General features: G+C 35.8%; 1 long non-coding RNA gene across 2 annotated transcripts; it reads left to right on the forward strand.

The window, feature by feature from the left end:
• Positions 1 to 6,933: 6,933 nt before the first annotated feature.
• LOC122140133 lies at positions 6,934 to 38,990 on the forward strand. Of its 2 annotated transcripts, none has more exons than XR_006156841.1 (4): positions 6,934 to 7,058; positions 11,816 to 11,880; positions 35,327 to 35,381; positions 38,513 to 38,990. It is a non-coding gene; the product is annotated as an uncharacterized LOC122140133 (long non-coding RNA). The 2 variants fall into 2 exon arrangements; XR_006156840.1 differs by lacking the exons at positions 35,327 to 35,381; positions 38,513 to 38,990 and adding exons at positions 24,555 to 24,647; positions 25,173 to 25,902.
• Positions 38,991 to 72,089: the final 33,099 nt, after the last annotated feature.

Below are 72,089 nucleotides of genomic sequence, written 5' to 3' on the forward strand. Positions count from 1 at the left end.
TCTTGAGAAATCATTGGTTTTGGGATTGGTTTTCAGTTCAGTGATGTGGGACTGCGGTGGTGTAAATCTAGTACCCAGGGCTAACTGTGGCGCCAGCAGTTGAACTGGGACGAAGGGGTTTGCTTTTGTTTGCACGCCTTACGTAATGACCAATCTTCACAACAACTCTTGTTCTTTTTAATGACTTCCAAGTTTTCCAGTGATTGTGGGGTTTGTTCATGCCTCATTTTGTTTAACCATCAAATCTCTAAATTCCACCTTGTTTGGAGGAGTGACGGAGGACAGAGAGATTATGGTGGAGGGTTTTTGTAGGTTGAGCCGCAGTGTTCTGGCGTGGAGTAGGTGCTGAGCTGCTTGTGCCACTCCAATCATACAGAAGCACCTGGTGGTTATTTGGCTGTAACTCTTTGTCTGTCTGCCTCTTCTTTGTTGACGTGTTCATGTGACAAGAATGTAAAAACAAACAAAGTTGTCAAGGAGTGCAGCAAGTGATATTGAGGGCCGACATTCACAGAAACTTTGAAAGTGAATAATGGCAACCGCATACGTTACTAATACTCTGCAGATTGACAGATTACAGCAATAAAGAATGATGTTCGGTTTTAACTCATACACCCGCTTTGTTAATGATAATAATCTTATGTAACAGTTTCAGAGTCTGAGTTTGGAAAGCACCTTAAATACTGACACAAATCACAGCTGACAGTCAGAATGTTTCCAGGCAGACAAATAGAGCGTGATGATCATAGATCTACATCAAGAGCATGCTTTTGTATTTTCATGAATATCCGTTTTTATGTCTGAATGATTTAGCAAGTCCCGTTAAGTGAAAACTAGCAGATTTGAATAATGTCATTCTGATAACATGGCGATGTGTTTCTGAGAAGGGAGTCTTCCATGTTTAATAGCAAATGTAGGATGGCTGGCCATTGATAGTCTTCTAAATATCTGCTCTCTTTCCGAAACTTGCACATCTAATTGGCACCCTTTGCACCACTGTTCAATGTTTTTTTTTTTTAAATGGCTTTCAAAAACATTTTTTGCCATGTTGCAAGCAAGGAATATACTGTGAAATTTTAACTTCAAAATGTTAGCAGGTTATAGCTTCTTCAAACATGTTTTCCTTTACTTTAGACTTGCATAAAAAACCTTTTTGTTTCATTTGTATCTTTTTTTTTCTATTGTATTTGTCCTTTGCTTTTTTATTGTATTACTGACTTTTTTCATATGGCCCACTCATAATCATGTTAAATAACTGTGATTACAATATTGACCAAAATAATTGTGATTATTATTTTTGCCATAATCGAGCAGCCATAGTATAAATATATATTAACACAAATGGCGAATGTTAGAAAGAAAAGCATAGTAGGTTTTCTAGAGCTAATCAGTTTGAATAATTATGTAGTAATTATAAAATAATTATTTCAGACATAATTCATGGTCGCACATTTTGCAAAAATGGTGTTTAAATATTAATATTTTAGTACAAAAATATTGGATATAATAATATAGAATATCTGGTCTGGTGTTTGCATGCACAAAAGTTCAAATCAGATCAGAAAATTTCACATTCGCATAAAAAGCTATAGCTTTTTACATACATAAAAACTATAAAATAAAATAGCACAGCAAGCACTGCTAATTATAGATTCATCTATCAGAAGGCTTGAGGAACTATGCTATAAAATCCATTTCACAATTTTATTGATTATCAGTCATAAACTTTCATTTTAGTTTACGTACATGTCGCTAACATACAGAAAGATATTATGCCGTGGACATTGTAAACACATATAAGTCCTGTTTGCTGAATGGGGAAACTGCTTTGTTAATGATCCATTTCACTGAACTATCCACATACTGGCTAGTTCTCCCATTCACCTTTTGTTCTCTTTCCACCCCGTGAATTTATGGACACTGGCCTGTTTTTGGTAAATGACCCGATGTCGTGGAGTAATTTTGCTCAGCCCCGAGCGCCATAGTTTTGACTTTAATTTATCTGAGCAGGCCACACTGAGAGCAAGTCTATGCAGTTCCAGTGGTTGATCATGCAACCAGCAGCAAAAAGCCATGACCATATGTCTTCCCCCGGCGTGTGGGAGTGAAGACCAGAGCAGGTGCTCGGCTGCCTTTCCCGGCTGTTGCAGGCCTGAGTGCAAGTCGACGGGAGGGAAAACATGATTACTCAAATAAAGATCCGCTGATAGGGAGGAAAACAAGTCTACTCAAACATCTGCAGCCAGTGCTTAAACCCACAGATTGTCTCTGTCCAAATATGGAAAGGGGAAAAATCTAAGCCCTCTTTCTGGGCTGTTAATATTTCCAGACCAATGCTGTGGTCAATTTTGAGGAGAAAAACTGATATCAGGAGATGGATTTTGCTCATTACAGGGAAAGAATAAATCAATGTGCATGATAAATTTTACATTAGGAATTGAATTTAAGTTATATTTGTGTAACCGCTGATTTGCTGTAAAATCCTAAATAATTATTAAATATTAGCTGCCAACTTTATTGCAGTCATGCTGAAAGAAAAAAAAAAAAACAGTGCTGAAGGACCCAAAAATTAATATTACATCATCATCTATTCATCTTCATGTCATTCCAAACCTGTATGACTCAACTGACTTTCAATGCATTTTGTGTATTTGATCTTACTTTGTTCTACAGACAATTGAAGTTTGTAACAACATGAGGGTGGATAATGATGACAAAATGTTAATTTTTAGATGATAAAGCACTTCTGCAGTAAATTGCATGAGAGAGTACACTGTATCCAAAAGTATAAAAGCAACTAAACTTATGGTTTATTGACACCTAAAATGTACCACACACCTGACTTGAGTTGCCAGTTCTTGCTGCATGTGCTCTGTACTGATGTGACATTCTATTCTCCTGCAAGCATTAAATCGGGCTAATAGTCTCTCTTTTCCATTTATCTGATCTTTTAGAGATATGACTCAGAGGTCTGACACACCGAGATTTCATTTCCTTGCAACACTTAATGCTAAACTACAAATGAAACCCATTCACAATGGATTCCAAAAGAATTGCTGTTATATAATGAAAATTCATAAACACATTTCTGAAGATTTTTACCCATTTCTGCTTAACACTTTTGGACAGACAGAGCACCATAATACCTCTTATGTGAGGGTGAATGGATTTCACTGAAGTTTTTCACATTTTCTAAATTTCCTGCCTGTTGTCTCATCTTGTTAAATGTGTTTTTTCATGGTTTTCATGTTTTCATAGCTTTATTTTATTTTTTTTCATAGCTTTATTGTATTTTAGTATTTTTATTTGATGCTGTAGTAATTTATATGTTGTATAAAACGTGTATATATATATGTAGGCTGTTGACACATAACATGCTCATAGACTTCTCTTTTTCATCAACATCAAGATTTTTAGATTGAAATTAATGGGTTGTTGACACATTACATTTCCTTGGATTTTTTCTTTTTTATCAACGTCATTTTTTTTTTTTTTTTTCAAATTAATGCTTCTAAACTGAAGTGTATATCTGTTCTCTTTTATTTTTTCTCAATTTTTAAACACTTATTTGGTTCATTTTAAATGTCCAGGGGTGATTTTTATTTATTTATTTATTTATTTATTTATCTCAATGAACTGCAAATATTCCATGTGTTCTCTAATGATTTTGAGTCCATTTCAAGTTCATATTGGGTTCGATTGCATGCATACAATTATATAAAAAAATTAAAACACCAAAATAAAGACATAATTCATGTGCTTTGATATTTAACATAATAAAATCTATAATTGTCATTGATTAATTGATCATCAATTTAAAAAAGAAACATTATTAGAGACAATTCTCGAGTAGTTTCCATGTAATTTTTAAAAACTGAATCTTTCCATTTAAATCTGTATTGTTTGTGTTGTGCTGAAATTATATAAGCTAATTTCTCTCTTACAAAGATTATTTGGAAATATTATTCTGATGTATAATGTATTGAGTGTGCATTGCTGCTATAGTTGAATCATGTTCGCTTATGTTGGCAGCAAGCAAAGATGTGCTGTTTACTGCAGCCTGTCACTTCGTCTGTAGTCTAAAGAAGCATGAATCGACACTGAGAGGTGAGGACAGAGACAGACATTGGCTAAGGCTCAGTCAGACATAAGAGATCTGCATTTGTTTCCTCTGGTAAGAGTGAGAGAGGAACTTGAGCCCTCAGTGTTCTCTTGTAACACAGGTCTTTGTCTTTTTCCCTGCTGGAAGAGAGCTCATCTTCTTTTTTCAACTTTGCAAGCCGTAAGGTCCCCCTCCCTTCATCAGCCTCAGATGTGTGAAAGCTTTTCTCCTTTCTGAGCTTAAAAGGACACCATTAGCTTCTCTTGAAGGTGGTGTGATGAGAGTCCAGTAAAATGTCATTGTCTAATCAGAAGAAGATGCAATAAGCAGCTTGATGGTGGCTCATATTCCCAAATTACACCATTTTTGTGTTTGTGTTTATAGTTTTGTGGTCTGTTATCAGCTTGAAATTGGCATGTGGGCACTAAAGAGTGTGTACGTACTATTTGAGAGCCTTGTTCACATTAAGAGCATTCCTTTAAAGATTTTCGTGGGAGTTTTATTTTTTATTTTTTTGTACGAAAATGTGAAAATTACTTTATCTCTGTGTGTGTGTGTGTGTGTGTGTGTGTGTGTGTGTGTGTGTGTGTGTGTGTGTGTGTGTGTGTGTGTGTGTGTGTGTGTGTGTGTACAGGTATGTGTGTTTGTGTGTGTACAAGATACAAGAACAATTATATATGTAACAATGTGTGTGAGTGTATGTCATTGTTAAGCCAGCTAATTGTCCTTATATCACATTAATTAGAATTAGCAATATAATATAGCATATTCAGCATATATTTACCATCACAGGAATAAATACAATTTTAAAACATATCAAAATATAAAACAAGTATTTTAAATTGTAACATATATATATATATATGTAATAAATAATATGTAATATATAGTTACATTTTTCTTTACAATAAATTATTAATAAGAAAACAATCTGCTTAAATATACTTATGTTTTTCAATTAATTTCAGTAAATTTTTTTGTTTTTGCCAAAAATTAAAAAAATGCAAGTTATTTTAATATATATATATGTTGATCGATTACGTTCATCTGTGCTTCACATTAAGCTAAATCTATTTAAAAGCTGCCAAAAATAAATAAAAAATAGCAAGTAACATGAATACGAAGTATTTTATTCATATTCTTTTTTCGGGGCTCTTAAAAATCAGAACATAACTCACAGTAGCTGTTAAAATTGTTGCCATTCTTTTGATGCCAGCTGCCATCGAGATAAATGGGAATGCTAATGGATAGTTTTCTCCAGGTATTGCAGATGTCCTTGGTCGTGTTGTTCAAAAAGAGCAATGTTTTGATAATGCCACTGAGTCAACCTTACACCAGAATAATCATAGGAATGACTGGCTAAGTTGTCTTTGCATATTCAACCTGGAGTACACTTATCTCTTTTATCACTTTTATATTAAACTCACAGTTTAGTTACTCTGTGCTGAAAACCCACAAAAGGATTCTTTTTCCTTCCTTCCTTTCATTTTTTTTTAAACCATGGATGGAAGAAATTAACAATGGCCAAGCTGCTATGAGAGGTGCAGAGCCCCATTACATTAATCAGCATTTTTCACTATGTCAGAAAGGAGGCATATGAAAGAGAGCCATCTGGTGGGGGCTAAAGATGGACGGTGATTTAAGGCATCACATCTACTCATCATTAAACACCCTCACGGCAAATGTCAAGAGGCATTAGCGTGGGAGCTGGTCATGGTATATAATGATGAGGCCTTTGTGAAATGTATGGCAAGCAGGCTCTGACAGTACAGTGTGGGCTACCTTAATTTACTCCAGGAAGGGGATGGGAAGGTAGGTGGAGAGATAGTCGTTGTGTAATAATGACTCCTCATCCATCTTCAGGCAGATCTGAAAATGAGATCATTCGCACTCTAAGTGGGAGTCTATCACCGCTGCTCTGCTAGCGTGCGGGGCGGAGATCATGGGGATAATCGTTGTTTTAGGGCGTACTGAGGAGAACGAGGGGCTTCTGATGTATTGATATCGCTCCATCACAACAAAGTAGGAAACGTGTATCACCCCGTGTTTGAGGACTTTGGATGCTTTGACTGCATCCAGATCAGTGATGCTGTAAATTGCATTCTAATCTCTGATCTGTGTGGCTTGGGCATTCGCTTGATTTTCATTCCCGGAATGAACGGCCGAGTGCTACTTTGAATCATAATATAAATGTTATTCTATAAATCGGCGTGCTTTGGGATAATTGGGGAAACTTGATTAATTCCTTTGACATTGATGAGCCAGACTTTTAAATGCTGGTGAGCTCAGTTGCTAATATATGGGTCCACTGAGCCACAAAATAGGAGACAAATGAATGATAATTATCTTCCGGAGCGTTGAAAACAATAAATCCCACAATGCTTTGTTTTTCTATTTAGACACTGCATGGTAGCTTTGTTTCCTTTTTTTTTTTTTTTTTTTTTTGCAATTACAAAGTAGCAAAAGCTATTCATCAGAGAATTATGCATCTTACTATAAGACAATAAGGTCAGTCAGGGTTGTTTTTTTTTAGTTTAGTTTTTTTTTTTTTTTTTTTTTTTTTTTTTTTTGATTATCAGTTTTACGTCAACGGACACTATTTCTTTAAAATTAAAAAAAAAAAATTCTTTCCAAGAATTATGTACTATATATTCAAATGTTTGGGGTCAGATAGATAGATAGATAGATAGATAGATAGATAGATAGATAGATAGATAGATAGATAGATAGATATACATATATATACACTCTATTTCTAAAAACATGTAGTTCTTGCATTTATGAACATTAATGGTGTTCATCTCTATTCTCTCTATTTCTAAAAGAGCAGAAGCTGGTGGCACTTAATGATGCTTGTGATGACACAGTGCTGCTGACCTTTAGGACGGGAGAGCAGATGCTTCCTCCTTTTTGTGAAAAAGGTCACAGACGCTTTGATGTGAACGCCACTGCCAAGGTGATTAAAAATGAAATAGGACCTGCTTCACACATGCCTGTATAAAACAGTATCTATCTATTGTGCTATCATTCTATCTAGAGAGCAATTTGCATCTGATCCCAGGCAATACAATATGTGTCCACCTTTGAGCTGATGAAGACACCCATCAGCAGAGCATGAGTTTTGTTTCTGTCATGTGCCACTGTGAGTAATCTCCAAAGGCCTAAACATTAGAAAAAAGTCTCATTCAAGAACCCGCCTTAGCCTCAAACACAAAAGATTACCGCTGCATTAATGCTTCTTTAAGCCTCAGGCCGGAATTGATTTATGTAGGACACTGTGTGCCGTCAATTGGTTAACAGATCTCCATGACAGCGTCAGCTCATCAGAAAATTTTACCGACTGGCTGTGCACAGGCGTAATGGGAGAGGGAGAGATTGAGTGCTCTGTTGATCAGGGATAGCCCTTGTTTCACACACTTCCTGTTTTATTGATTACAATGATTTGTGTGGTTCAAACTGGACATTAAAATCTTTCATTGTGTCTTTATTTAGTAACTGAATTGTTACCGAAGACACTCTTACATAAGTACACTCATGCTACGTAAGCAGCATGTATCCAGTGTGTATTTATTTCAGGCCCTATATTATCAAGTTACAGTTTTCATAGTTCCCACATAAGCAGCATATATAACAAAAGCACAGTTGAAACTTTGGAACTGAGTTTATTTTTGTTTGTAAATCCCTCTAAAATGAATTATCATTACAAACTTTCACAACATACAGTAAGTTTTTATAAAGCAACAAAATAACGGTGCAACATTTTTTTTAATATGTTTATTGGCTGGATGTAAGTTACTCATGCAGTGACACACACACACACACAGAGCACATTACTATTCAGCAAATTTGATTGATTGCTTGTGATTCCATGTAAGATCCCTGAGACAATTTGGGATTTGGGTTCCATTCCATGTAGATTTAATTATCATTTTGGATGTAAATGTGGTCCGCCTCCTCATGTAAATTGGATTTCGCAACAATTAAGTTTTCAGTGGCCAACTCCAGATAACATTTTATAATTTATGGATGTTATTAAAAGAAATAATTAGTGTAGTAACCCAGAAATCACTTTAGTTTTTGTTAAAAAGTCACAGTTATGCTGCTGCTTGACTTATGTGCTGCTCATGTTCTCAGTGTGAAACAGACTTTGTAGTGAATGACTTGGAAATAGCCTAAAGGATATCATTTTAATATCCTCCTGTTTTAATATCTTCCTGTACAGTAGTTATGCAAGGCTTTGTTTATAATGCATGTAATATTTAAAGGGATATTCCAGATTCAATACATGTTAAACTCAATCGAAAGCATTTGTGGTGTAATATTGACAGAAAGTAATGTTGACACACTGACGAAAAAAAAAAAAAATGTGAAACAGTACAAGTAACCAGGCCAGGCAGTGGACATTAAAATACATGACATTATGCCAGTAAATCAGGTTGATACCAGATGCCTTACAAAATGAAACCTAGTTCACCTCACAAACTTAACATTTCAAATAATGCACTTTTTTTAAAGAATTAATTTAATTGCTTTAACAGAAATGTGAGGTTCACATTTCTGCCTTGAAACCCTTCTGACTTTAGCCATTTGCTATTAAAATGCTTTACTGTATCTACACTAGTTTATTTTCTTTTTTTTTTTTACATTTATTTTTAAGTTGTTGGCTAGTCACTTAGGGTTAGTCAACTTAATAATAATAATAATAATAATAATACACTTTTAAAAATAACAATAACTTTTAACTGAAATAAAACCTTAAAACAAGTTTTTTTCCTTTTTTTTTTTTTTTTTTTACTTCAGCTAGTTGCTGAGAAATCATTTGTCATTTTCAGTTTAACTTGATGTACTAAAAAAAATCCCACAATTAAAGAAGTAAAGGCAGTGTCTTCACTGCAATAGCGGGAGCCCTTACCACTTTGATTCTATCGATCTCTGGGGGTCAAAACAACCCAATTAAGCCTTTGATTAAAATTAGTATGGACACTAAAGAGAAATAGTTTTTTATGAAAGAAAAACCTTCAGTGTATCTCTGCATTTTTCTCTCATGGAAACCCTAATGAGCAGAGCCTGCCTTGCATACCCATGAGCACTAATTGGCTGAAGAACTGAAAGAAACACCTGTTGGTCATGGAGGTCATGGCCATCAGAGGCCAAACTCACAGCACACTCACTCAAACAGACACAAACGCCACAGGAGGTCTCACTTTTGCCCTTTCCAGGGTGGGTTCTGTAGTGAAGGTAATCACAAAATAAAGCTGTTACCTGACTTCATATATATATAATCCGAACGTACTTTATAATTCCCTCTTTCTAAAGAACTTGACAAACAATGTGCGAGTGTGCCGGCAGATCAATTTGAATTTCAAGCACAGAACTATATTCAGATTCAATCTCAGACATCTTTGAGATCACGTTTCAGAAAACTTTAAAGTCTTGCCAATGAAGCATCCTTATTGGATGTCTTTACTGAGGAGCCAGCACTACTGCGGTCTGTGTTACGCTTTGATGATTTTGCCGCATGGGGTATGTAGAAAAGGTTGAAAATGAAAGCCCTGCACATTAGTGTATTCGCCCCTCAGTCTTCGGTTTTAATCCCAATTGCTTCCAAACAATATAGTATCTGCTGAAGTTAAAAGAGAAAAGGAATTTTCCCAGCATGGAAAGCCACTGCAAAAAAAGGGCAGTTTTGCAGCTTAGTATGTTTTTCCACCCCTTTAGTTTTAAATAATTTTTAATTTATGAATTTATTTTTGTTAATTATAAGTTAAGCATGCTTTAATGGTGCTGCATACATCTACAATTTTAAAAAATAGAGTGATTATTTATTGAAAAAAAGCATAAACAAATTTGACTATCCCATTTGTCTTTGAATTTTCTTTAACCAGGGGATTTTTTTTTAGAAGTTATTAATATATGCAGTTAGGGCATAAAACTAACATTTTGCCTTGCCTACCAATAGGTCAATGATTTGATAAATTTACCAGCCTTAAATATCTTTTGCTGGCCATGAAACTGTATGTGCATTATTTCATTAAAAGTCAGGCAGAATTATTTAATCAATTATAAAATTAATTAATCAGTTAATTAATCAATTATAAAACATTGAACAAATCATAATTTGTTTAATAATAATTAGTTTTAATGTAGTAATAATAATTAATAAGAGGAGGAGAAGGGGAGGTGAAGGGAAGAACTGTCGCTGGTACAGAGCAATGACTGCTGCTTCATATATATGGTCGTAGCAATGATTGACAGGACTGGATGATTAGGCTCCTCCCAAAACTGCATTGGGAACTTCAATTTTAAGATAGGAATAAGATATAGGTGGCAAATAAATAAATAAATAAAGATTTGCAATGTCTATTTTCTTACGTGCACTAATCGGAGTGCGCGTAATTGCAAACAGTAAAAGATCTTGAGGCAGGCACAACGCATGCTCCATTACGGATTAAAAGAGAGGAATAAAATATATGGTAATCAGTGTAGAATTAGTCTTAGAATTAAAAGTTAAAAAAAAAAAGTGAAAAAAAATTAGTATTAGAAATAGTTTGTTTACTCACTTGCATCAGTTGGACTGTAAACAGTGAGAGATGTTGAGACAGGTGAAATGTGTTCGGTTAATAGTGAATATTGTGTATATATATTATATATATATATATGATTATTTATTGTCCTAGGTGTCAAGAAGGATGCATTGTCTGTTTGATTGGCAGTTGCCTATAACGGATAATATAATATAATATAGAATAGAATAGAATAGAATAGAATAGAATAGAATAATAAATATAAAGCGTGAAAAGCATTCAATTAATAGTGAATATTGACTGATTAGCTCCATTGTTCAAAGCATTCGGCACAATCGTCTGTGAGTGACAACATTTCCCAATACAAACCCGCTCCATAGTTAAGTCCCGCCCCTACGCATGCGCAGTCCTTTCGGTTTCGGGGTTCAATCCAATCGAGTGTTTACATGCACTCTCAATCCTATTAGAAAAGGAATAAACCACCCCCGGAATTTCATTCCGATCAAGCTCAATCAGATCGACTAAGGTGTTCACATGAAGGCTTTTCTGTCCGATCGAGCCATCTGAATACAAACGGATTATCTGATTGCATGTTAACATAGCCACTGAAAACACTGTTATTATGAGCCGCACATGTGAAAAGGTCACAACACTTCAAGTGCATTAGATTACATGTATATATAATAACAAGGCAGTATTTGTGATTTGATAATCATGCTAAACCATATCACATTCTTAGGCATTGTTAGAATAGTTTTTAAAAAGTTAAAAAGTTACCTTCCAACTGGCGAGATTCATATACTTAATTTTCACTGGTTTGTGGTGCTTAGTGAGGGTTAATTTTAGGCCCTGTATGTGGCTAATTGTGATTTAATGTTATAAAATGTTTAATTGTTTGAGAATTGGCAGAGGTAGTTCATTTCAGATGCTGGGTCATCTGAAGATGTTATGTGGTTACCTGCCAGGTGTTTGCAGCGTCTGCACAATTTTAATTGGGTGTCTGAGGGCATGGTTTCTAATTGTGTTGCAGTTCTAATGTTATTGGACTGACATGTTTCCATGATCTGGTCAAGATCCAACAGACTTCTGCAAAAAATCCAGAAAAACAGGCTTTCATAATTTCCCCCTGCTAATGGCTAATTCAGGAAAGAAGAATTTGCATCTTTCTGCTTTGTATTTCCCTGAGCAGAGAGTGAGTGGGGTGTGATGGCGAAGAACAGATGGATCCAACCCTAGAGAACCTTTTCTGCTGCGGTGAGTTTAGAATGCTTTGAATTATCCTTAAAAAAAAAAAAAAAAACCAAACAAATCATCACTTCTTATAAAACAAAAAAAAAACTAAAAAATGAAAAAATCTTAAAAAAAAAAAAAAATTATAAAACTTTTAGATATAAATCATATCTAACTTCTTGACCTTTAAAATGGAAATGAAAAAATCTGAAAAAAAAAAAAAAATTATAGCATACATTTTTCCTGTTATTCACAAAAATAATATTTACCTTATCAGATCCATATTTGAAATTTTTCATACACTGACACCACCAGATATTGAACATTTTTAACTTTAGAGCTTTAAAGTTTTACTTTCAGAATTCAGATTATAGCTATTTGAATATCAGTTGTTGTTGTTTTTCTTTTTCATGCATCCTGTCAGTCTCTATCTTTCCCAGAATGCCTTGTTATTCCCAAAAGGTCTGAATATGGAAACTTGTGATTTGTTTCTGGTATGTTTGCCCGCTGAGGGTAAACAAAGGATATCTGAATAAGCGGCAATGCAAGGCTTGCCCCAACCAACCAGTTTAATTGGAACTAAGTAACAAAGCTACCTTTGCCGAAGGTGAATGCTGAATCTTAATTAAATCTCCTGGCTGCAGCTGGGCTTTAATTTATCATAATATAAGGAGATCACATCCACTGGACAAGGCCATTGCCTATGAAATCATAATGTAATGCATAACAGCGTGTGCATTTTACATATGAAATTATTTATATATTTGTTTTCATCACTGAATGTAATTTAAAGAATTCAATACAGCAGGTTTATTGTTAGCACAATGTGTGCAAGGAAGAGAAAGGTGAGAGATTTGCTCCATAGAGGTCAAAACCAAATATGTTTTTGCAAGCTCTAATTTAAGTGCTTAGCTGCATATCTTAAACTCATTACACGGCTCTCTTGAACACCTAATTCTGATTGATCAATTGCTTCATATAGTTTTGTATAATGGCTACAAAATGTATGTTTCCAAAAGAGTGTGTGTATCTGCATTATAAAAATATTACGTGAACATATATATATATATATATATATATATATATATACACACAAATAAATATAAATATAAATACATACATACAGTATGTTGTATTTATATACATAAATACCTTTAATATGTATTTATGTATAAATATGGAAATTTCTCTCTACATAATTTATGTATGTTTTTTAACTTGTACATGTGCAAATACTTTTTCTTACTTAATATAATATTATTAGGGATGTCAGTTTAACCCTTAAATTCAATAACATCATTGAGATTAACCATAAAAAGTTTCAAATTGATACATGGATGCATTTAATCATGCAAAACATACTTGTATTGTAATAAGGAATTGGTCTACTATCAAATATAAAATAACAAGCTTGCTGTATGTTATTCCTTTGAATATCCTTTAGAATTTGCAAGCTTTGAAAATAAGAGCCAGTAGATACTGTAATTGTTTTCTATGAAGCATATCTTGAGGGACAGATAAAATAACTATTTGAGTCATTAATTATAAGTATTGTTTAGTGATTTGAATCCTTTCATTAGCTTAACAACACACTCAAGACAGCACAAGATACCTGTCAACCCTATTCCAAAAGCATTATGGTTTCTAAACTAAATTATGTGGGCCCTCAGCACACACATCTGTATTCTGTCTACGGCGCTGCCCTTGTGATTGTATTTCACTTGCTGGAGGTAGAACTGCATCTCCAAGTCCCTTGACAAGAGCACAGACAAGCATCAATGATTCGTACAGAACCCCCGTGGAATACAAGGAGACTATTTCTCTAAATCTCTTTTTGGTTCATTTGGAGAGTTTGCTGCACTCATCTGTAGAGGTCTTCATGCAACTCTGTAGTGCGATGATCCCCATTAAGAGAAACAGCCCAGGAGGCACTCAAGGATAAGAGGGTGCTTCAGAATTTGATGCCACTTCTCTTAGGTAAGTGACCACACTGTTGAGACTCGGCATTTAAATGAGACTGAAGTCTTGATAGCACAGCTCAATTTGCCTCAGCCAGACACAACATGTCTGACTGCAGAGAGTCAAGTTGTTTGATAAGGTTCACTTTGTGTTTAGTGCAAATGTATGTCAAGGCTTTAGTGTATCACACTGTCTAAAGACAAGGTCCATCCACTCTTTTAGGACAGCGATCGTTAGCTGGCATCCTCGGTGCATTGTGTACTATCACATCAATTGAGCTGCAAGGTTCAATGCTAACTATGTTTTTTTTACAGCTTAATTAGTTTTGATGGCAGACACATCTACATACACTGCATGGCCAAAAAATATGTGGACACTCCCTTTTATGTAATATTTTTGGGTTTGGTTATTTCAGCCATACACAAACATGTTTGGGATAAACTGGAGCGCTTCACTGATGGTGTAAATAGTAGCAAATCTCCACAGCCAAGTTCCCACATTTAGTGGAAAACCTTCCAGGAAGAATAAAAACTGTTGTAGCAGCAAAAGGAGGGCAGGTTCTCTGTTAACAACCATGATTTTGAATTTATCATGTGTCCACATAATTTTGGCCATGCAGGGCCAGATTTACTAAACAGGGTATATTAGTGTTACTATGCAATTCCATAAAAGCGCAGATGGGAGGGGAAAATTCTGCAGGTGATTTACTAACAATGTGTACATTTAAGAACACAGATGCAGTCAGATCATTTCCATAATGACAATTTACCAAGAGCAGCGCAAATTACTGCCTGCTTTAAGACATGCTTTTTTAGGGCATTCAAAATTGGCACAAATACCTGTAATTTGATGAGCACAAACATTAGTAAATCGCATTGCATGATTCATTTTAATACTCCCCTCCCATAAATTTAGCGTCTGAAAGGGAAACACCTATAAATGCATATTTAATAAGGTCAGACACAAAAATAACTCTGTCCACACTTTTTCAGCACAAATTCTTCACTGCACATCTTTAGTAAATCCTGACAGTACTATTGTAATGCCAAAAGACGGTTGGCACTGGCTCAAGCTGTTAGTAAATCTGGCCTGTAGTGTGTGTGGAAAATAGTTATTTAAAATTGAAAAAAAAAAAATAATAATAATAATTACAATATTGCAGTTTTTACTGTATTTTTGTTAATGCAGAATAAGAGACTTCTTTCAAAAACATTAAATCAGAATCAGAATCAGAATCAGAATGAGCTTTATTGCCAGGTATGTTTACACATACAAGGAATTTGTTTTCGTGACAGAAGCTCTGCAGTGCAACAGAATGACAGCGACAGAACAAAAAACACAATAAAAGAATAAAAAATACAAATAAGTAGGTAAGGAATGAAAATATACAAATTGACAATTGTATGGCAGATATATTACAATGAGCAGTTATGTATGTACAGGTATATTATGTGCAAAAAAAATAATTTAAGTGTACACTAAGTATGTGTGTTAGATAATAAGTGTATGTGTCTGTAAATATAAATAGTGTAATTTGTTCCACAGTTATTATCAAGTGTTCATTAGATGGATTGCCTGAGGGAAGAAACTGTTCCTGTGTCTGGTCGTTCTGGTGCTCATTGCTCTGTAGCGTCGACCAGATGGCAAGTGTTCAAACAGGGAGTGTGCTGGATGTGAGGGGTCCAGAGTGATTTTGCCAGCCCTTTTGCTCACTCTGGATAAGTACAGTTCTTGAATAGACGGGAGGGTTGTACCGATGATTCTCTCAGCAGTCCGGATTACCCTCTGTAGTCTTCTGAGGTCAGATTTAGAAGCTGGTCCTGAGAGATAGTGGTGCCCAGGAACCTGAATGACTCCACTGCAGTCACAGTGCTGTTCATGATGGTTAGTGGGGGGAGAGCAGGGGGGTTTCTCCTGAAAAAAAAACCTTTACGGTTTTAAGGGTTTCTCCTTAAAACCGTAATTATATATATATATATATATATATATATATATATATATATATATATATATATATATATATGTGTGTGTGTGTGTGTTTTGTCTTATTTTATGAATTTTTCAGTCGCTTTTTGCAAGTTCCAAAGGTACAATCATACTTTAAGTCTACTTCTGGTTTCTCAGGCTCCAGTGCATTATGTATAAAATGCTCTGAGTGTAAGGCCCCTATAGTGTCTGTATTCTCAATAGGCATGATGAACCTGTGGAGCAGCTGACTTTAATGGACTGTGAATACGAGGACAGTCTCACAATGGAAGAGAGATATGGGTTAATCTAAGCTCTGAGCTGGCAGTCACCTGCCATTTACTCTGGCGAGACACTTCCATCCATTTCTCGCCATTTGCAACAAATCAATTTCAGTCGTCAGAGCAGAACCTTCTCCAGCATTGGTGTGTACCCCATTACTCCACTGCGCTTAAGGCCACAGAAAGACATAGTACAATCTTCTACTTGAAATGGAGCTATTGTTCAGATGGAATATAGGGTATGGGATGTCTTAAACCATGACAGATATGTTCGGCTGTTAGTGCGGAGTTGCATTATGTACATTCCAATATTTTTAAGGATGGCGTGGTTTAAACTCATATCATGCCGGGTTAGTATTTATAGTGGAAGTTTGTTTGGTAAATCATCTGCAGGATCTCCTCCTCCTGCTGACCATCTGAATGGGCTTTGAGAAACATTGCCATTCCAGTATCAAGGCTACATGTCTAAAAATGAATGAGCAACTCATCCTGCCTCCACAAGGTGTGTTATGATATATCAGCGTTTCGGAGTTATCAACTTAGGGCTGGCCCCTATGTCTTGTTTATCGATTCTCCGGCTGCTGAATTAAGTGCTCCATAAATCTAAGAGCCTCTCCCCTGCAGATTCATCTGAGAGGGATCTAGAGAAAAAGCCAGGGTGTGGTGTTATAACTCACCCTAAAAACCCTTCTTTGTGGATATATTATATATTTATTTTCTAATTATAAAAGTAGAAAACCCAGGAGACAAAATAAATGTCTTTAATGATAGGTGATGGCCAACAGCTTCAAAAAGAATTGTTCAGCTTTAGATAAAATGCAGGTGTTGGTGATTGTCTCTTAGCTTCAGGACCAATTAGCTTTGACCGACATCACGGTTCTCAAGTTTGAACTTGTATTGGTCTGGATTGATATTAAATAAGTAATCTGATACAAAGACAGGTAGTTACTGATAATTCATTTATAATATATATTACTATTATTTATAATAAGATTGATCATATAAACGCATTGCTCATATTTAGGTAAGTCTTATAAGTAAATAATACAAATAATAATAATTTTGTGTGTGTTTAATTGTCATTGTTTAATACCTGGTTATAGACAGTAAGAGGATGAGTGTCTCTCTCAAGGTTTTGACAGTATTAACCCTGCGTGCAATGTCCTACCTGGTTACTAGCCCATTGCGTCCATTCTTTAGCAGCATGGCACCTCCAACGCTGTTTAAAATGTTATGCCTGATTAAGGGCTAGAATATGTCTTTTTATTTCACGGTTAGATGTGATTTCTCACGAAGTCCTTACTCTGGCAGCTGCCAGATAAAAAGAGCGAGTAATTTGCCAAATAACACATTTGAAATGGGAATTGTATGAAAACCCACATCAATACAGCAGTATATGAGGGTGCGCTCAATGTGAATAAAGAAATGCAAACAGCAAACTTAACCAAATGAAGGCTGCATGCAAAGATAACAGTGGACAGCAGCTCTGTTTATTTTCAGCTGTCCAGTCAGGATGAGGGCAGTTAATCTGTTCCGCCAAAAATCAATAAACTCAGAGTTCAGCTGAAATGAGCCTTCCCCTGAATGTGGCTCTGAAAAACAGCCACTATGATGCCAGAGTACAGCAAATGTAATTTGGGAGTTACATTATATATGACATTTCAGTTAGACTCAGGCAAGCAGGCTTAACTTTTTCTTGGTCGATTTTTCCAGATATCAGTTGGCCATGCACTATAGTGTGTGAGTACAATATTTACATTTAATCATTTAGCAGACGCTTTTATCCAAAGCGACTTACAAATGGGGACAATGGAAGCAATCACAATCAACAAAAGAGCATTGATATGCAAGTGCTAAAACAAGTTTCAGTTAGCCTAACACAGTACACGTAGCAAGTTTTATTTATTTTTATTTTGTATAATAACAACAATAAAACAAAAAGGATACAAAAAGAAAAGAGAAGCTAGTATATATACACACACACACACACACACAAACACAGTGCCGTGAAAAGGTTTTTGCCCCTTCCTGTTTTTTTTTTTTTGTTGTTGAAGATTTTTAAAAAAGTTTTATAAAAAAAAATAAAATAAATAAGACACTTAAAAGATTCTGATCAAACTTATTTTAATATTACACAAAGATATTGAAGATAACAAAGATAATGATTTCATTTATTAAGGGAAAAAAAGCTGTCTAAACCTACCTTGCAATACATGAAAATGTAATTGCCCTCTAAATCACATACTGATTAAAAATAAATAAATAAATGTATAGCCTGAATGCACTGTAAGTCGATTTGGATAAAAGCGTCTGGTAAATGCATAAATGTAAATCTAAATACTGGTTGTGCCACCCTTGGCAGCAACAACTGCAATCAAGCATTGGCAATAAGTCTTTTACATCGCTGTGGAGAATCTTTGCAGAATTGTTTTAATTCAGCCACATTGGAGGGTTTTCGAGCATGAATGGACTGCTTGGACATGAAGGTCATGCCACAGAATCTCAATCGGATTGAAGCCCGGACTTTGACTTTGCCACTCCAAAACCGTAATTTTGTTTTTCTTGAGCCATTCAGAGGTGGACTTGCTGGTGTGTTTGAGATCATTGTCCTGCTGCATAACCCAAGTGCGCTTGAGGTCACAAACTGACGGCCGGACATTCTCCTTCAGGATGTTCTGATAGAGTGCAGAATTCATGCTTCCATCAATTATGGCAAGTCATCCAGGTTCTAAAGCTGCAAAGCAGCCCCAGACCATCGAACTACCACCACCATGTTTGACTGTTGGTATGATGTTCTTTTTATGAAATGCTGTGTTGGTTTTACACCAGATGTTACGGGACACACACCTTTCAAAAAGTTAATCTTTTGTTGCATAAGTCCACAGAAATTTGCACAAAAGTCTTGGGAATAAGCAAGATATTTAATAGCAAATGTGATACAAGCCTTTGTGTTCTTTTTGGTCACGAATGGCTTTTGCCTTATAACTCTCCCATGGATGCCATTTTTGCCCAGTCTCTTTCTTATTGTTGATTCAGGAACACTGACCTTAATTGAGGCAAGTGAGGCCTGCAGTTCTTTAGATGTTGTTCTTGGTTCTTTTATGACCTCCTGGATGAGCCGTCGTTGCGTTCTTGGAGTAATTTTGGTAGGCCGGCCACTCTTGGGAAGGTTCACCACTGTTCCAAGTTTTCTCAATTTGTGGATAATGGCTCTGACCGTGGTTCGCTGGAGTCCCAAAGCCTTAGAAATGGCTTTATAACCCTTTCCAGACTGATATGTCACCTATTTTGTTTCTCATCTGTTCTTGTATTTCTTTAGATCGCGGCATGATGTGTTGCTCTTTAAGCATGCTTCACTTTGTCAAATAGGTTCTATTTAAGTGATTTCTTGATTCAACAGGTCTGGCAGTAATCAGGCCTGGGTGTGGCTAGTGAAATTTAACTCAGCTTTCTAAAATAAAGTGATTAATCACAGTTCTTTCATGATTTAACAGGAGGGGGCAATTACTTTTACACGTAGGGCCAGTTAGGTTTGGACAGGTTTTTTATCTTAATAAATGAAATCATCATTTAAAAACTGCATTTTGTATTTACTTGCATTATCTTTGTGTAATATTAAAATTAGTTTGATGATCTGAACCTTTTAAGTGTGACAAATATGCAAAATAAATAAAAAACAGGAAGTGGGCAAAAAACTTTTCACAGCACTGTATTTTATTTAAAAAAAAAATGAAATATGTAATAAAATGTCTGATTTCATTTCCCCAGTCTCATATATATATATATATATATATATATATATATGTATATATATATATATATATATATATATATATATATATATATATATATACATACAGTACAGGTCAAAAGTTTGGAAACATTACTATTTTCAATGTTTTTGAAAGAAGTCTCTTCTGCTCATCAAGCCTGCATTTATTTGATCAAAAATACAGAAAAAACAGTAATATTGTGAAATACTATTATTACAACTTAAAATAATAGTTTTCTATTTGAATATACTTTAAAAAAAAAAAAAAAATTCCTTTGATGCATAGCTGAATTTTCAGCATCATTACTCCAGCCTTCAGTGTCACATGTAACATCCAGTCTATCACATGATCATTTAGAAATCATTCTAATATTCTGATTTATTATGAGTGTTGGAAACAGTTCTGCTGTCTAATATATTTGATGAATAAAAGGTTAAAAAGAACTGCATTTATTCAAAATAAAAAAAAGATTCTAATAATATATATTCTAATAATATATTTTCTTTTCTATAACTTTTTATCAATTTAACACATCCTTGCTGAATAAAAGTATTGATTTTATTTAAAAAAAAGAAAGAAAAAAAATTAATGACCCCAAATTACTGACCAGTAGTGTATATTATTACAAAATATTTATATTTTAAAAACATAGCTTCTTTTTTTTTTTTTTTTTTTTTTTTTTTTTACTTTTTTATTCATCAAAGTATCCTAAAAAAAGTATCACATGTTCTGTAAAAATATTAAGCAGCAGAACTGTTTCCAACTTTGATAATGAATCATCATATTAGAATGATTTCTAAAGGATCATGTGATAATGATCCTAAAAATTCAGCTTTGCATCACATAAATAAATGGTAATTTAAAGTATAATAAATTTAAAAACAATTATTTTAAAATTGTAATAATATATCACAATATTACACATTTTTTTCTGTATTTTTGATCAAATAAATGCAGGCTTGATGAGCAGAAGAAACTTCTTTCAAAAACATAAAAAATATTAATGTTTCCAAACTTTTGACCTGTACTGTATATATATATATTTGCCCTGGACCCTGACCAGCTTCCCATATGCAATTATGAGATACTCATCATAGTACTGAGGACTAGCTAAATGGAACATGTAAGTTTAATTACCTTGTGGACTTAAAGCACTCTGTAAAAACCTAAATTTGTAATAATTATTGATTCCTTTTTAGTTTAAAATTTAAGCATTGCTGTCAGAACAACTGCAAACTAAGTCAAGTGTTTAATGAGAAAGTGTCTTGTCATTAACATATATTTTTCAAATGAAGCAAATCAAACCCAGCACATTTAGTTCAATTTCAGGGCCTGGTATATGTGTTCAGCAAATATTCAGTAGGTGGGATCTTTCTGTACTGACTCACCTACTCACTGCAGAGTAACATTATGTTCCATAAATTATTGCTCTTCAGGGCTTTTAGTGTTCAACAATGTTCCTTTTCCCCAGTTTCTGCAGTTTAATTAATCTTCTCACAAAGACGGATTTGAAGTTGAGTCTGTTCCATCCCTGGTTCTTTAAATCATAAAATTCATAATATCTATTCATGCAAAGATTATTCAAATTCAGAAATTGTCAGACATTCACTCTGCATTGTATTGCCAGCCAAGGAACATATGTTTGCAGCAGGCTGGCACAAAGCAAAAGAAGAGGTTTCAGAAATTGTCTCCTTTACAGATTAAATTATGCAAATGAATGGGCTTTTCATGTTCAATTTGGTAATGTAATATAAAACTTCAAAGGATCTGATTACACTTTTCACAGCAAAACACCTGTGACTGCTGCTAATTCCAAAATGGATGTTCATTCACATCAAAGGCATCTCATTATCCATGCATATCAATGCTTTCAAAAGCTCAATTTATTGTACTTAGTCAACTAAACTGAGTTGTGCATTCATGGCTTTGGCAAAAAGAAAACGTATCAGCTATGATAAAATTCTCAGGGGAGGTTTTCAATTCAAAAAGGTCTTTAAACAGTGTGTCTAGAGATGACCGAATCCTTTTAAATTCATGAGCAAATTTTTGATGTGATCCCAAGCATGTAATGCTTTTTAGTGGTAAACAAATGCCGACTGGCACGTGTTGTTCCATTCTGTTTGATTCCCAGCCCTTTAATTTGTTCTATTATATACTGTATATTCCTGCAAATAAAAGTAATCTTGTATATAATCATGGCTGTGACCTCGACTGTTTCAGACTCATTTAAATTCGTCACGTCATCCTAATGCAGGATCTGTGTTGTGGCATTTTAATAAAAGACATGCTTGTACAGCATGACATTAAAACCGCACTGACATTTTGGATATTAATGCTGTGCATGCTGTTTCGCATCACAACATACAACTCAAATATTTAGCTTTGATTCCATAACGAAAAATTTAACAGCTGTTCCGCAGGGAGTCACTGTATTTACAAACTAGTGGTTTGGACAGTATTCATTGTACAAATAACACTGAATGCATTTTTTTTGTTGTTTTTTTTTACTGTCTGATTGATCAGCCTCATATGTTCCTCAATTTATTCCTCAGTGCTCTGCTGGTGTGCAGTGTATGAAATGAGCATGTTATACAAAAAATTACCTATTTTTATTGCATTCAATTTGGCCTGTTGTTCATATTTGTGCATTTGTTGGCCTCTGGAGCGGGGCAGTATTTTCACCATATTGAAACAATGCAGCTTTTCTAATCTAAAAATGAGTCAATCTCATGGTGAAACTGGTCCAGTTTTCTATTATGATCCATGCGAACCAGTGAACCTTCATGACTGAAATTGAGCAAGACCCGTTCTGAGGCCTTCACGCCAAATTCATTAGCTGCCAGGAGGCTGAGTGGATTGACTGAACATAAGCAGAACCTTGCGGGACTATTAGGCCATGGATTGGAATGATCAGTATGTGATGAGCAATTGGGATTGGGCTGCAGGGAGCCTCCGGATTCATTACACAGTTCATCTTCTGTTGTGGACTCATGTCAGCTCTTCCCCCAGAAGTCCACTCTGCTGTCCGCCCCGTTCCAGCTCCAGCCTCTCTAATCATTTTGCGGGCCGGAACGGCCCTTTCCACTACCTCGCATCGGCCACCGTATCTGACAGCTCTGACTACGTGTGGTTCAGACCAGGCACTCCGAGAGTAGCTGACCATCCCGGCCGATATCAGTCTGAATCATTGGTAAAATGGCCTGGTTACTTGTTATGGAATGAGCAATTTGGAGAGAGATTGGTTCTCAGGTGTGATCTTATGAACGATTTGCAGCTATGATCTTTTGGCTTTTGTGGATTGGGTTCAACTCAGGGCAGCACATAATCAATCACCTGTGAATCTGTGCCCTTTGAGAAGAAACAAGAGTTGCTTAAGTCTGTTGTCAAGGATTACGCACTCAATGAACACAAATAGTTACAGTCTAGTCCTGTTTTCCTGGGTGTCAGTGTCAGTTTTCTGTGCCCGACTGGAGAAACTGACTATTCTTAAAGCTGAGGTGTTGGATGGATGGATAGATAGATAGATAGATAGATAGATAGATAGATAGATAGATAGATAGATAGATAGATAGATAGATAGATAGATAGATAGATAGATAGATAGATAGATAGATGTAGGGTGAGGTGTAGTGTGTAATCGATTTCCATAGAAATAAGACTCTGCTTCTTCATTTGCCTGTTCTTTGTTTTTCATGTTATGAGTTCTGGGTCTCTACACTCCTATGATTTATTCTCTTCTGTCCCCAGAGGAAATGTGAAAAGGGCATTGAATGTCACCAGAGAGTTCCGGATCCCTTGTGATTGACAGATACCCTTGCTCAGACGGCCATTGTATGAAATATGAATGCAATTGTGTACACACGTGTAGATTTTTTTTTACTCTTCATTTATTCTTCATATTTCATTACTTCATATTCAGTGCTTGGAAGTGACTAACGAAAAGTAGGGCACTTCTACCTTAACTGCATTTTCTAGTAGTGTGACAGTAGCTCAGCTGTTTTCAATATAGTATATAATATATTTTCCAGTAACTTTTCTGGTGTGTTGTGGCATACTATGATGATCTTTTATGTTTAAAGCGATGTTGCTCAGAATAACTAAGGCAATTATCAAACTCACTCTCCAAAAGCCTCTTCTCTTCCTTTCATGTGTCACACTTGGAAGTGTAAACAAAATTATTTAAAAAAAAAATTTTAAATGAACTTTACAATAAAGTTCAGTTTGCCATAAAACAAAATGCTGTTAAAAAAAACTGTTCATTGTCAGGTCACAATACTTAATGAGCAGATGTTAATAAATTAAACCATATTTTGAAGTGTTACAAATGATCACAGATTCTTTTGAATGAATATAATTTTTTGTTGCAAAATATTTAGTACTGTTCATTATCATTCATCATATTCTTGATTTGCTTGTAGCCATATTTTGTATCAGATGAACAATGCTCTGACGAAATAATTAAATTTAATTTGATTAGTTATGTATTCAAAAATATATTGCTCACTGAAACTGTTTCTGTCAGTAGTTTATTTTATGGCTAATTTCTATTTTGTACTTAAACTAAGTTTTCAAGTAGCTGTACATAGTATTTAGTACATTTGGCCATTTTCTCTTTGCTCACTCTCCTCCCAACTTATTTATTTCTCTGCTCTTTTTCTCTTTGTCGCTCTGTTGTTCTCTCTTTTCATGGATACAGTTGCTGAATTTAGATGTTTTTCAGGTGAGCTGGTAAACTCTGAAGCACTTGCTCTGATTTGCAACCCCCATGTGAAAAATGTCCCCTGGCTTGGCATCTCCATGTTGAAGGCCACAGGTAATTGAAAGAATAATTTATTAATATATTTTGATACAAATCAAAACTAACGACCTACCCTCTCAGGAAATTACAGCAGTGGGATGTGGGTATACATTAAAGGTCTGGGGCGCACTGCTGAGTGGCATTACTCAAATAGCAGCAGGTCTGGTGCAGGCTAGCAAGGGCTGTTAATAAAGGCTTGCTGACATGCTTTCCATCACTCCTAATAGAGATATTGTCATAGGCTGCCATTTCCCAGCCCAGCAGCACTCTGAGTGAATGGATGAGGCTTGGCCAGTGCTACTATCTATCCTCATCCCGGGTCATGAGGTGAACGCTGCGCTGAATATCCACTACAATGCTTTAGCTCCAACCCCTCATGTATCACAGCACAGATCAGACACTAGAAACCAAACTGAGATGATCTGATGCACTATTGCACTTTCCAAGGGAGCTACATTAGCATCTCCGACAGATATGAAGCTGGTATTTTTATTCAGATTTCTGGTCATTAACGGTTTCATTTTCTACTTTCTACCACAGAAATCTGTCCCAATATGGCTCCACAGCGAGACCTTGGTGCTGTGTCCTGTGAATCCTGCCCGGAATTGCTGTTTTATTGAGGCAATATTCTCTCTAAATAATAATCAGACTTTTATTGCGTCGTTCATGCTCGGAGCTGGGGGAGTTTCTTGCTCCATTGCTTTATTGTGCCCCAGTTGCTCTTTTCAGCTCTGTTCTCTAGTCTGAGGAAAATCCGTAAGAGAAAAGCATATGTGTGAGCCTGTATTCATCATTATTTACCATTTGATCAGCTAAAGCAACTTGACATTTTCCCCGCACCTCTCTCTTTTGTGTTTTGATCATAATAATTTAGGGATTTAAACAATTTTCTATGAAAAGTTGCTGTTCCCTGAAGACACAATCCTAAATGGCATATAGAGGTGAAATTGGTCATTTCAAAAGTTTTCGGATGTAGACATGCAAAACAATTTGAATTTCTGATAATGAATCAGTGCTGGGTGCATAAATTCTGCTTACTGTCATATTCTAATTATTCTAAAATTGAAATTGCAAAATGTAACCCATAGGATTATGTAAAGATAATATATGGTTGGTGTAAGATTTTTCTTTGTTTACCCATTTGTTCCAAACGCAGTTTCCAATCCAGCTGCAAAATATAAGCTGGGGGAGTTTCTTGCACCATTGCTTCACTGTTCCCCAGTTGCCCTTTTCTACTCCGTTCTATATTCTGAAGAAAATATGAAATAACATAGCATTTATTTGAGTCTGTATTTATCATTATTTACAATTTTATCATTTGAAGCAACATACCACTATACCCACACTTCCATCCTATGTGTCTCATGATAAGAATTTAAAGCTCCACATTCATGAAATTTACAAAAAGCTGTTGTTTTCTGAAATTACCATCCCAGAAGGGCCTACAGGAGTGAAACTGGCCACTTCAAAAGTTGTTAGATGTCAACAATTAGCATTTTTCTGATAATGAATCAGTGCCAGCTGCATAAATTCTACTTCCTTTCATATTCTAATTATTCTTGAAAAAAACTGAAATGACAAAAAGTATTTTTAGTAACCTATTTAATTACATAAAGGTTGTGTTAGTGTAAGATTTTTATTTCTTTGTCTGTTTGTTCCAACTGCATTTTGCAATCCAATTGCGAAATCCTTTATAAGCTGGGGGAGTTTCTTGCAATATTGCTTTATTGTTCCCCAGTTGCTCTTTTCAACTCCGTTCTCTAGTCTGAAGAAAATACGAAAGAACAAAGCATTTATTTGAGCCCATGTTTATCATTATTTATCATTTGATCAGTTGAAGCAACATGACACTGTCCCCACACTCCCCTTCTTTGTGTTTCAACAGCCTAGTAGTAAAATCATTAATAATGAGGTGCACACTAAAAAGTCATGGCACGGTGAACATACTAACCGAGCACTGTTGTGAAAGTCAACGCTTTGAAATACGCCTTCTATTCTGGGATCCCGCTAAACAATGTGAAATCTCCATCTCCGTTTGGAAGCAGTTACTGACACTCTCGCTTGGCTCGATGTGACATCTGACAGAATAATGAGTTGCCGTATTTCTTGGGAGGTCCAGCTGGGTTCAAGGGCATGCACGATGGTCAGCCACGGCTGAGACCGCGTCTCTGGCAGAGCCTGTTCCGTCTCATTATCTGAAATGACAAGAACCAGCTGTAAGAAATGCGAGCAGATGACTAGCGATTAATGATGATCTTTCTCTTCATTTTGTGGACTTCTATGGAAAGGTCAAGGATGCTACTTCCTGTCCTTTGCTTATGAAGGCGTGGGCTATGAATACAGAGTGACAAAATATCCTTGTGGAAGAGGACAGAGAAATTCTCCTGCCTTGCTTGAATACATACACATACTTAGAGCAGCTACAAGGAGACAAGTTTTGTGACAAGTTCCACAATTGATTTATACATCTTCATTTCACAAAGCCCTCGTTTTAGGTTATCTAGGAAGCAGTGCCATTTATATTCACTTTCTCTGTCACAAGGTGCTTTATTACCGTTCTTATTTGCATAAATTTATACCATATTTACTCAAACATTTCCAATGTGGTTAACAAATGGTGGCGGGCTTGCAAGGTTGCCGTTCCGCTGCTTTTTGCCCTCTATAGCCATTTAGCAATTCCGCTGCTGTTTGCTGAACTGTCACGGTAAACTTTCTACTGTCCCCTGCTTTTTGTCTTTCTCTCCGATGTCCTCTGTGCTCAGGACATGCATATTCAAATAAAACCAAGACTGATTTGTTAATTAAGATTCAGTCAAAATGAATTTGTGCTGGTGGGACAAGAGAAACGGCCGTGTTTACCAATGTGAGCCTGATTGTCTAACAAGAATTTGGAGCTCCACGTTCATCACATTTACAAAATATTTATCATCAAAAGCTATTGTTTCCTGAAGAACAATCCTTAAAGGGCCTAAACAGGCAAAATTGGCTGCTTCAAAATTTGTTAGATGAAGACATGCAAAATAATAAACAATGCCAGTTGCATAAATTATGCTTATGTTCATATTGTAATAGTGATTTTAAAATTTTAATTGCAAAATGTATTTGAGTAATTCATATTAAATATATGATTAATGCATGGGTTTCTTTCTTAATTGTTTGCCTGTTTGTTCATAATTGTATGGAAGCCTTCCATACATTAGTTTCCTGTCTTTTTTTAATATATATTTTTGCTATAAATAATACAGTATAGGTTTAATATATATATTTTAAATGCAAGATATATATATATATATATATATATATAAAAATATATATTTTTTAAATGCAAGATATAATGTTATATAATTCTATAATCAATTATTAGTTTTTTTTGTTTGTTTTAATTCTGTCATTATTTACTCACCCTTAAATTGTTCCAAACCTGTTTGAGTTTTTTTTTTTTTTTTTACTCTCACAGATGTAAATATTTTGAAGAATGTGGGTAACAAAACATTTTCTGGTCCCCACATTTTGTTTTGAAAAAAAAAAAGAAAAAAAAAACATTTTGTTTGGAAAAAAAAGGCTGAATAAATGATGACAACATTTTCATTTGGGGTTGAACTAACCCCTTTAAGTTGTTGAATACAATTTGGGTATTAATATAATTGTGCAGATATTTATAATTTTTCCAGACTCTGAATCTCTTATTTTTGTATTTACCAACATATCTTTATATGGTCAACTGGAGAGCATCATTACGAAGCACATAAATAAAACTCAGTTTATTTTAGAAAGTAAAAAACAATGAATCAAAAGATTGAGAGCTCATTATTTTTTTAAATGCAGGTCTGGCATGCATCAGACACACTTCTGGTGTCTTACTAATTTCACTGTTGACTGACCTGGCTAACCTGATTTTCTGTTACTCCCCTGCAACATTCAACCGAAACAAATATCACAAACAATTGAACTATCAGATCACTTTCTCGTCCTTAAATTTATCCACAGTGATTTCACAGACAAAACACATCTGTTTGTCAGTATCTACACAAAGACCTGCACATCATTGGCCAAATGTTCTCTGATCTTTATGAACGTCTCTGTTTTTCTGAATTCTGCAGATGTATGCATCTTAAGCATGCCTCATTGCTTTCTGGTAGGCAAACGGAGCTGGGCTGACCGTGACTGCTATTACATTATCTCAGTAGGTGCGGGGTAGACTGGGTGTGTAGGCAGCGAGGGCAGGGCACGGCACTTTGCCAGGGGGATGATAAGGGTGGTTGAAGCAACTGGCACAGTGTGGAATCATCAGTTGCCAAAGCTGGTGTTTCCAGGCAGCGCATCCTGACAGGATGCCACGGAGCAGAGCTGAAACAATCTATTAATATTCAAGCAGGCGAAATGTCAGGGAAATGTACTCCCCCTCCTTACACAGACACACATGTACCACATATAGGGGCAAACCTGATATCACTAATCATCCACAATCCTGTGCGGTAAATATTTAGATTAAGTTGTTACTTTGCACTGACTATTTTAGTGATTGTAAAAATTTATAAAATGTAATATGTGTGTGTATATATATATATATATATATATATATATATATATATATATATATATATATATGTTACTGTGTGTGTGTGTGTGTGTGTGTACACTACATATTATACTACACAAACACACACATATAATTTGTTATATATATAATATTTTAATCTTTGTATTAATTACGCTGTATTCGTGTGTGTATACTGTATATATATATATATATATATATATATATATATTAATTTTTAATTATAATTAATAATATAATATAATACATATTTAACTGAATTATATTAATAATATAATATTTGTATATATATATATATATATATATATATATATATATATATATATATATATATATATATATATATATATATATATATATAAATGTGTGCGTTTGTTTTTGTGTATAATAGATTTTATTCTTTGGTATTAATTATTTAATAATTATTTGTTCTTAATCGAAGGAACAGTTTGCCCAAAAAATAAAATTACTCACTCATGTTGTTCCAAACCTGTATGACTTTCTTCTCTCTTTTTTGTGTTTTTCAAAATATCTTCTTTTGTGTTTCACAGGAGAAAGTAAGTCATACAGGTTCTGAAGGACTTGGGGGTGAGTAATTTTCATTCCCTTTCAGTCGGTCACTCTCGACGTCAAGTCAGCAACCGACGAATTGGGATCTTGCTTAGAGAGACCAATCTACTTTGAGTGTAAACTAAATGAGCCAATGCACATTTGGCATGCGATTATTGGATCCAGCTGCCGCTGATCACAGCATGAGCATAAAAAGGCAACCGGTGCAATGCATACCAGCTTTTCACTTTGGAGCCGAGCAGCAACATCGTTCTGCTCCTACCAAACTGCTTCATGTGTGACGAGTCTAGCACGCTCTAGGGAGCTTCTTGTGTTAGTGGACGGTGCTTCAGCGGTGGTCGTTCCTGTGTCATGTGGTCTGCGCACTTCAGGCTGCACTACCCACTGTCGTGCTGCAAATGCCCATTTCCTCTGTGCCATTTCCTTTCAGCACCTAAAAGAGCATTTCCCTGAAAGATCCTATTTCTTTAAATAGCTTACACGAGTGAGGGATCGTCTTTTTAAAGATGCCATTTCACCTGTGCGTTTCTTGATGCGGTCGTTACCTTGTGCCAGGTGATGGTCATAATCGCTGCCTCACATGTCTGGGTATTAAACATGCTGAGGTGGCGTTCGCGGATGAGTCATGTTCCCATTGTGGGAAGTTGACCATCTCAGAGCTGCGGGCCACGCTCTGTTTCCTCCAGGGGGGCAGTGCTCCGTTGCCTCTGCCATGATCTAGTGTTTCTCCTGGCGGAAGTCAGGCTTGGATTACTTCGGGCAGTAGCATGGGTGGTCTGAGGGTTACAGTGGTGGCAAACCCCTCAGGAAACCAACCCTTGAGGAACCATCGCTCCTCTAGGGCTTTGCAACCAGTTGAGCCGCCAAAGAAACATGCTGAGCCCTCTTCAAAGAGCATACCGGTGGTATCCTTCGGTGCTTTTCACGATGACTGGTTGTCGATCACTGCATCGGAGTGAGAGCTCTCTGGAGAGGAAGATTCGTCACACCCTCACCCGGCCGGAAGCTGCTGCCTCCACCCAGCCGCCGGCCACAGCGCCCAAGCCTGCTCGTCACTCCCACGAAGGATGCGATAGAGCCGGCCCCTCCAGCCAATATGAATACAGGGTTTTACAGCCCCTACTTCATTGTACCCAAGAAAGGCAGTGGGTTACAAACAATCTTGGACCTGCATGTCTTGAACCAGGCCCTTCACTGGTTACCATTCAAGATGTTGATGCAGAAACGCATCTTCGGATGCATCCGTCCACCAGATTGGGTTGCAGCGATCGACCTGAACGATGCGTACTTTCATGTGTCGATCCTTCCGCACCACAGACCATTTCTGCAGTTTGCATTTGAGGGACGTGCATATCAGTACAAGGTCCTCAGAGAGCAGGGTGTTCGCATCTCGATGATTGGCTTATGCGCAATGTGCAGTCGGTGCTGAACTGCTTGAATTCATTCAAAAGCAGGACAGCAGTCCCACTGAAACTATTTCAGAGGCTCCTAGGGCATATGGCTGCTGCCGCGGCACCAAAAAGGGACACTGGAATCCATGGCGCTTTGGTAGGGACGTTGAGAGTGACCGACTGAAAGGGAATGTCTCGGTTACATATATAACCCTCGTTCCTTTTTATGTAACCCTTTTTATGCTCACACTGTGATCAGTGGCAGCTAGATGCAATAATCGCATGCTAATGTGCACTGGCTCATTTAGTTTACATTCAAAGTAGATTGGTCTCTCTAAGCAAGATCCCAATTCGTCGGTCACTGACGTGACGTCTCCGTTCCCTCTTTCAGGGAACAAGGGTTACATACGTAAACTAGACGTTTTTTGGGAACTATCCCTTTAATACTGTGTATTGGTAGCCCTATAAATGTTGAAAATCATATAATAATCACTGTTTTATGTGTGATTGTGTTTTTGATATGGTGTTTTGCATTTTGACAGGTTAATACAAATTTACTTTTAAGATCTCTCTTTTTTGTCCTCTGCCGCAGACAAGATAATAATAAATAAATAAATAAAAGCTATATTTCTCACAAAATATGTAAATTGTTTCATATTGAAACTCTTCGCCTGGATTTTTGAGCTAACCTGGAGTCCTGGACACTGTGAATCTCCTTAGGAACAGAATCACGTTTGCTGCTCTGCACTGCCTGATCACTCCATGTATACAAAAAAGAAGACAAAAGCACTGCAATAAATTACACAGTGACAAGGAATCAGCAAATAAATCACCTTGGGGTGGCCTGTGCACAGAGAGTGTGATTCATTTTATTCTCTAGAGGCGAGAACATTTAAGCAGAAACCTTCAGCACAGTAGGATGAATTGTGTCGGTAAAACATTGTGTGCTGGATTAAAATTTAATGTCTGCATTATCAAAAAAGGACAATCTTTTTGTTGCATGGAGGAGAGTTTGTGTTATATGTTACTGATGGCCTGAGCATGATGACATTTATAAACTAGAAATACTCAGAAGCACTTTTTTTTTTAAGTCATAATGCTAATACATGTATAATCCCCTTTGCATCTTATATGCAGAGGGAGTTTCACACATGAGTTTAAGCAAGAACAGTAAGAACTAAGAACAGTATTTTCTGCTACTTTCAGAATTTAATTTTAATATATAATTCTTACTGTATTTGCACACTGTATTTGAACTACTATTTATTTAAAAAATAATACATATCATGCAGATACTGTACATATACAATGTGCAAATATAATGCACACTACAGATAATACATATAGTAATAAAATAGTATATTACAGACAGTAAGAGTTCAGCAATAAACATTTTCAAACTTTAGTATGATACATTGTTTAGTTCTGTTGCTCATATATTTACAAAGAAATAAAAGATAATTTTAGAAATATAATGTCAAATAAATATAATTTGATTAAAAATAATGTCTATTTATAATAATATTACTTTAAATATGTATATTAATATATAATGTTATATTTGACTTATTTTTAATTTGTATTTATTATACATAATATTTTTGTAAATCTTTATTATTTGCATTCACATTATTACACTACATTGTATTATTTAATATTTATATAATTTATTGCATGTATGTACAGTGCCATGAAAAGGATTTTGCCCCTTCCTGTTTTTTAACATTTTTTGCATATTTTTCACACTTAAAAGATTCACATTATCAAATACATTTTAATATTACACAAAGATAATGCAAGTAAATACCCCTCCTGTTAAATCATGAAAGAACTGTGATTAACCACATTATTTTAGAAAGCTGAGTTAAATTTCACTAGCCACACCCAGGCCTGATTACTGGCAGATCTGTTGAATCAAGAAATCACTTAAATAGAACCTGTCTGAAAATCATGCCGTAATCTAAAGAAATTCAAGAACAAATGAGAAACAAAACCTTGATTATCCCCAACAACATTCATAACCTGGGGGCAAATATTCTGTGGACTGATAAGACAAAAGTTGCACTTTTTGGAAGGTGTGTAGCCCGTTACATCTGGCGTAAAACCAACACAGCATTTCATAAAAAGAACATCATACCAACAGTCAGAACCTGGATGACTTGTCATAATTGATGGAAGCATGAATTCTGCACTCTATCAGAAAATCCGGAAGGAGAATGTCTGGCCGTCAGTTTGTGACCTCAAGCTCAAGCGCACGTGGATTATGCAGCAGGACAATGATCCCAAACACACCAGCAAGTCCACCTCTGAATGGCTCAAGATAAACAAAATTAAGGTTTTGGAGTGGCCAAGTCAAAATCCGGGCTTAAATCCGATTGAGATTTTGTGGCATGACCTTAAATAGTCCATTCATGCTCGAATACCTTATAATGTGGCTGAATTAAAACAATTCTGCAAAGAAGAGTACTCCAAGATTTCTCCACAGTGATGTGAAAGACTCATTGCTAGTTATCGCAAATGCTTGATTGCAGTTGTTGCTGCAGAGTAAGGGTGGAGCAACCGGTTATTAGATTTACAGGGCAGTTAGTGTGTAACTGTGTATTTTATTTATATATATATATATATATATATATATATATATATATATATATATATATATGTATGTATTTTTTATCAGATTGTGTGTGTGTATTTATTAATATATTATTATTTATTATATCTATACATATGATACAGTGCATGGCCTTGATAAGCAGACTTTTTGATTATATTTGGAATAGAACACTTCCAGTAGTAGTGCTAGGGTTATTTTGCATTCTAAACTGTATTCTTTTTTAAACAAATAGTAGTTTTATTTATTTATTTATTTATTTATTTATTTTGATTCAGTTGTCATACTGGAAATACAAGTGGAATGTTTAACATTATGGAATTCAGTATTCTACACAGGTACTGTGGTTTTACTGCACATTTTGGCAAATGTAATAAGTCATCCATGTTTTCCATGCATACAGATTTTTTTTTTTTTTCAAAAACGGTATGTAACGGGTCATTCAATCAGGTAAGTCTCATAGCTGCACATTTTGTTTTTTGCGCCAGTATTTTGAATGATGCTGCACATGTATGTTCTTGCATACATTCTAAAGTTCAGGCCATGGCTCTGTGGTACTTTCACTCTCTCATATCAGGACCTTTCCTCACTGACACACTGTCAGGAAGTGCATTAGATACGCTTTTCCACCTGAGTCTCTTTGTGATGTGTGGCAATCTAATAGCATCTGAATGCAGTTTCGCTGTGCTCACTTGGCTGAGGAAGAAGCTTTTGGACATCCAGTCTGACTGAGAGCTCCATGGGCGAAAGAGGTGGATGGGCCCGGAAACATGGCAGCCTGTGATCTCTCAGATGTATCAAACACTTCAAAATTGCTTTTGCACCCCACCCCAGAGTACAGCACACTGCGGATCCTTCACACTGATATGTTGCTGATTGTTTTATTTCACTCCCAGAGACTGTGTTCAGATGAATACTTCTGATTCTCTGAAAGAAAAGCGTCAGTCCTCCAGTAGTTTGGTTATGTCACAATGATGTTTATTGTTTATGGTCTAGCTGGATTTAATCAGGCTTAATTAATTGGTTTGCCCAGTTGAATAAAGAGGAATAATTATGAGCTGCATGGCAAAGAGCAATGAGACCAGACACAAAACAAATTGCTCTGTTATTAACTTTACCCTTATGCGTTTGTTATGCTCCACGTCCACTCGTGTCTCTGAAGGTATTCTTGCATCTCTTTTTTAATTTCAAATAAAACACTTGACTGTAACGCCATATGACTTCCTAATAGGCTATTGTTTATGATGTTTCCAAGGAACTGATTGGGTTACTTGGGTAATTCCTTACCACTCCTCTGCGTCAGTGTTTTTGTAATGCTGCAACCAATATGGCTTCATGAATATTAATGCATGTTAAATTTGCTTGAAGCTGTGAGAAATATAAACTGTTAAATCTGCAGAATATACTGTCATTTAGAAATGACGAGTGCATGATTCACATATAAATTACTCCGCAGATTTAAATTAATAGTTCACCTGTAAATTAAAAATTGTCATGATTTACCTGTGATTCGTTTGTTTTACTTTTTTAATGCTGAATTTTTATTTTATTATTTTATTTTCAGGTTTCTCTTTTCCATACAACTTCCAGGGGGCTTCCAAAGGGGCTTCTTTTAATTGGTGAGGACATTTAGTGAATAATGGCTTAAATTGACAGCTTGACAGTATGAATCACCATCCACAATTGATGTATGGAAAGAGCATCTTGGACACTCAACTAAACATCTCATTTTGTGTTTTACGGTATAAAGAAACATAATACGTAAAACTTATTTTACAGCACATTAATTCAGCTTCCCTTGCTCCTTGATACCTTTCTCGGCCATACCTGCCCAATGCCAACAACAGCCCTAATACATACACACTCTCACAAAGGCAGAGAGAACACAGAATAAATAACTATGAAAAATAAACTGCCTATCTCTCCTAGCTCAGCTGTGTGCTGCCTGGGGGCAGATGATAAATGGAAGCACAAGGCTAGAGCATCATTTGGAACCAGAAGTATCAGTGATAAACCAGTCAGGCTGGACCCCCAACAAGATACCTGGAACACCTACCTTGCATGACACCAGTACAATATCTGGGAGGCAGGACGCTTGTGTGTATAAGGGTGATAGAGAAGGAAACTGATCTATATGAAAACGTAACATTTACGGAGATCATTTTCAGATTTACAGAGATCATTCCTCTTGTCTTGAATTTGGGATTTCCTTTAAGTGCTGTGTTCTTACCGCATGTTTATTCTTCTATGCCCTCTCAAATCGGAATATTTAAAGGGTGCATTATTATATGAATAATGCATGCATAATTTACTGAGCTAAGTAGAGAATCATCTGCTGCAAGAAGGATGAGCTGGCCAAATCTTGAGCTCAGATATCATGAATCTCAGCAGCGTATCTGGCAAGACAAAAAATTATACCTAAACAATCCTTTCCTGCGCAATCATAAATAAACCCACTCTACATTTGCATACTCCCACCCTTACAGGCTTTTATTGCCCAGTGAAGTGTTTTTTTTATTGATTGATTCAATAAACCTTGGTGCAAAAAGCCACATTGAACAAACAAGATGGTATTATTAATTGAAAAACTGAGTCTTGTTTACGGTAAAGAAAATGCTAACAGATTTTGACTAAATAGATGGTATGAAATATAGTGCTTGGTATATAATATAGCTGAACATATAAATTATATCTAGGTTTACATTTCCTGAAAGAAATACCCTGCTTGAAAGAGAAAAAAAAGGCAGTTTAAAACAACCTATGGTTTTCTGGTCTTCAATGATATAAGATGGTTTGTTATAACCAGGTCAAGCTGGTTTAATCTGACCCAGGGTTATCTTAGTATAAATGAGATTCTATTATAGTTTTTATTCATATTTCAAATTAGTTTATATTTTAATATTTTCTGTTTTGATTTTTTTTTCTTTAATTTTAGTTAATTGAAGTAGTTTTAGTCATTTTGTGGTTTGTTTTTGTCATTTTTTTTTTAGTTTTCATTTATTTTTATTTGTTTTAGTTAATCGAGATTATTGCCTTGGCAACTAGCTGAAATAAACTTTATTAATTTATGTTTTTTTTTTCCCGTAAATTATGTAACTTTATTTATTTAAACTTTATTAATTTGTTTTACATATATATAATTGTTTTATGGTTTTAGTTTTATTCTTAATAACCCTGGTCTGACCAGCTGAAAAATGCCCCAAATCCCTATAAAACTATCTCACAGATGAGTCCGACCAGGCTGGGAGACCATTAAACCAACTTAGGCTAGTTTAAGATTTTTCAGCTGGGAACAATAACTAGATTTGCATTTCCCAAAAAAAAAAAAAAAAAAAAAAAAAAAAAAAAAAACACATGCTTAAGGCTAGTTCACAAAAAATACCAACAAAACACAAATTTCCAACATTTATTTTGGGGAGGTTGGGGGTTGTATCGGTGTGAAAATGGCATTTGTGTTTTGCAGATTTTCCCCAGTTACACTCTAAAGTAGAACAGCTTACTCTATTTGCATAAAATGGTAGATGTACACTTTGTGAAACACAAGACACCGCTTTTGTATATTCACCAAAACCAGGTGGACGCTGATGGAAAAATGGAAAATTCTAATTAGGAAAATGGGTTGTATAAAGTCGATTCCCAAAATCTCTTTGCCGAAGATCCCCAAATCTCCAAGATTGCCATTTGGTGACACTTCCATTTTTCAATATGTCAGCCACATATTCCATCCTGTTACCAAATGTTGATCTAGTATCTCTGTAGAAATGTGCATGTGTGCCCAATGGATACACAATTAGTGTCAAGCAGTTTGATTAATTCTGTTTATCTAGGTCAAGATGTTATTCTGAGTGTCTGTTGTTGTTTATCACTCTTGTTTCTGTGCACATCATATCAAATTTTGCCCTTTAACGGATTCATGCATCACACGGCCTGTCAATAATCTCTCACAAAGGCTTGCGATCCATCACCAAAAGAGGTTAAATAATGCACATTTGAATGAGATCAGGTGGATGTTCATCATGTGCACAAACATTTTAATTCTTTTGTGCAAAAAGTAAACATGTAAAGTTTTTGAGAAGTTAAGTGTACATAAGATGCCAAATGTTATGAAATTAATTTAACCTTCATGATCTGTTTGGGGTCTGAGATGCTTGACTTTGGCTAATCTTATGAGAAACGACTTTACATTACATTTTCAACATTTCTGAGGAGTGATGAAGACCTACTTTGTGGGTTAAAGCTTCAATAACGTCTGTCTGTTGGGTTTTGATAAGGTCAGAGGAACTTATTAAATGAAAATATAAGCTACAATTATTATTTTAACACATTTAACAGCATCGGGGTCTCTAGGATTCCACATATTATAGAAGTCGGGTTAAGCTCAACAGAACATGAGGGTAAATTTTTTTTTTTTTTAAATTGCAGATTTCGAGGGCATCTATAAATCCTGCTTTTTAGATAATGCGTGTCCTGATGTACAGTAAAACAAATTTATATCCAGACATGAAATGAACGTTATATATGGTTGAAATCCTCAGCGATGGATTAGATCAAGAAGATGAAGTCACAGTAATGACTTTACTCAGAGTGATGGATGTTGTACCCTTTGATAAGTGACCTTTTCAGAAGAGAATTAGGTTACTCCTCTGCAGTAATGGGGGAAAAAAAGGAAATGTGACTTTGCCAAAAGATGGACTGACACTATCTAAAAAGGCCTGAAAGCTGTGTCTATCTCTCTTTTCTCTTTTGTCAGATCCCCAGTGTGAGCGATCGAGGAGGAAGAGAGGGAACCAAAGAGAATGAAAATCTGTGATGCTTGGCACTGTCAGTCTTGCGAGATTATCAGGTCTGCGGTTGAGGTCTGCGTTTGCTTGCTGCGGAGTACTTTGTCATGGATTTTCTGTCTTTATCGAAGGGGTGACTGATAAACTGAGTCCTTTTCTCACACCCCATGATGCATTGCCCCATCACCAATCAGAGCTCTCGGAGAGCACTGAAAATACTGAAAGATAAAGTCAAAATAAAAGACGATAGTATTCAATCTGACATGCTACGTTTTTGCCGTTACACTGGATAAAGGTACGTGAATGTGTGCAACGAGTGTGCTGAATGTGATCCCATAAAGAGGCAAGGTTTTTTTTAGAAAGAGAGAACAAGCACAGCTCAAAAGCTATTCAACCGACATGTATCTAATTATGTATATAACTTAGTCATTTTAGAATTTATTATATTTTGCTATTTATGGTGTTTTGTAACTTTAATTACAATTCTCCCAAAAATGATGTCTTTATTTATTGATTGATTGATTAAAAAACAAAAAAAAAACTTTATGCATCTCTTTTCCATAAAACAGCAGGAGTGATATTTATATTACTAATATAACTTTAGAATTTTGTTAGAGGAGAGGATTTGTAGCGATATAAATGATGCATGATACAGTCTGTTTCTCACACAAGGTTTTTCAATGACCTAAAAAGACTTTTAATCTAGTGCATAATTTAATATAAGTTGTATGGAACATTTTATGTCACACTTATGTTTTTTTTTTTTTTTTTTCTCCTTTAGAAGCTTTTAATACATATTTCATGAACTGACAATGTTTGGACCTGCATGAATATTCTTTAGATCTTGCCTTTTGAGTTGAAAAAAAAATGACATGAGGGCGTAAGAAAAAAAAACAATAATAATAAATTAAATAGCAAAATAAAAATGTGAAATATATATTAAAAATAATATACTGTAAAAGAATAAATACTTTTATTCAGCACGGACACATTCAACTGATCAAAAGTAACAGTAAAGTCTATTTTTTTTTTCAAATAAATGCTGTTCTTTTGAACTTTCTATTAATCAAAGAATCCTGAAATAACTCAATTTTCATTTTTAGATAAATTAATCCATTAAATAGGGGTGAGTCATTTTGTTTTTCAGTTTAATGAGTAACTATTCTCCAGATAAATATTTCCTGATGACTAATATCCGCCTTCAACTGTTAAAGTAAATATGTGAATTTAATTGCACTCATATGTGCTAATTGCTGATCAAGGCACAGTTAATGAAGAGCTTAATGTTCCTTCGATATGCTAATTATAGCACTCATGTATCAAAGGACTGTCAGGCTGACAAGTGACCTTCATTCACACAGATCAGGAGACTGGACCTTTCCGAGAGAAAAGCAGGGCTTTGCATTTGTTGTGAGCAAATAGCAGACCTCCAAAACCACTGGCTGGAAAAGCTAATATAAGGCTTGTTATTTTAGCCGTGTGCAGTGACTTGTATTTTTAATGTATAAGGTTCAAGACTCACTTTAGCACGCTTTGCCTCATGGGTTTCACGAGTTCATAGTGGTAAACAAGACGCAAATATTACTTCCATAAAATTCTCGCTATCTTTATTTTTGACAATATTTCAGCTTGCCCGGACCTATTGGGCTTTCTTTTCTTGTACATGCTTTTTGAACATGAACTGCTGTACGCAATACTTTATTAAACCCTGAGCCTTTACAGTAAAACGATTTAGGGTCAGGGGTAGGTTCATCCTTATGAAACCTGAACCCAAGCCAGTATCGCTGAGGTATAAATGACCTGCATGATACAATATCAAACACGAAACAGCCCAGTCAGGAGTAATAACAGCTGCTATGTGAATGTCAGTAGTTTAATTCAGAAGCCCCCTACGGTAAACCGAGTGCAGGTTGTCCAAGCAAGGAAGTCAGGATCCCAGCCAAAACCTCTAATTGCTCAGCTCTCCTGGCTTTGTGGGCTCTTGTTGTAGATGTACTAAAAATGTATTGACCCCCTTGACTGTGGCCTTTACTCTGAGACAGGAAGGACACGTGATATTAAAAAAAAAAAAAAACCTCGAAAGAAGGGATCAAATTGAAAAAAAAAGGCTGTTCTTTCAGGTGTTCTTTTAACATCAGTGTGTCTCAGCCAGTAATGAAAGTGCAGTAATTGCACGATTACTTCCTTGGCATTTTAAATCTATGCTTAATTGTTCTCTTAGTTGTACATGTATTGTGCCATTAGCATTTGCAGGCTGTGCCCTTGTGCGTTCATTCTCACTTCACTTCATTTATAGAGATTTGTTTGCTCCTTGTCTTGATTTAATTTAATAACACAACTTTCCGGTTAAAAGAAGTTGTTAAGTAGCCAAACTTCAAATCTCTGTAATCTCAAAGAGTTTAAAAGTTTTTAAGCTTTCTATTATTACATTTGACATACATCAAAAAAATCATGAAAAATGTATTATTACAACAGGGTTTCATTGTGAGTGAGAAATCTAATAATCAACATAAAATGTATAATATATTGATTTTGATATACAGGGTTTTTTTTTTGTAATTAAGAATTTTATTCAGCAAGCATACACTAAATTGGGGAAAAGTGACAGCAAAAACTTTTAAATTGTTACAAAAGACATCATCATTCATCAAAATCCTGAAAAATGTATCATGGTTTCCACAAAATTATTATACAGCACAACCGATGTTTACTCTGATAATACTAATAATAACAACATTGATAATAATATGAAATGTTTCTTAAGCACCAAATCAAGTCCAAACCACACATACTGTACATTGTTACAAGTAACATACAAACGGCAAGTGTAAGTTACTTGGGCACTGCTGGTATGGTCTGTCCTGTCTTACGTTATTGATCCCCTCTAAATAAAATGAAGGAGTAAGTTTTGGAGGTCTTCCAGACATCCATTCACAAGCCGTTCTCAGTGGGAGCCAAGCAGCATGCTTCATCCCCTCTGCTGCACACTTTCAGTCCGTCAGCACTAGCTGGCCAGTACAATTGGCCTGATTGACACACACTGCATGGCGCTTTAATCTTGAAGGCCGACAGGGTCAGGGCCAGTGGCATCTCTGTCTCTGTGATCCGGTCCACTCAAATGCTTTAACCTGTCTGATGGACAGCAATGGGCAAAGAGAGAATGCTCACTCTGTCTTCAGCTCTGGGTTTACCTGGAGTTTATTAGTCTGTGTCTGCAGGATGTTCTGAGATTGCTTTGTGCCATGCAGTAACCTGAGCTATTTTATGGATAGAATCATTCAAAATGTTGATACGAGGAGACTGGAGACTCTGAAAGGAGTCTCATCTGTGCTTCCAGTATTGTTTTAATAGGGAGACTTAGAGGGTGATTTTTATAATGATACCGTGTGGAAGATAGAATTTTGATGATGTATTTTGCATAGCTTATTGTTAAAAAATTCCAGATTTTTTAATGCCTGAGACCATTAAATATGATATAGATTTTTGTGTATAAAGTCTCTTTTTACTGCATCCCACATAGCAAATGTCTTCTGGCCCAGATCCGGGCCACACAATCACTTTTCCCTCGGCCCAAGTGCCGCAAAGAATGACGGCCCTGAAGTGGCCCAGAACTGGATTACAGACAAGGGCCACACATGGGCCATAACCGGGCCGAATCTCAGCCAGTTAATCACCCTGAACTGTCCCTGAACTGGGCCAAAACAGGTTTTATTATTGGTGCCAATTCTCAGCCTTAAGTAAACCAGAATCTCCAAATCTGAGCCACACCTGAGCCTATATATAGCCCAGACCCAACCCAGACAGCAAGCAGTTTGTTGGATTTCATGCGGGCCAGATGTGGGCCGGATCTGGACCAACACTATATTGCTGTCTGGGAATACAGAATCTTAATATTTCAGATTATTGCCTTGTATATTACTATAATCACAATTATTCATTTTGTGACATGCTTTGGTAAACCAGACAGCAACATAGTGTTGGCCCAGATCCGGCACACATCTGTACATTAATGAACACACAAACTATGCCAATAAAGTACATTAAACTGAATAGAAAATCAGACTTAAAACTCACACATCATGTAACTGTGCAATTAAAAAAAAAAAAAAAATTAAAAAAAAAAAAACCTTTTCCATTGATTTTTCTATTTATTTTTATAAAGAACAAATCAACCAATAAAGAGTGAGTATATAAAGAATGCATTCTATAAGAGAAACGTAACAGATAGACTCATGTAACTTAATCATAATAATTTATTACAGGTGTGTCAAAGAGCAGTACCACAGTAGTCCGAATGACGATACATTGCAGTTGCAGTCCTCTCTGGCAGAATATAATAGTAGTGCGAGGAGCAGGGAATAATCTAAATTCTTAAACGCTGAAAATACTATCCCGATCCACTCTGTTAAGGCGCGCGTTTCTCATTCAAAACACGCAACACCGGAAACACGGCATGTCGCAATCTATGACGAAACCGGCGAGAGCCAATGAGCGTTTGATATCGCTGCCGTAAAAATTGTTGTAAAACTTATTAACGGCACATTTTTAAATGTTACAGAGGAAGGAGATACATACATACATGAATGCGGTTTGAATTTGGATCTGTTCTGTTCCTCACACCAAGCATCACATGGATACAGAGGATTTAAATAAAAAAATAAAATACTTTCATGATCATTTTATTTAATGCTTGTGCATGACAGCATACTAATAATAATGATGTGCCTCATGGTAAACCAAATAAGTATTACATGATGGTTAAATGATCTCTCTCTCTCTCTCTCTCTCTCTCTCTCTCTCCTCTCTCTCTCTCTTTTCATGTAAGGATTCTAAGATTATTTGTACCAAGAATAATAATATAAAATTTAATTAAAATTAATTAAGTGCAGTTTAATGCACTTTACTAATTTGCTTAATTTTGAAATGATAATGTTTCATTCTGTTTTGACTTGCCATTTCAAAGACTACATATTAACAATACTACACATAGATAAAAAAAAACTTGATAAATTAAACATCATCATGCAGGTTGTTTATCATGGGTCACATTAATATGCTGCCAGATCTTAGCCTGATTTGGACCACATATCACCTGACTGATCTGGGCCACACTCCTCCCACCAACAATCGGCCCTCATATTTTTTGCCGGATCCCCGCCCTGCCGTCATTGCCACACATGGCCCAGCTCTGGCTGAAAGGGTACATGCCATTGCCGACAGGAGGCCAGCAGTGCCAGCTTGAGGCCACATTTGGGCCAAGTCCGTTTGCTATGTGGGATGGGGAAGAAGAAAAACAACCGTATACAATAAAAATACAATACAACAATAAAATATAAATAAATGCAAAGTTCTGTTGTGAAACACTAGATGGCGCAAGTCAATAGGCTCTTTCTCAATCTAATGTAATTACATTATTGTTCACACATCAGCAGTCAATGAGCTTGCTGCTCATCATTCAAATACTTGGATAGTGTTTGCTTACCAGCTGTGGCATGCTTCAGAAACCCCCCACCTTCCCTAGCTCCACCTGTATAGATCTAGATTTCATGTATGTTATATATGGGGGTTATTTCATATATATTATATGTGCAGCAGCATGTCTGTGGATGTGTTAGCAGTAGCTACTTTCTCTTGTTACTTTCTCTGTGGCAGCAGCATAGCAGATCTATTTCGCTAAGACCAAACATATTAATATCGCCATGTATATTACAATGCTAAATTCTCAGAGAGTTGTCAAGACAGAAAAACTGTAAAACTGTGAAATATTATTACAATTTAAAATAGATGTTTTCAATTCAATGTCACATGAACTTTGTTTTGCATCCTTAATTTGTTGCTCAAGAAACATCTTTATACATATTATAAACGTTGAAAACAGTTGAGGTGCTTAATATTTGTATACTTTAATACTCTTTTTCAAGATTATTTAATTAAAAGAAAGTTCAGTAAAACAGCATTTATTTGAAATCAAAAATATCATTATTGATATATATTTTTTTGTTGTTGTTGTTGTTGTTGTTGTTTTGATTGATTGTCTTTCCAATGCACAATCAGAAAATGTAAAAATCTAGCTGTCTATGGCTTGTTCAAGTTGTCTTGTGTAGGTGGGCCGAACTTCAAATCCTTCATGTTGGCTAGTCTATTCTCGAATGTAGTGTCAGAACAGTATCGGGAGATTTCAATACAAGACGCTCTGTGGGATGAAATGTTGGATCTCTCCGGGGATTTAACCTTGCAATGTTCTTGTTCTTACAGGAATCCTCCAACACCCCACAGCTTCCTAAAATTAGCCATATCATTAATTCGCACTGAGATCACTTCCTCTTAGCCACGCCGGACAAAAAAAGGCACACTGTTGGGTAAATATTTCAATAACACTTCCACTCAAATCCAATATCTCAAATGAATATGCGCCACATAAATTATGACCGTCTCCTCGCAGACCTGAAAGCACCACAGGCATTTCGCTTGTCTTTACAAGAATAAGAAAAGGGGAAGGGGGTTATCACACTCAAACCTGCACCGAGACACCTTCATTGATTCCTGTTTAAACAGCTCTCTAAAGAATCATTACAATTCTGCCCAACTGAGTCTTTTTCAGAGAACTCAATCCAAAGTGAATTATGCACCGTCGCAACTCGCGAGTACCTGAACCACATTCAAATCAACTGCTATTATGCTCCTGGAATCCCAAGAAGCCTCCATCAAATCCGCCCTCCAGATATGAAATTAGTAACAGAGGCCTACGGCTCGTGATTGATTGCTCTTATCTACTGTGTTAGAGTGAGTATAAATTGATCCTGTCGTTTTGTGGTAAATATCACGAAGAAAGAGATTCTTAGCGGCTGTGTACGGTCATTGATCTGACCCCTCAAATCAGTTCATCTATCTCATGTTTAAATTATGCCACAGCCAAGAGGAAATGGACAATCTTTGCTGAGTAGACCTCTGTCTGATTTTCTCAATCTAATTACCAGCATGCACCTGAAAAAAAAACCTCCTGCCACATCAGATTTTAATATCCAAGAGCTGCACCGGCATTAAACTGCCTTGATTAAAATCTCTCATTTTTAAGAATTGTTGGGAGTAAAAAATCAGCCTGTCAAGATTTATAATGAGTTTAGCTTTAGAGTTTGCTTTTCTTGCGATCGACTTATTTACTGACTTTGAGAAAAGGAAACTATGTGACAAAGGTTAGTAATTTGGTTGCATATGCTTCTGGCTTTTGAAATGAGCTGGTATATAGACTTGTCAGGGCAGCTGTAGATCAAATTGAAGTAAGTTATGGTTTGATGCTTTTAGGAATTAAAAGTATGCATTTGGCACCGCACACATGGCTTGGTGTGAATGTGTATGTGTGACAATTCTCAACTTTTCAGAGGGAAATAAATTCCCTCTGAGGAAAGAGTCTCATTTCCGTAAAGGTGACATGGACGTCTCCGAAAGTGTCAATCCTGAGGGCATTGCCCGGCCCCTGGGCTCCGTCTCAAATCTCTGCACCCCCAGCCAATTCATCAGCACTCCTTTCCCTTCCACTCTAAGATGTCAGGAAGATTTCAGACCAATATGGGAATACGGTCCTCAAATACAGAACCCCATATTCATTTGCAAGAGAGCAGGATCATGCAAAGATCTGCTCTCCAGAAATAACACACATCTCATAGGGCTCTATTAGTTTATTGAGAAGACAATATGGCTTCCAAAGGGAAGAATTCGGAGCAGGATGTGTCCATTCCATGGGGAATTGCTGGGACAGTGTGGGTGAATCATTTCATTTAGAGATGTTGAGGTCATGTCCCAAATGACAGGCTGATTCCTTAATACAAAGATGCCATAAAAGGACCTTTTTCGTCTAAATGCTTTCATAAAGAAACTTTAACATCTGAAGAACCTTTCTGTTTCACAGAGGTTCTTTGTGGTGAGTGAAGGTTCTTCAGATTATAAAAAGGTAAGAAAGAGATGGTTCTTTTAAGAATCTTTGACTGAATGGTTCTTTGTGGAACCAAAATTGTTTCTTCCATGGCATTGCTGTGAAGAATCTTTTAAGCATCTTTATTTTTAACTATAATAACCTGGTATGTACATGTACATGTAGTTCAGACAATTTGGCCAGTTCATTTATTTTCATTTATTTAATTTCTGACAATTAAACATTTAATTTATTTCTGGCAATGAAACATTTATAAATTTGCAGTGTAGTATGGAAATGTTCAGTGTTCAAACTGTTTTAAAAATGGACTTTTGCTGTCCATGTTAATTTTCATTCTGATTCAGCCATCCTGTCCTTTGACATTATAATATGCTTTAACTCTGCAGCACTAATTATAAAGAATAATTACAAGACAATCACCCCATTTAATCACACTGGACAATTTTAAATTGTTATGCTGCCGAATGACAGTATGAAGTGTGCAATTTAATTAACTCATTGTTTTGTTAAAGATGGAACATGCTAATTCTTTCATTTGGTACACAGCTTTAGGTTTGCATGCCTCTTGAAGCACTGATTGACAAATCTAAACTTTGCACTATAAATATTCACCTGAATTACTATCATTACATTTGAAAGTGTTTAAAATTTTCCTTTCTCTGGAGAGCTTAACATGATGACCCAGATCATCCCTGCATGTATGTCTCTAGGTGTGAGAGTAATTTCAGAAGTGCTAAATACAGCTAAATGCATTAGGGAAACAATTGGTGGCTTTTTGATTAACTGCTTAGGATGTTTGATGAGAGCGATATTTGTGAAATACCTATGGGTCTGGGGTGTTATTCCATTAATAGTACAAACTCGTTCCCTCAACAAAGTCTGGCTAGTATCCGATCAACCTGGGCCTAGAAAGCAGAGGAACCTTATTGTCCCAAATAACAGTAAATCCTCTAAGTGGCACGGTTAACTCCTATCAAATGATTAATGGCACTGTGTATTGTTCTTTCCTCAAATGTGCATGTTTGTGAGGTTATCTTTGGAATAAAATGGGGTTTTAAAAGGGTATAACTGATTATGACATAAAAATGCAGTACTGCCCCAAATACCCCCCCAAAAAATAGGTTAAAAATATTTGGATCTGAATGCAACAGACTAGTATGGAGTTTTCATACAAGTGGGTACTGTCAGTTCTTGGGCAAAATGTTCTATTATTTTCTATTTCTTAAAGTTTTAGGTCACATTTCAGTCTAATTCTCACTTAATGCTATCGTGGTTCGAATCTTCAGTCCTTGTTCACTGTAATTGCATGATAAATAGCACTGAAAGCAGTCACTGAATTTTTTATATTTTAGTTCAACTGAAGAAACATAGTCATACAGCACGGAATGACATGATGATGAGTACATTGTGACAAAACAATTTTTTACAAAAAAAAAAATAATAATAATCTGAGCAGAATTCTTAATGTGCACAATGTCACAGAAATATTTAGGCTTAAATGTAAGATTTAAATATTTATCATTAGTTAATCCAATTATATTCAATCTCTTATACACTTAACTATTTGAATTTTATATTATATTAACAATATTCTACCGCTATTCCGCTGTTTTCACAATGAACATATTTATTGATTTCAAGCAACTTGAATAAATGCACTTAAAAATATCACTATAAAAAGTATTTAAAAATCACATAGATGCAAAAATGTCATGTGACAAAGTTAACGACACGATGTTTCATTTATGTATGACTGACGAATATACATCACATTCTTTATTAGTTTATGTTGGTACAGTTTAATGCAAATGGATGGAAAATACAATTTTTTACATCACCAGTTGGAAGGGAATATACTCATCAATATTAGGTATAGTTCATCTTGGATTATGTGTGCACCCCACAGACCTATGCAGTATGGCACATACAAAGTAATATTACATAAGACTATTAAAGATTCACTTTAGGTGTTCTATTTTTCCTCCACGTTTCTTCCAAAGAGAGCAAATTGAGGCTTGAGGCAATTCTGGAGGTAAATGAAAAATGAAAAGGTAATTAAGTCCGGGATGGAAGTAGCAAGACTGTCACAAGAAAGAAATTGAGGAAGTGAAGGAATCGGGTTTCCAAGCTTTTTAAACGAATTCTCCAGCTAGCACACAAGAGCTCTCTGGGCACAGGGAGCCATTGTCTGGCCCATGACAGGTCTCAATAAAGCTCCACTAATTTATTTCAAGAGAGCCATTATTCCCCTGCCCTCGCAGGTGTTGCTCTATTAAAATGTAACGCATTGCTCCGTGCAGGAAATTTCCAGCATTTCTCATCGCCTGGCTAAATTGAAGACACCCGTTTGAATGACACCGCTGTGAGAAATTACACTGCGTAAAAAAAAAAAAAAAACAGAATAAGAAGACACAGCTGGCGCCTCAGCTAAATGATAACACATGAGCCCCTTTATTTACCTTTTTGGTGTTTGCAGAAGTGTTCTCTCTCAGGATATATATTCTCACCAGACGTAGATTGGTAATGCATTTAAACATCTTCCCTTTTGTTATGGAGGACCATTTTTAATCCATTCTTGCTCAGACACTTGCATTTCCTATTCTGGCCCTTATGTGAACCCACTCAAGCAAGGTGGGAAGTGTGGAACAACATGTCCCTTTGGGATAGTAGTTAACAGAACATTTAAATTGGCCTGCTTTTATTCCCCTGTAACTCACGCCATGTGTATAGACACCAAATAACCTTGCCACTTTCCAGAAGTGGTTTTATTCATAGAGTTTGTGTTCAGTACAGCAGAGAAAGACATAAAGGTCAACGAAAGGTTTCATTTTGAAAAGAAAGGGAGATACAGACACCACGTCAACTCTCATAACATACTGTTGTGCAGACAGTGCAATTTTTTGTTCATTTTAAGTTTTATACCTAAAGAAATGCAAACTAGTTTTGACAAATCTGTTTGAAATGATGTGAACTTGCTTTCAATGAAAACTCCAGTCATATCATTGGCCTAGAAAAGACTATTTTATCCTATTATTTTATTCTACTTAAGACAGGCTGTCTGCACGGTGGCTGATTTGTTGAAGTCATATGTCCAGCTGTGTCAACTAACTCAACCGAGTTAATAAAAACAACCTTCAGACAAACTTAACTCAAGCTCTGACAACTCAACTTGTTTTATTGTGCACTGCTTAACCTAAAAAAATAAAATAAAAAAAAGACCAGAGACCACCCAAACTCAGGCTCTATTTATCTATCAATGCAATTAATAACAGTAAAATACATACTTACTGAATCAATTAATAAATAAATACATTTATTAATAATAAATTAATTAATGATAGTAAAATAATAAAAATTGTTCAAAAATTGCTAGTAAACTTAACAATCTATCACATCTATCTATCTATCTATCTATCTATCTACAGTATAAGACACTATATACTATAGTAAACTATTACTATAAAAATGAATACTAATTTTACTTCTTTAATCTTTAATAAAATTTCAAATTAAATCATTTTACTAATCTTAGTACTAAAATAAATACTAAATTTTATCCATCCTTCCATCATCCATCTGTACTTAAGGCCTAGAAACCTTCAGTTTAAACTGTTTATACATATTTGTAAACTAGCCAATACTGAAATGCTATACTGTCAAATGTGATTTTCCTTCTTTCTTTCTTTTTCTTTCTTTCTTTCTTTCTTTCTTTTTTTTTCCAATTCAAATTTAAATTGCAGTTCTGAATGATGCACAATCCTGTAAGAGCTGCTGGGGTAGCAGAAAATGTGGTTATTTAGAAATACCAAGAAAATGTATACTTCTTGTGGAAAGTGAACTGTTTGCTATTGGGGGGAAAGGCCTGTTTTATCTTTTTTAGAGCCCTCTAAAAAGCTGGGGCACTGGTAAAACATCTACTATAATGAAATGTTTGCAATATATGTGTTGCTTGCAACATACTGTCATACATTTCTCGAGAAATCATTATTAGACTTAAATCATATAAAGTTTGCCAGTAATGCCAGCAAACCATCCATAACATCAGAAAACCAATACCTTTATCAAAAATAAGGATTCTATTCTGGTAACAAATCATGACTCTGGCTATTGGCTATGTCAGAAATTATATTTCAGTTTGATGAACTCACACGTACACTGAGTGAGTGCAACACATAAAGACAAGCATCCCCACTCCATAAATTTTAGATTCAGACCCTGTACCAGATCAGCTGATAGGCATTCGACTGCAGGGCTGGTCACAATGGCTCAAATATGGAGATGAATAGGAAGGACTGACTCTGTGGCATGTAGCGGTGGCTTATTTGTGAGTGCTCAGTAACCCAGCGTGGAGCGCAGACCCGGCTCGGCTGTGTGATTTCTGAGCTCTGACAGAGCTCTGGAGGAAACTGCATGGGTGGATGGTCCTGTGATTGCACAGGCCCTTCTGCACGTCTTACTCTGTCACAACAGCGTGACAGTCTTACTACCGATTTTTCCAATGACTCTGGCATGGCTTTCCGTGCTCGGCTCCTCCTGCACTCACGCTGCAATAATGGAAGAATGAAATTAGATCATTTGGGAAAAGTCGTTTGTTTCCACTGTCAGTGTGCTTTGTGTATTTGTTCATGGATTGAATTATGGCTCGGAGATGTGCAATAATGAATATATGAACAGTGCTCCTTGTGATCCATCATAAAAATGTCAGTCAGAGAAAAAGTGTTATGGATATGAAACAGAAACTTTTTTTCTTTGAAAAAGAGGGGTAATTGAATATAATTGTATACTGCTAATGTGCAGTTGTCACAGTAAGGCTTCCCATCTTTTGTTATTTGGCCTTTAATTGTGACGCTTCTAACACTTATCAAATCCCTTAGAGAATATAACGTGGTGAACAAAATACTGGAGCATTTTTTAATTTGGTGGGAAAAACACTGACCAACATCACATGCTTTATATATTGCATAGATTGTATATAGAAGGGAGACTGTGGCTTTATCTCAGTAACTAGTCAAAAGTCCAATTTACACAAATGTGTGTTTTCTTTACAAGTTAGAATCATTTTATGACTTTATATTTTCCAAACTAAAAGACCAATTTCATCATATTTTTGTGGCTTTATCTCAGTAACTAAAGCTGTTTTGTGAATACACAAAAAAACACACTGGAATACATAATAATCAGGAATAACAAAAGTGCAGTAAATGGAAAAACTATTTGCACTACAAACCAGTGTGTTTACAATTATTCTAATAATCTGAAATAATATGATAACATAATACCAGTTTGCAATATAAAGTAGCATAATGGACTGTTTCTGTAGCAGTAAAATAACTGGAACCCTTGCACATTCAATTTACAAATAGCAACATCTGCTCTTATGTTGAAAATAAGGTGGATAATAGGTTGTTTAACAGCAGGCTCCATTGTGACAACTTACCCCATATAGTGTAGTGCAAATGAGGCATGTTGTCACAAATTGTCAACATGCATTCAATGAACTGTATCTTTTTCATGGGCAATAACAGTTGAAATTTAAGGTATGAGCATATGCAAAAATTGACTCAAATAAAACTCCCCTGAGAAATATTCACTATACGGTAAAAAAGTGTGACAACTAGCCCCGGCCCCCCTGATATTATTAGTTGTTTTTTCTGCAGGAGGCTTGTATGAATATTTGATAGAAGACCATGATGCCTATTTCAAAAGCTGTTTAAATCTTGCTTGTTTTTCTCCTAAACAGTCCTGCTCCCGCATCCACTTTTTAATAAAAGGATGGTATTACTCTCACCATTTTAAGTTCTCACGGTCAGTCAGGAAAAATCAGCCATTCCTTATAGTCCAATGGCAGACCTGACCGCACTGAAGATTGCTTCCTTTGTAGCGGACCCCCTCTGCTGTCAGTCTGTCTCAGAAGTGACGATGAGCCGGAAGGAACTGAAAAAAATAATTGACTGTGAAGTCAAAATATTGAAGTGTGAAGAAAAAAGGCACACCGGTTGGTTATGAGATGTGGCAAGCGTTAAAAAGGAGAAGCGCATATCCGTTTTCAGTTTTGATGAAGGCACCCGCCGCTTAAATTCCCTTTTCTCATTGTCACTGGATCCTTTCAGTTGGTGGCACATCAAATCTGCATTTGGAAAGACGCAGCTAATCAATGTGCATTCAACATCTGAGCTTCTGACAAAATAAAATTTCAGCTCAGCAAATTTTTAGTAGAGTCGCTGCTGACATTTTCGCTTTCCCGTGAATTAGATGAATCTCTGAGCGTCGTAGACGGCACGTCTGTACATACGCTTCGAGTTTCTCAGACTTTAAATAAAATGACTATGCGGATAATAATAACATCCATCAATGTGCCTGAGAAGCACAAAAGGATGAAGAGCATTATATAGACAGATCGTCTCATGAGTAAGCTTGCTTGATTAGGACGCCCGAATCAGTTTTCAACACATCTTTCATGCAAATCATTTAAATGGATCCAGGAGACATAATGTACTCCTTGAGGCTTCTCATCAGGAGATTGCTAGACAGAGAGAAGAAATAAAATGACTGTTTATTAAATCATGCTGCTCCCCGACAGACATTGTAATAGAAAGAAACAGTCTGACATCAGGAGAACAGGAAATGTAATTCATTGTGGATTGACCTCTGCAAAAGCTCTCTGCTTGCCAAGACTAAATCTACTTCATTTAAACCATCCCTATTATTTCATAGACTGTAATCATATTTTTTGGGGGTGGGGGTCTTGATATGTTTTATTTTCAAATAATTTTGTTTTCTGGTGGCTGTTTTTAGCTGAATACTAGAAATGAATACTGTTATTCAGCAAAGATGCATTAAATTGAGCAAAAGTGACAGTAACGATATTTAGAATGTTACAAATGATTTCTATTTCAATATATTCATATATTATATTCATCAAAGAATCCACAAAATTCCACAAAAATTAAGCAGCGCAACTGTTTTCAACATTGATAATGATGAGAATTGTTTCTTGAGCAACATATCAGCATACTAGAATGATTTCTTATTTTACTGTATTTCTGATCAAATAAATGCAGCCTTGTTGACCTTAAGCGGCTTCTTCAAAAAAAAAAAAAAAAAAAAAAAAAAAAAACCCTACCAACCTTTTGAAATGGTAGTGAATGCATACAGTGTATATAAACAGTGTGTGTGTGTATACACATGCACTTAATGCAGTCCTTAAGGGTACTCCTTATGATACTATTTTATACCTTTAATGGACAGGAAAGTGAAGTAATACAAGAAAATAGTGGGAGATAGAAGAGGGATAATGGGATCTGCATTCCCTGGAGCACTACAGCTTCGACACGTTTTTAGCTTGCTACTTTTTGTTTTCCAATCCATCAGAGCACTACCTCAGAGATATGGTCTTCCTTCTTGGATCATGTCACTACATATGTTTTTATGATTTTACATACAGCGATGCATGTTTGAACATCATAGCATCATACATGACAGGGACTGCCAGAGGGCAACAGCAGAAACAGTCCGGTCTAGTTAATGACAGAAACTCAGATAACTGCACAAATTCCATGAAGCGATGAATCCTTTTCCCTTCTCGTATCAAACAAAATGAAATCACAAAGCTGCCCCCCTAAGGACCCTGTTAACTTAGCTTTGAAGTCAGACTGATTTGTTGTAATTTAACACTTTATTCAAAGAGACTACAAAGATATCAGTTCAACAGAGCTTTTTTTAGACTGTCAGATGGGATACTGTTTTTGTACTCACGAATGCTAATGCTGGATCAAAACAATTAGCATCTGTTCACTGTACAGTGTTCAATCTCTTTGTTAACTAAGCTGCTTTGTGGGTAATTAGAACAAACATAACTTCTCTTTATGCAGAGCTGCTCACTGTTTACATCACTGATGTCTGTAGAGTTTACATTATCAGCTCATTAGCCCCGATCACATGGAAGCCGATATTAAATGCAAAGCAAAGATCAATTAAGAAAACAGGAATAATGCTGAACTAACATTTACAGTAGTGGAAACTTGAAAACGGAAATACTGGCTCAAGAAATGTTTATTTATTTATTTATTTACACAGTTCTTATTTTGCATTTAGCATTCAAACGAAACCGTCATCACCTATTAAATAGATTTTAAATAGATTATGAACAAATCACTATTTGTCTGCAATGTTTTATAGATGTGTATTTTAATTATATTTAAATGTTATTTTACAAAATAATTTCATATGGTAACATTATAAATGTGTTTACTTTCACTTTTGATCGATTTAATCAATCCATCATGTCTTCATTTCAAGAAAAAAAAAGTGACCCCCAGCTTTTGAAGAGTATTTGTAATTCAATCATAATTGGCAGTTAGGCGGGTCAGATGTGCTGACCTGGACTCCTTCAAAGTTTCAAGGAGTTTGTAATTCTACAATATGGCAGCAATACACGTTCTAGTGTGACCTTCATTTTCTCATATCCACAATACCTTCACCTAGCAGAAGCAGTTTTGCTAATGACCACAGCCAGCACGTTTGTAGCAGGTAACAGTTGCCTCCCTCCGTCTCATTTCCTTGTGAAAGCGCAATGTTCACTTGTAAGCTAGCTCAGCATTTGCTACAGATGCACATGCCCATCATCATTAACTTTGGCCAACAAGCAGCTGCTTCATGACATTAGAAACCCCATCTGTTACCCTCCCAACACATCAGCACAGCAACTCTCCTCGCCACCAGCAGAAACAGTGACAAACGCCCGGGCGGTCGGCAGCCGCAGGAAATCGAAACTCCTCGACCATCCCCCAATAGCTCCTTATTTGTGCTGATGGGAGCGCAAACACAAGCATTTGACTCAATTGCAGGAAATTGATATAGCTGTCCTACGGGCAAGGCACGCTATTGCTCTGTCGACCATATCTCCTCAGCTCTGTAGGTAAGGGCATCATGCATCACATCAAGACATCAGATGAGCACATTAAACTATAAAAGGTGCGACAATGGATCGCCCAGCAGCTCTGTGTTACCTTAAATCAATTACTTTTCCATTCAGAGTGAACTTAAGTCTGTCCACTTGTTAAGATATAGAGCCACCCTCTTGTCCTATAAGATGATGGCAATTTCATCAAGTTCACATTCCAGAGTGTCACTCTGAAATGTCCATCTTCAGACAAAGCAGCGTGATTCATGTGGCCACACACATCTCCCAAGAGCCACCTGAAGAGTATGCAGGTTAAATTGCATTTGCCAGAATGCCTATGTTCTCTATATTTCTCTGTCTCTCTCTCACCTTTTATAATCTCCATTTTTAGGGAAATTAAGAACTAGATGAAATCATCAATTGACAAGTGCAATTTTTAGTTTGAAAACCGCAACTGCTAAACTGTAATTTTGATGACGTATTTTTTTTTAGGCCAACACAGATGTTATCTTCACTCTGGTTCCATTGACCAGATTTTTCAGCTGCCTTTTGCATTATTACAGAACATAAGCTCTGTGGCCAACAAAAGTATTTGCATATTTTGTTCATAATGGTATTCTTCACAAATTAACACAACTTACCGAAGCCTAAATACAATCAGCAGAAGTAAAAAGCTAAATATAGACTATAAACAAACTATACCATGGTTGCATGACTTCAAAGTCACTAAGCTTTTAGCAACCCTTTCAGTCTTTATTTAATGAAAAATTTATTTCCCTGAAAGTTTGAATTAAACATAGTTTACATGAGCATGATTATAAAATCAGTGAATTTAAACACAAATGCTAATTCTTTTCCCGGCTTTTGCATCATCCCTGCAACACTCTATAAATGACTTTTAGTTTCTCGGGTCACCAGGTTGGTGCACACACAGTAGCAAAATAACTGGTATTTTGGGAGAAAATTCTTAGAAAATGTACAATACTGATGTGGTAGTGATACTTTAATTACTTTGTAGGTATCATTCTCATGGCGACAAATGGACATGACACTACTGAATGTGTGTGACTGTCAGTGTTGGGGGTAACACATAATCAGATTACTTTTTTCAAGTAACTAGTAAAGTAATGTATTACTTTTAAATTTGCAATGGAATATCTGAGTTAGTTTTTCAAATAAGTAATGCATGTTACTTTGTTTTCCCATGACTGACAGCTCTCGTGTCGCCGTGTTGAGAGAAATTGGGAGTGAGGTGCAGTGGAGAAGGCACTTCCTTCAGGCTGAGGCTTATTTCACTTTGGATGTGAAAGGGTTCTTATGGTTGCCAAAAAAATATAACTTTTGTTTTTTTGTTATTAAAAACAAATAAGCATGCCCAGCCCAGGTGACAAAAAGTAGCACAAAAGTAACATAATGCATTACTTTTCATAAAAAGTAACTAAGTAACAATTGGTTACTTTTTCATTGAGTAATGCAATATGGTAATGCACTTCTTTTAAAAGTAACTTTCCACAATACTGGTGATTGCATACATTTACAGCTGCAGCTACACCATGTGGAAGAAGTAACGTGGTTGGATTCTTTAGCATGCTGTGATTATGACTTCAATTTAGATAATAACCAGTAATTTAGATAAACATATAGCATAAAGCATGTCACACTTCATAAATGACTGAACGGATTTAGGTAAACAATGACAGAGAGACAGAAATAGCAACATCTACACTTAATGGTTGGCTATTATTCAGTAAGTGGCCTTATGGTTTGGGAACACGACCTTTCCTTTGAATTTAAGCAAATGATTAGATGCTTCCACTCGTTAATGGTTCTTTTCGACCCAGGTTAAGTGCATTCCCTACCTCAAAATGCAGAATTCAGGGTTGATTCACCTTGTTTTTTTTCCATGACATGACAAATTTGGTCTTAAAGTGCTTGTCTGTTTCAGTGGATATTATTTCACAGTTGGGGTGATACAATGTCTCTAATGCAGTGCTGATAAAAGCCCTAATGACCAGAATTGAGGAAATAAAAGTGGACCACTTAAAGCTAAGCTGAAATAGAAGCATGTGCAATTATAATATCCCAGCAGTTTAAAAGAATCTCTGCTTACAATTTTCCAGTGACCTTAAAGCACCTCTAAAATGCACAGGTTCTGTAGGTGATAAGCAGTAGCATTCTACACGTCTAATTCCATAATAAAGCCATTACTGATATTTACAGGAAATGTTTTGTAATACATACTGTATGTGAATTAGATTTTTATATATATATATATAATATATATATATATATGAGAAAATATATATATATATATATATATATATATATATATATATATTGTAAATGTGAGAAAATATTTAAAGTATCGTTGTCTAACTGCATGAAAAGCTGATTTCATAAGAAGACCTCACTACAATGAAAAGGGATATTTAATTCATCATGCATCCCCATCTGTTCTGGTTGTGAGAAAATTAGAAGCGCTCTTAGTGGATGAAGTCAATTATGAACTCCATCCATCAAACTGCCATTTTCTCCTGAGCACCAGAAATCCAGAGGTGAACAGTTGCTTGAAGCATCCACATAAACATCCTCAGCTAATAATATTATCTTTCTAATGCATAAATCAAAATAAATTCTGCCACATGATCTTCTTGTATTATGCTTCAGTTCAAATCTGCTGATGGACAGCATCTGAACAAGCCTATGGCACACAAAAGAAACTGGAACAAAAACATTTTGGTTCGGTGCACTCTTTTAGAACTATGGTAATGGGATGATGTTAGAAAATAAATTATATTTATTTTACTGTGAAACTGTGCAATGAAAGATGCATTGTGCTTAATCACACATGAAAAGGTGAACACTCTTTTGCTTACAGCGCATCTGATCAAACGATGTCAGAGCTCAGCTCTGCTGTGCTATCGCTGTAGTGTGCTGCAGTCATTAGCTTATCAGGAATGGAGGCAGGTGTGATACCACAGAAAACAAGCAAGCCCACAATCTCCAGGGCTGTGGGCAGAGACTTTGTGTAAACAAGAATGAAAAGTAGACCTGAGCACACTTCTAATACCAAAGCCTGAGGGGGATTTGGAAGAGTCAATAGATAGGATGTTGAAATCTACTGGTGCTGATAATAACCTGTGCTCTCTAAAAGGACACATGCATGTACAATATCCTATGATTAGTATGGCAGGAATTAAAGGGATCTTGTCAAACATTTTAAATAAACTGTATTGTACAACATTTTCCACCCTCTCTGACCATTATAAAATGATATAACTTGAGCCTAATATATATTTTTTTACTTTCTCACCTTTCACATAAAGCGTCTTTGTGTCATCACATTGTAAAGATTCACAAAACAGTCCACAGTGTGAAAATTTTGAGTTCTGAAAGTTTCAGTGCTCAGTAAATTTTTATATGAAAAGATTAAGGTACATTTAATTCTTTATAATATGACCACTTTAAGGGAATTAAATCTTTCCACTCTAGAATTAGAAACAGGTCAGTAAAATCATTGGACATCTCTGATTGCCTCCACTGTCAAAATTTGGGCACTGATTGTAATTACCTGTTTTTAGTCGACTGAGGATGTTACATGCATCATGTTCACCACACTGAGAAACTGTTATACCAAAAAAGCATATACATATACACTGTTTTTTTATAAATATTTATTTTATTTTTTTCGTGTGTGTTCAAGATAGTTTCATAAGCATCTGTGGATAGGATGGAGATAATGTTCATCTATTTTCCTTTGAAATGCATCTATCCTCCTCTTCTGACTGAGACTGTCTAACCCAGACAAGGGCACACAGTTGGTATCCATCCAGAATAGGGTCCATTTGCAACAGGACCATCAAAAACATTATGAGCAAGGCTAATTGTTACTAAAGAAGAGCTGAGAATGCAGATGTCAGTGTAATTTGCACAAATGGAGAAAATCTTTTACAGTCTATGCATTTGTAATATCGGAGGTCTCTGCAGAGGGTTATGTAAGCATGGCTGTTGTAAAAAGGCATTTTCAATTGTTGTGCAACTAACAGGCTTGTCAGCTGTAGCAATTATGGATTGCCCTTTAAAGAGGGCCAGAGGACACCAACACTGTTTCTTAGTGTCTCCATTTCCACGCACCAGCAGGTGCTCTGAGCAGCCAACTCCTAAATTAGTGCTCTATTTAGCAGCATCAAGAGACACCACATGGTGGTCAATTCCATCTTCCAGTATGGACAATCTGAAGAGTTGAGCAATAACACTTTACATAACAGTAACTGGCATTATATTTACAGCAGCATATTACATGCAAATATCTCCGCTATATCAAACAAGCAAAAGCACTGTTGTTCCAGAACAGCTAGTATTACAGGGCATCACTAGCCCAGTGGAGAGAAAACATACTGATCCACCAAAATAGTTCCAAAATAATTTATACAAAGTATTGTAAAATATACACAGTATTGTAATGCCAACAATAATTGTTCCGTTTTCGTGCAACACAAAGTAGGTTACTATGGCGTTCCTGAATGAATTAGAACTAATCACTTACATTAACAATTAAATTAATGAATTTTTTATTTTTTTTTTTTATCATTTGTTTGTTACTGAATGAATCAGTGGGCTTGAATGCATCAAATTATGCTTGATTCAAATGACCCCCATTGGCATAACAATGTTACCTAAGAGTCTGGCATGTCTTTGTAAACATAGAGATTCACCGAAGAATTCACAACTAATAAACTATGTATAACACTTAATAATTAGTAAATTATTTAAAGAATTATAGGTTAAATTGACTAATAATGAAATTGTATGTAATTGATTACTATGGCCCACCAGTGATGAGAAACCCTGATCCTAAAAAGAATATATAATATATTAATAAATCACATGTTGTTACACTGCATTTATGTATTTTGATGACTTAGCATTGAAAATTGTAGGCAATATAACCTTATCCTCAGTAATAATTAAAAAAAGTATTTTAGATACTCACACGCTTCACAAAATAAACCAGAATTTGTTCATCGTCAAGGTCAGGAAACATTCTGAGTAACCACGCTTTTGAAACTGAGTGTTATTAGAAACTGTTTATGTGTGGTGAGAGAGGTGTGACAGATAATATTGTAAATTAGCAAGTACCCTCTAAAACAATTGAATTCACAGATGCCTCGCAATTCAGTGCCAAGCGAACACCATTCCTGGACATCCAATCTGAGTTGTAATTTGGGGATCTATTGTTTCGTCTGATGGAGTCTGGTTAGAGTTTACTGTCAGAAGCTGTATTGTTTCCAAAGATCAGTGTGTTTATTATAAAACAATCTGTACTGTCTGAGCCAGATTGTTCCTCCCACTCAAACTGCACTCAACAGAGAAGGTTTTATGAGTATTTATAGTTTATATAGCTTCACAAGCGCCAACATTAATGGGAGTTACAAAGAAACGGATGCCCATTTGACCTTTTCCAGCTAAATGAGCCATGGCTTGCAAATGAGATTCAGAAGCAAAGTTGATATTTATATTGTTATTTCAGGTTTGTTTAAATAATGGCTGATGATTCTTGAACTAGTCAAAGTTATGTCATATTTGAAAGTTACAAGAAACCATCAATTTTTAGAAGGCTTGATTTCACAACTGACAGAATAGCAAGTTGCCTGACGATTTGAAATGTTGCAACATATGTTGCAAACATAGCTAGTGTTTTAAAAGTGGGAAAGTTTTGGAAAGGTTCATATGTTCTACATAACTAATGAACTAACAATTTTAAATAGGTTTTGCGTTATGTGTGTGTTCATAGGGAACTGTAGCCATAAGCCCTCTAATTAAAAAAGTTTTAATTATGTCTTGAAGCAATTCTGCACATGCACACAGTAAAGAAAAAAAATAAATTCCAGGACTTTTATGTCATTTACTTTATATTTAGAACTAAGAACATTCAGCTTCCATCAAACAAACCAAGTAGATATATATCGAGTGATCCTTGTTACTTGAGAAAACCAACCTCTAAGTGAACTAAATAAGAAATGGACATTTAAGATCAAAACAGGCAACAGGAGCCATCCCAGAAAAGGCTGCAGCCTTTTGTTGGCTTCGTCTGCTCTTCGCCACATTCTCTTTTATTTTTTTCCTTTGCACTTTTCTGTGCTTTTTCTTTTGTCTTATCAGAGTACGACTCCCCACTGCCCTTCCTCTCATCAGAGCTAGTCTAAGCCTCGTTGGCCGCCTCCTGTGGAGAGAGTTTCTCTGATCTGGGTTAAGCAGGAGGCTGTGGGCTTATGGACACTGCCATAGCCTTGACCGCCCCAAGGAGAAGGACCAATGATTGGCCACGTTCTGGTTTTCTGACACTCACTCATTATTGAGATCCTCATATAAAGTCACAGTTTCAGAAAATGAGGGCAGACTGTGATGGGTATCTACAGTGTAGACTATTGGAACAGCTCAGGCGTTTTTTTTTAAACTGAATGTACAGGGCCATTCACATTGTAGAATGTATAATGTTGTGTAATTTTGTGGAAGTTAAATAAATAAATAAATAAAGGCTACACTATGTAACTTTAGCAGTTACACTATGTAACCCTAAAGCATAAAACTTGCAGAGTAACATTGTTTTGGTAATTACATGAGTTGTGCTTCGGTTCCGCTATTCTGCACTGATGAATCTGAATGCTTCAGGCGCCACTCTGTGCCCATTGTTAAAAGTGATCACCTTATCAGTGCAAATATCACTATCAACACCGAAACTCTCTCAGTAACGAAAGACGGATATCTTGAAAACAGATTTTTATAGTACTACATAGTAGTTTATATGTAACTGTTTTTGTTGTTGTTGTTGTTGTTGTTTTTAAATCAGTCCTTTCAAAGATAACTTTACAAAAGTTTGGCAACACTGATATTAAGATTCTCTTCTATATACAACGATGGAAACTATGGGCCCTATTTTAACAATCTAAACACAAAGTGTAAAGCGCACAGCGCAGGTGCACTCAGGGCGTGTCCAAATCCACTTTTGCTATTTTAACGACGGAAAAATGGTTGGCGTGCCCGGGCGCATGGTCTAAACGGGTTGTCCCTATTCTCTTAATGAGTAATGGGTGTTTTTTGGGCGTAACATGCAATAAACCAATCAGAGTCTCATCTTCCATTCCCTTTAAGAGCCAGTTGTGCTCGGAGCTGCTCGTGTGCGAGATAATAGATAGCCTAATTCTGATACTTGCGATGACTATCCATTATGACATGTAGGCATTTTTATATTTAATTAGCCTACAAAAAATTCTTATGCATTGCAATCCTTTAATTTTTAATATTTGGCATGTTTGTGCGTTGCTGTGCGTCCCTGTGTTTAATAAGCAGCGTGTACGCGCGTTGTGGATCCGCCTATACTAACACGCTCTTTAAATAACAAAGAAAAAACATTGCGCCAGACTTTAGACCAGGTTTGAGTTGATCTATGGCGCTGTCTATTTTCAGCTCCTTAAAATAGCAATGCGCCAGCAATGCGCCTGAACACACCTCTTTTTTAGACCAGCACGCCCATGGGCGCACAAATGGGCACAAATGCATTTGCTAATTAAACTACGTGGCGCTGGACAGGAAAATGCGAATGGCGCCGGACTGAAACTAGCAAACACACTTGTGCTGCGCCTTGAGTCACACTCTGTGTCAGGGACGTAGGCACCCTATGACTTTGCAAGGCTGTTTATTGGCAAATAGGTCAAAGTAGATTAGCATTTTTACCAACATAAACATTGTTTTGTTAACTTAGTCAATTCACAGCATGATGCTATGCAAGCTATTTTGATTCATGTTTTATTATGGGCAGTGTCACTTTTCCTTTTGCTTGAAACTATTTTTGGTTTAAGGTTCAGTTTTTGTTGCTTCAAGCTACTTCGGTAGTGGCCTGAACTTCTTTTAATGTTGACGGATATGATGTAAACAAGCACATATGTTTGATCAGTTGAAAAGTATAAGAAAAATAAGTTTCCTCATAGGCGGAGTTTTAATTTTTATTTTTATTATTATTTATTTTTAATGTCGAATATATGTTATATAAATATATGAAATGTAGAACATATAAAAAAGTGTTCGTGGCTCATCTGCCAGTGGGTGCCACCCCAAGCATAAAACTGAAACTCCGCCTATGAGTTTCCTGGGTAATCTGTTCCGACAAAATGTAAGTAATAACTTTAAGCTTACCATAGTGATGTAGTAAAGAAAAAAATGGCTTGTGAGATGGTTTATCATGTACTTGCTCATTATTTAAATACTGTTAATTTTGAACAAAAAGAAGTGACAGTGTAGTTTTAAAAATGTCTAATTAATTCTAATCTAATAATATCATACTAGCATCCCTAGTTGGAGCATGTGCACTAACTGCTGTGCTCTGATTAGAATAGTGATTAGATCCTATCAATCAAAGACAATAAAACTCATTACACTTACAGAGATGTCACCCTTTAAAAACTTGGGGTTAAGGGCCTTCTTTTGTTTTTCTTCTTTGTGAATGAAAATATATAAATACACACAATAATCGAAAGCCATATCATTGTAATTTAGCAAAATATCCCATGTCTATAGCAATATTGGCAGTGGATAAACAAGCCTAACACTCAGCTTTCAGCAATGCATCTACAGTTAGATAAATGAAATCATAATTACCGTAAGTGACTGAATGAGTAGAGCTCTTCTATAGCTTACACTGGTTCAAAGAAAGTATTGATTTTAAAACTCAAAATTCTAAAGTGTCAATTTGCGTGATGTTTACTTTAAAGCTATTAGCCAGAGAGTGTTTTAAGGCTACTTATGCTTCTTCAGGATTTTGTAAATGCATTTTAATGTCAACACATTTAGCTGTCCATTAAATACTTAACAAGGTATGTTTTCCTTTAAATAACATGAAGAGTCATCTAGACAATCATCAAATTGACAAATAAAAAATGGCAATGTCATTACTGGGACTTGACAAAGCAGTCGTTAATAGGGAGAAGTTTTGAGTGGCATTGCGTTTACAATTTATCTCCCATCAAATTAGCCTCTCGCCATGTCCTCCATTGCTAATCCTGTAAAATCAGAAAGGACTGTGGCATGTTTGAGGTTTCTCTCAGGCCGTTCATGAAGGTTGATTTATAATATTACTGAGCTAAATGGAGCAGGAGTTGGACTGCGACTCATCTCTTGATATTTGTGTAATGAGTAATTCTGTAACATCTTATGTATCCGATCTTTGATTATGTTTCTCACATTTTTTTTAAATCAAATTATTTATTAATTGAAATTATGTAATAGAAAGTTTTAGATCAAGTAGAAATTTAGCATATGATTACTAAATATACATTATTAAATACGCGATTAATCACATGATCTTCTGCAATTAATCGCATTGTTATGCACAAAATTAATGTATTCAAAAGTAGTGTATTGTGAACTTTTTTCATTTAAAAGTACTGCTATATGAAAAAAGTGCAATAACATTTGGTTTCACTTTAAAACAAATAAGGTGCTTTTTTTACAGCAGTATTCCTTTTACATAGTAGCAGTTAAAATATGTCTTGTAAATCTCAACTTATAACATTAATGTAATCAAATTAAATATAAAACCAAAGCAATTTGCCACTGCCAGGGCATTAACGTTTTTATAGAAAATATTTTATTGTTTGTCATAGAAAAACAAGTTATGCTCAGAGTCCAGAGCCTTGATTATAACATTATGACCCGCTCCTTCAGAGAAGGCAGTTTGAAGAGATGGGCCAGAGCTCGGTTCAATTGGGCTCGGTCGCGGTACGCATGTAGTGTCGGAGCACGGAACTTCTGATATGTGCAGCATGATTGCGTGAACATTTCTGAGCGGCAAAAGTGATAGATCTGTAAAGCAATATATTGTGTGTGCTGTGTTTGTTACCGCATCCCAAACAACTCAAAATAAGAAACCACAAAGTTAACAAAACGATGCACTCCACTGTGCTGAGCGAGAGCGCTTCTCTGCTGCCTTGCTATCGGAAACTTCATATTTCCCTTATGAAGTCATGAGCGCTTCAAATAAATGCTGCTGCAGTCTAAGGTCCACCCCAAATGCTCTCATTGGTTGAGACGCGCGATGACACCCATCCCAAGCTAGTGCTAATCAACATCCCATCCCTCCTGTGACCCATGGTTTGTCTGTATGTGTATTCAGAGTCAGTGAGCAACAGACTTTCATAAAAATAAAAAACTGTGTTAACATGCGATAAAATAATTGTCGGCATTAACCAATTAATTCGTTATGCAAAAATAAGGCGTTAACTTGCCCAGCCCTAATTTATATATATATATAATGTTATAAATATATATTGTTCTTTGATTAACAGACATCACAGCAGCTGGGTTATTAGGTTATTTGGCTGCTATTACTTTAAGAGCTGCCACTGATGAACGTGACAGATATCTGACATGCATCCACATAGTTTCATTCACGCTTTAATATGAAATGATACAGGCTACAGCGCACGCCACCGTATTTGAGAATGCAATTAAAGAGGACGCGCTATGAACGCAGTATAATGGTTGACAGGACAGGATTTTTTTTGTTTGTTTTTTTTTTTTTAACTGACATATGGCCAGACAATATTTCGTGTCATATTTTAACGATCTAAGTGCATGGTCTAAAGCACAAGGTGCAGGTGCATGGCCTGTCTGAATCCACTTTTGCTAGTTTAATGACAGGAAAAACTGTTGACGCGCCTGGCGCATGGTCTAAAGGGGTTGTCCCTATTCTCTTACTGAGTAATAGGTGTTTTTTGGGGATAACCTGCAATAAACCAATCAGAGTCTCATTTCCCATTCCCTTTAAGAGCTAGTTGTGCTTGAGCCATGGCGCATTCGCTATTTACATGGTGGAATTTGCAAGCGCAATGACCGAACCGTCTCCGTCTCCATTATAACATGTAGGCATTTTTATATTTATGTAGCCTACACAATAATAATATTTTACATTGTAACTCTTTAATTTTTAATATTTGTCATGTTTGTTTGCTGCTGTGCTTCCCTGTGTGTGTAATAAGCAGAGTGTACGCACATTGTGGAGCTGCCTATAGGCACATATTACTAACATGCTCTTTAAATAACACCAAAAATACTGCGCTATTGTCTTTAGACCAGGTTTAAACTGTCTATTTCAGTTGCCTCAATATAGCAACGTGCCAACAATGCAACTTAACACACCTCGTTTTCAGACCAACATGCCCATGACCGCACAAATGGGCGCAAATGCATTTGCTATTTAAACAACGTGGCTCAGAACGTGAAAATAATAAATGCGTCAGGCTGAAACTAGCAAAAAACACTTGTGTCGCTCCGGGTGTATGATAGGGCCCCCATCTGACCGCAGTTCATCGTTGTTCTACTGAAGGTCCTTGTCACCAGTACAGTTTCCGAGCTACAGACTAGAGCCTGTTGCTGAGGCGTGCAAGTAGAGTGCAGTCTGAAAAGTGTTTGATGTACTTGTAAAGAGGTTCCGCATTTAAATAAATGCAATTCTTGTCAAGAAAATAGAGACAGAAATAGCAGTTATGAGTGGGGTGGCCAACCCTAGCTCTGGCCCAGTGTTAAAGAGTTAAATATTTTTAGCACCATTATCTGGAAAAATGAATCGACGATGTATAAATTAGTCCTGGGCAATGATTAAACGAGACTTATGTACACAGTTTTTGTGTACATAATATATGTGTGTCTACTGTATATATTTATTATGTATATATTAATACACACACATGCATGTATTTATTTAAGAAAAATTTGTTATTTTTATATATTAAATATATTTATATATAATATAAATTATATGAATATAAATATATACATGTAAATATTTTCAAAATATATAGTGTATGTGTGTGTTTTTATATATACATAATAAATCCCCACCTTGGAATTATAAGTTTCTATCTGCATTCTGAGCAGTTTTGAGAAATTGAGCTTCAAAGTTTTGCCTTCTGAAGAATTCTGTAGAACCCTTTTTGAAGGCCCAAAATCTACAGCTTACAAAAGAAACATCACATGATGTAAATAAGTTTTCACAGTATAAGAATATGTGAATAACTCCATTCTGACAAAAATGTCAGATACAACTTTATAATTCTAAGGCGACTGTACACTGTACACAGTATACACACATGTATTATATAAACAAAAACTTTTATTTTGAATGTGATTAATCACGACTAATCATTGCCCAGCACTATATAGAATGAGTGAGTGAGTGAGTGAGTGAGTGAGTGAGTGAGTGAGTGAGTGAGTGTGTGAGTTGAAGTGTTGATAATTGAAATTTGAGTACTGAATGGTGATTGGTCTTGTGCTCTTGCATATATTAAACATCAATTTATTTTATACGAGTATAATTTATGTACTTGAATAACTACAAAACCAAAGCCTAAACCCTATAAGCTCACCTAAAACTTATTTTTCTGCCTTACGAGCACTGATATTTCATTCAGAAGATGCAAATCTACTTTCTGCCATGCAACTGGGTTCCCCTCCAACGGCTAGGCATGTATAGCTCTCATTATAAAGCATTTTAATCAATTCAAATCAGTTACAGAGACAAAAAAAAAAGACTCTTATCCCCTTTATGGGTAAATGAATGCTTTAAAGATATTTGCATGTTCTCATTTCCAAGAGCTCTTAGTGAAACAACCTTTTCAGTCGGTAGATATAGCTGTGGAATAATGGATTACTGTACATGATTATTCCACATGCTTGTCAGAGGAACTGATAATGAATCGGAGGGGCTGGCAGGCTGGTGTGACAGCACATTGAGATGAAATGAGGCCAAAACTTAAAGGGGGTGCACAGGATCTTTCCATTTGCTGTGTGTTTCAGCTCAGGGATACAGCCTCTGCCTTACCTCTCACATTCTCTGTATAGAGACGTCCTCCATAATGCATGCCGCCTCAGTGGACACCTCGACTTGGCTTCTAAGTCATTGTCATTCAGCTCTTCTGTTGTCTGATGAATGCAAGGGGTATCTTTATATGTGTGTGAGTACATGTGTGTGCAAATAAGATGGAGGTGACTGAAAGAGAATGTTGTAAAAATGGGGAGAGAAACAGATTTGAGAGAATGATAGTGGGACACAGGCAGTGAAGTGACAGCTAGAACACAACACCAGTCAGACTTGCTTCCCATATATCCCAGCCTCACTCATGGGTGATTTCTTTAGTTTTGAAAAAGTGATTTATTTTATTTTGATTTTCTTCAATAGGCAAAACAAGACACTCCATTTACAGACATATGGATGAAAAGAGTGATTTAATAAATAAATAAATAGTTTTAAGAGTTGTTTCTCCTTTAGCTTATTATTATTCTTATTCTTCATTTTGAACACTGTCCGAACTTTGCATGCATGAAGGCTCTGAGGGCTAATTGCATATTGTGTGATTTTGGGATGGATGAGAAGTATGGTTGCCCAGCAACTACTGGTTAAATTTGCAATATTCAAAACATCAGCCCCATTACTACCTTGTTTGAGCTAAATAGAGCACTAAGATTCAGTGTTATTTATTTTTTTATTTTAAACTTCTTTTTTTATATATAGCAGATGTTTCAGTCCCAACACGACTAGTCTCACACAGCCATAGCTTTAGACTGACAGTAGGTCTGTGGACGGTTTCAGAAACTGCTTAGTTAGTCATCTAAGGAAACAATAATATAATAAGATAACCTTGTTTGAAATGGGTTTGGCTAAAAGAAAATTTTGGTTTTGTCTATACTTCTAGGTACTTGTACTATATTGATTTGAATGAAATAGAATTGCATTACTAAAAAGAGACTAAAATACCATTTTCATTGACTAAAACTAGACTAAATGTCATCAGTTTTCGTCGACTAAAACTAGACTAAAATGTCATCAGTTTTCGTTGACTATAACTAGATTAGACTAAAAAGAGTATGAACAGCTTCACACAAAGACTAGACTAAGACTAAAATTAAAACAGGCCAAAAACAACACTAGTCCCTACAATGACAGACCAGTATGCAAACAATAAACCATTTATTCAAGAACATTGTGCAACAACAAATCAAAACAATCACATAACCAATTCAAAAAACCACACATAGTTTTGGAAATCCAGCGTTTAGTTGACCCTGATAAGTGGTCAACAATAACTTTCTTCGTCCGTGAGGGGGTTTGGTGTCACATTGGCTTTGTTTCCAGGCACAACATTAAAGAATGCAACAAACATATCTCCTGGAAATCCTGTAAAATTCAACCAATCAGATGACGACTTCAAAACTCCAGAAGTGTTTCCTATTTTGTGTGCTTTATCAAATGTTATGCCAGCGTTCTGAGGGCATGGCGTCTGAGGATGAGATGGGATGGGATATGAGTATTTATGTGGTTTTAACCTGTATCACAGCAGCATCCATCTGTGAAGGGTGTAGCTTGTCAAACATACACAAGTGTTAGCCAATCAAAGCTGTGGGCATTTACAGTGGGAGTCTACAATCCGCCATGCCTATTCAAACAGAGCCTTCAGATGAGGGGGGTCAAAAACAGGACAGAAAATAGTCTATTCTAAATTGTTTTTTGATGTAAAAAAAAAAAAAAAAAACATAATAACATTATATGTGGACCTTAGAGAACAGTACAAAAAAAAAAAAACAGGCAGTTCATGACCCCTTTAAGTGTATGCATATATATATATATATATATATATATATATATATATATATATATATATATATATATATATATATTTGAATCAAGAAAATTAATTGCAGTTGAGGCAAGTTCATAGACTTTTATATTAAATGTGGGTTCTCCTTTTTAAAACATCTATCGCTTTAAATTTACTTTGTACTTAGAGACAGACAGAATATGAACTATAAGAGGCGTCATTGTTGAGCAACAAAATTATAGATCAAAAGTCAACCAGGTAAAAAGAGTAAAAAATGTTCTATACTGAGATGTCAGAGAAAACAATGTACAACTTTGAACTTTTGATTCCTATATGCACTTGATCCACCTAATTGCTGCTTGCGGCTATATTTCTTAAAACTGAAAGCACATTCAGCGAACAAAGCATCCTCACAACATTTAAGTTGTCTCAGAGGTCATAGTAAGAAAACCGCATCTAAAACAAGGCAAGCAAAACAACTTCACAGTAGTCTCTTCAACTTTGGTTTGTCTTAAAGTTACTCTCTCACTGCCCTCTGCTGATGAATAAACATAGTGTGTCTGGCTGCAATATAAGTGGGCTGCTGGCAGTGTGACTTTCTGTATGAAATATTATCTTTCACGTATGACGAACTGTAAATGAAGTACCTGGGGCAATGTAAACACAAACAGTGTACTGATGCTGATGAAACCTAATTTATTAGTGTTCCTCTCCATGTATTTAATGAGTAAGTGTGTTGGTAATTGTGTTCATGCTCCTCATATCTGAACGTCCTTTTCTGTGGGTTCATTAAAATGAGCTTCATTAGATAGAGATGCATTGACAGCTAGCAAGATGCGGCTGGCAACAATTAATTGGACATCACTACTGAGCCTCCAAACCTGAGAAAATTATTTGGCGGAGTGTCGAGTTGCTTTGGAGGACTGTTTAATTATACGTGCATTAACAGCTCGCTTGTTTTCTTGCCCATGTGTGAATTCAGTTCGCTCGTGTCCCCTGCTCATAACTCTTTGTCTAATATGGACAGGCATTCTGAAATAACAATGCGATGGCATGCACCGTTCTGCATGAATAAACAGGGCAGTACATGTGCTTAAAAGTGTTGTGCATTTCCTGGAGGTTTGTTAAAGGTCATTTTCGTATGGAGTGCACCAGTTCAATGTGCATGGGTTTATTGCTTTTTGCTGGGTGTCTTATACTGAGGACATTCAAAAAATCTTTGTCACGCACATTTTATCGGTTAATGACTTCCTTAGAGAAAATAAAAAGTTCAATTTCATAGGCACTGTCACAAGTTTTCTTTAAGTCCTGAAAGACCTTTAACATACTTAATATTATTTCAGATCCCATGCATTAAATCATAATAGTATTAAATAAAACTACAGGAGACTGGTCTGATTTCTCAGTCATTTTTATATGAATACAAAAAAAAAATTAAAATCATAAGAATGTACAATTATTTGTGAAATAATTTAGGGGATCCTGGGATATGTTGTCACACATTTTTTTCAAGTGAATAATAACTTATAGGATTTTTTTAAGGGTAGGTTAAATTCTGTATAGACAGATATAGCTACAAAAGCCCTTGAATATATAAAAGTTGTTGAAAGTTGAAGAATAGTCCACTCAAAAATTAAAGTTTGCTGAGAATTTTCTTACCCTCGGGACATGCAAAATGTAGATGAGTTTGTTTCTTCATTGGAACAGATTTGGAACCCATAATATCACTATTAATCCATAATAACGCTTCAGTGAAAAAAAGTCAAAACAAATTCATCTACATCTTGGATGGCCTGAGGGTGAGTACATTTTCAGCAAGTTTTCATTTTTGGATAAACTATTCCTTTAATTCTGACTGTATGTGAATTGTATGTGAACACAATGAAAACCTGTCATTAATTTGCTGATTATATTTATGCATTTGGCAACATATTTTGCATTCAATGTATGCATTTTATCAGTTGCATTCCCTGGAAATTGAACCCATGACTTTGGCATTACTCGTGCCATGTTCTAAGCATATACACGTGAGAAATATCTGCTTTATTACGGAGGATGCTGCAGCT

The sequence above is a fragment of the Cyprinus carpio genome, chromosome B17, assembly GCF_018340385.1.
Source record: "Cyprinus carpio isolate SPL01 chromosome B17, ASM1834038v1, whole genome shotgun sequence".
In the NCBI taxonomy this organism is placed as follows: Eukaryota; Metazoa; Chordata; class Actinopteri; order Cypriniformes; family Cyprinidae; genus Cyprinus; species Cyprinus carpio.